At 33.5% G+C, this 72,089-nt stretch overlaps 6 protein-coding genes across 9 annotated transcripts in view; 3 read left to right on the top strand and 3 right to left on the bottom strand.

Annotated features, from left to right (window-relative positions):
* LOC133319783 (uncharacterized) overlaps positions 1–1,014 on the bottom strand; it is a 1,594-nt gene extending 580 nt beyond the window's left edge. Inside the window, exons 1-3 of the mRNA XM_061525407.1 lie at positions 910–1,014; positions 315–449; positions 1–53 (exon numbers count right to left, since the gene is read on the bottom strand). The exon at positions 1–53 is cut by the window's left edge and continues 580 nt beyond it. Coding sequence (XP_061381391.1) covers positions 1–53; positions 315–449; positions 910–975 — 254 coding nt within the window. The 5' untranslated portion in view covers positions 976–1,014. The remainder of the gene's footprint in view (positions 54–314; positions 450–909) is intronic.
* A 3,351-nt stretch (positions 1,015–4,365) lies between these two features.
* On the bottom strand, positions 4,366–8,837 carry LOC116776102 (glucose-6-phosphatase catalytic subunit 1). The gene is made up of 7 exons (XM_061525374.1): positions 8,653–8,837; positions 8,020–8,184; positions 7,442–7,627; positions 6,401–6,528; positions 5,962–6,152; positions 5,556–5,677; positions 4,366–4,675 (listed from the first exon to the last, which is right to left on the bottom strand). The coding sequence occupies exons 1-7, from the start codon at positions 8,703–8,705 to the stop codon at positions 4,453–4,455; spliced, it is 1,068 nt and encodes a 355-aa protein (XP_061381358.1). The 5' UTR covers positions 8,706–8,837; the 3' UTR covers positions 4,366–4,452.
* A 14,179-nt stretch (positions 8,838–23,016) lies between these two features.
* LOC116776287 (segmentation protein even-skipped-like) lies at positions 23,017–32,106 on the top strand. The gene is made up of 4 exons (XM_032669447.2): positions 23,017–23,394; positions 28,869–28,932; positions 29,110–29,242; positions 31,449–32,106. The coding sequence occupies exons 1-4, from the start codon at positions 23,061–23,063 to the stop codon at positions 31,770–31,772; spliced, it is 855 nt and encodes a 284-aa protein (XP_032525338.2). The 5' UTR covers positions 23,017–23,060; the 3' UTR covers positions 31,773–32,106.
* Positions 32,107–33,811: 1,705 nt separating this feature from the next.
* On the top strand, positions 33,812–48,737 carry LOC116776410 (putative ammonium transporter 2). The gene is made up of 12 exons (XM_061525372.1): positions 33,812–34,082; positions 40,017–40,103; positions 40,671–40,869; positions 41,769–41,914; positions 42,267–42,430; positions 43,899–43,984; positions 44,348–44,430; positions 44,817–44,966; positions 45,778–45,855; positions 46,869–47,047; positions 47,180–47,299; positions 47,600–48,737. The coding sequence occupies exons 1-12, from the start codon at positions 33,935–33,937 to the stop codon at positions 47,987–47,989; spliced, it is 1,830 nt and encodes a 609-aa protein (XP_061381356.1). The 5' UTR covers positions 33,812–33,934; the 3' UTR covers positions 47,990–48,737.
* On the bottom strand, positions 48,680–52,782 carry LOC116776359 (origin recognition complex subunit 4). Of its 2 annotated transcripts, none has more exons than XM_032669560.2 (7): positions 52,471–52,782; positions 52,246–52,371; positions 51,546–51,768; positions 51,115–51,315; positions 50,545–50,774; positions 50,153–50,361; positions 48,680–49,123 (listed from the first exon to the last, which is right to left on the bottom strand). In XM_032669560.2, the coding sequence occupies exons 1-7, from the start codon at positions 52,675–52,677 to the stop codon at positions 48,859–48,861; spliced, it is 1,461 nt and encodes a 486-aa protein (XP_032525451.2). In that variant the 5' UTR covers positions 52,678–52,782; the 3' UTR covers positions 48,680–48,858. The 2 variants fall into 2 exon arrangements, with proteins under 2 accessions (XP_032525451.2, XP_032525452.2); XM_032669561.2 differs by having other exon boundaries at positions 50,545–50,759; positions 52,471–52,781.
* A 758-nt stretch (positions 52,783–53,540) lies between these two features.
* Positions 53,541–66,734, top strand: LOC116776188 (synaptic vesicle glycoprotein 2A-like). 3 transcript variants are annotated; one of them, XM_032669303.2, is made up of 13 exons: positions 53,541–53,975; positions 55,912–56,048; positions 56,959–57,107; positions 57,469–57,616; positions 57,903–58,065; positions 58,308–58,526; positions 59,144–59,264; positions 61,426–61,545; positions 61,702–61,794; positions 62,306–62,586; positions 62,660–62,874; positions 63,084–63,243; positions 63,658–66,734. In XM_032669303.2, the coding sequence occupies exons 2-13, from the start codon at positions 55,934–55,936 to the stop codon at positions 63,803–63,805; spliced, it is 1,932 nt and encodes a 643-aa protein (XP_032525194.2). In that variant the 5' UTR covers positions 53,541–53,975; positions 55,912–55,933; the 3' UTR covers positions 63,806–66,734. The 3 variants fall into 3 exon arrangements, with proteins under 3 accessions (XP_032525194.2, XP_032525196.2, XP_032525197.2); XM_032669305.2 differs by lacking the exon at positions 53,541–53,975 and adding an exon at positions 54,118–54,408; XM_032669306.2 differs by lacking the exon at positions 53,541–53,975 and adding an exon at positions 54,513–54,661.
* The last annotated feature ends 5,355 nt before the right edge of the window (positions 66,735–72,089 follow it).

Genomic DNA, 72,089 nt, shown 5'->3' with positions numbered 1-72,089 from the left:
TCTGTCAGGCGATCCATCTGAACTGCTATAGCAGCACATGACGCAGAAGATAACTAACAAAAGAGGTATTACTGCTGATTATTAACAAAGAAGTAAGAATTATAACCAAGACTACAGTTACTATGTTAGTTTTCTAAATTCTCATTTTCCTGTCTAAAATAGCTGGCATCTAGTCACTAATTTAAAAATATTTTTTTATTACTCTTAAAGCTTCACCCAGAATAAGTAACTATATGTAATAACTCAAAATTCTCATAGAAACAACCGGAATTCTCATAGAAATTCGATGGTTGGACTCTAAAAGAACATCTAACCTTTAGAAGCATTGTTCTGTATTTTTCCAGGTCCACATCCACATCTGCAGGTCTTGACTGAAGCCAGCCGTAGTTTGAGGTCAATGAATGAAGCCGCGCCTGCTTACTTCTCGACTCCTTGAGCAAGAGCTGCACCTTTTAGCGGCAACATTTCATCAGGAGACTTATAATACATCATTATATAGAATTTTAAACTTTACAAAATAAATAATAAAAAAAAGACAGTAATTTCCCTTAAATAAATATCGAAAGTTATCACTATTAACTTATTTTAAACAAATTTCTTCCTATTTTTAGTGAAACGAAGTTGATTAAATACATTACTTAATTAAAATGAAAATAAGTTCAGACAAAGTTGTTTCGAACCCGCGACTTCATGTTACAGCGGCCCAGTTGCTCCAACATTTGAACTATTACGTCTAGTTTTTGTCAAATGAGAATTCCCTTTATTATTATACTTTATTACAAATATTCGGACTAAATTATCTTCGTATTAGATCTCCTTACACAAATTTATCTGAACTTCTAATCGTATAAATTATAATTTAAAAAATGATTTTTTTTTTATGAGAATAAGATGTATAACATCACTTACAAAATTCAATAACTCTATAGATTTATAGTTAGCATCTTGCGACAGTAACTTCTCGACGAAAAACATTTTGTACACAAAATTTCATTGAACGTAACAATCTGTTTTATATACCTACTGTGAAACACTTGAGAGTCAATTTCGTTTCTGGCGATACGGTTTTTATTATCTGTTTAATAAAATACTTAATGAAAATTGATAATCTGTAATATATAGGATTTGACCTTGAGTTTTAGGAATCCGTTAGCGAAGATGTGTACTGTTAATGATTTATTACTACCAGCAACATATACCACAACAGCATTTTGAAACATTTAATTTATTTATTAAATGGCAAATAATTCTTATTATAATAAAGAAATGGTTTAATAATATTAAAATTATGAATCTGTCTTTTTTTTGGATTTACTTTAAATGAATATTGTGAGAGAGGTTTGTTTATTATCATAGTTTAAAAATACCTTATAGTTTTAATATTCACCGGTATGCAAAAAATAATCAGCTGAAACAAGATACCGATATTAAAATATAACTCGAAAATGATTTATGAGACTTATGACAAATAAGTTTGTTTTTAAAAAATATAAATCTCCGTAATTCTTATTATTTGAATAACTAATAATTGGGGGTAGTTGTAATTATCAGGTATCACCCGCATAACCACCTGCGTTGGTATAAATAGAGGCGAGAGTACTGATTAAGGAGAGTCTTGCTCGAGCCGTTGCAGGGTACGGACCTCTTCGAAGTAAGGGATTCGACAAACCGTCCATGAGGTTACCTTAAACACCTCAGCGCCTGGTGACAGTCAAGTATAAAGTCATTGGTGACGTCAGTTATGCTGACGTCACTCTTTTAAAAACACGACAAGTGCTTACTACTCCGACATATATCTTTATTTTTTTTTTACTTTTTACGATTTTTGTTCTAAGAGTTGACTTTTCTGTCGCTTTAACGTCTTTTATCAACGTCCTTTTCTTTGTGTAATAATTTTTTCTTCATGTTATTTCCACGAATATAGGACGAAGAAGGATCCCCGAGAGGTCTTCTAGAAAGATAGGGGGTACCTTGAGGTGCAACGTTAGTTACATGAGACGTTTATGCAAAATCATACCACTCAGTTCTCGGCACAAACACACCTTTACCTTGGGTCATCCATCACCTCAATCAAACATAAACCTCATTTAGAACAGACTAAAATCACTTTTTTCCTAAATTTAACGAAGTTGCACGGTCAAGACTACCAAGATACTCGTCAAATTTTAGATCTCCAGTTAATGACTCTATCCAGAACTTTGTTTGCCAAAGCTACTGCTATTACTGTAAAGTTCCATAGCTCATCGAGTAAATTTGCATTTATGGACTAGCCCTCTCGCAAGGGGCGACGTTTGTATTTCATATGTTAAGACTGTTGGGGCAGATGACATCTCTCTGCCTTCCCGCTCGATATAAGATCGGTTTTGTTCATTATCCTTCTACTTGGATGGAAACTATGGCAATGTCATACAAATGTCATACACTTGGATAAATTAATCATCAGTAAGCAATTTTTGCACAGATACCTCAAAAAACCAGGTTTTTATGATGTCGAAGGCATTATGTTACTTCAGAAACGCTATTCATAGACGCTGGTTATATTCTTACGTATTTTATATAAGTTACCAGAGTGTGTGAATGTAATCTATGAGTGAAGTATTTTGCAAATTTAGAAATTAGTAACTTGAATATTATTGACACGAAAAGTTGTAACTCTAAGGAATAACTTTTAGACATTAATAACAAATAAATTAATAAACGAATAAATTCAATTCGACAAACTCCTCCGCGTTTCCTACACACAGTACTCAAGATTATAATTCGTTTAACAAATAAAAACGTTGACATTGACAGCATATTCCACGATTCCAATGAGAATGAAGCCATAGCATAAAAAGTACTCAAGACATGGTTCAACGTAGTTTTTGGTCGGTATTTTCTCAAGAGGTTTCTATTATGACAAGAGTAGGCAATCTTCTAAGAGTATTTATTTGATAAAAATAGATTATAACTACACCTTAAACAAATCTCTTAAAATTGATTACTTTCTATTGGAAAATAGAAATGAAAAAGTGTTTCGGGTAAAAAGCAAAAAGATTTATACCTATAGGAAGTAAAAAGATCTTAAAACAATTGTACAAGAACTATGTTGACTATAGGTCAAACACAGAAAGTAAATTGATTAGTATAATCGATAACGTGTAACAACACTACGCATTTGAACAATTTCTTTTTTTCTCCCTAGTGTACCTTATCGACAAGATGAATTTGACTGTGAGCCCTTTGCATCCATTTTAAAAACAATACACTTAAAAAAACATCATTTTATTTTTATATGAATGAAGAGCATTTTGCAGATTTCTCTTTTTATTATTAGTGACCGTTACTCATGTTTATTAAAACGTGTTCAAATAGTTATTTGTTTTCAATAATTATCTGCTATCAGGTCTGATAGCTAATTGTCTATATATTTTTTTCGCTTTATTATATTATTAATGTTACTGTGAATTAATAGCAATCAAAACAGGTCACTCTTTGTCAAGAATTAAAAATATTTAATGCCGTCAAATTGACAAGAAAATAAATGCATAATAAAAATGAATTTGAAGACGAAAAAAGGTGCTCATGGAATACACTATTAAATATAATATTAAGAATTAAAATGTGTGCCAAGCTGTTGTTCTGTGTGCCGATGGAAAAAATTTTTCAAGGAAAAACGACTCGCGAAAAGATAATTATTACAGATACGAAGGACGGAAACGAAAATACAGAGAGCAAGAAAAGTCAGATAAGAGAAAAATCTAGGCGGAGCAGTATCCGAAGTAAACTATTTGGGTGTAATGTAGACCAACACGTAGAAACAAAAACATCTAGCGGCCATTTACACGATAAATATGAGATATTAAATACAAAGAAATCAAATGACATTGACAGCAACGACATTCAAAAGACGACTGACAGGTGCATTCTGCCAGGGGACGGACCACAGATTAATAAGAAGGAACATATGAAACCTATATTCTGTAAAAGATATTTTTGGAGCGAGACGGATATCTAGAAGTTTTAATAAATAGTCAAAAAGTACTCATCTTTTGTTTGTAATGTTTAGAAGAATTCATGTTCGAAGTTGCAACACATTCAGGACGTCATTGCTTATACACATACGTCCTATATCATTTTGAAAATAAACTAGCTAAATTCTAAAATCCTGGCAAAACAGCCTATATGATGTTTATAGTATAGATTTAATTTAAACGCCAATGTTTTAGCTACCATCAATCACAACACAATAACCTTAAAATTAAAAAAATAAAATATTCGTCATAAAAAAAATTATTCAAAACATTGTTAAGAAAAAAAAAATCTTACATTATATAACCATCATTAACCTAACAACAAAATGGAGGACAAATGAAACACACTGAATAGATTAGTTTATTTGGTGTCTTGTGCATACCCGCTAGTATCACAGGGTGATAAATAAATACAGCATATTAAATCTTAATATACGAACTAATTAATTTTCTCTTTGCTAGAGTAAGGCCACATTGATAGAGACGGTATCAACACTAAGAAAATGGCCGGCTTGACTGTGTTCAATATGAAATGTGACATGTAGAAGAAGAACGCGTTGGCCCTAGTGATGTTCAACTCCAGTTGTTTGAAGCCGAAAATCGATAAACCGGTCGCGAATATCGATATCAGCAGCGACCTGTTCGTAGTGTTGTGACGGTATCTGGAATTGAATAAAATTATTGTTTTATTAGTATATCTTTTTTACTATATCGTGTATATGAAATTAAAGTCTTGGTGGCCTGGAGGTTGAAGGACCGCCTCTCATGCATGAGGGCGCGGGTTTGAAACCTGGCAAGCACCAATGTGATCTTTTCCGAGTCATATGTACTTTCTAAGAGTATTTAGACACCACTGACGGACGGTGAAGGAAAACGTCGTGAGGAAACCTGAACTCATAATTTCAAAATTATAAGATTGAAACCGTCAATCCGCTTTGAGCAAGCGTGGTGATTAATGCTCTAACCTTCTCCATGTGAGAAGAGGCCTTTGCTCAGCCGTGGGCTCCGATAGGCTGATGATGATGATGATGATGATGATGATGAAATTAAACATGAATTTTACATATAATTTGATTTTATCAATACATAATTCATTCTAAACGGATTCCTAAACAGTTTTAAATAACTAACACACGCACACCCGTACTTTGACACATTGTCAAAGTCAGCCATCATTCAATCCTGGCACGCTTCTGACTCCTATGGCCAAACTTATGCTAGTCAGGCGGCCCTTACATCTACAATAATTGTGCACATTATTTAATGTGCAATAATATTGAAAACCCTCTTTGAATCCAACCATTCGATATTTAGCGATAATATTGTCAAACCATTCACATGGCTGAACCGATCACAACTCAAGACAGTGAACTGAAAAAATTTAGCACAGCACCAACCCAGCACAGTACAAGACATACACATTGCTCAGTAAAGTTTAAGCTCTCTCATTGAGAAATATTTCAATATTATCCCTAAACTGCTAGTAATATTTTGCTATCAACCAGCTATTTGTGGATGTGTGTGCCGCCTTATATACTCTACCTGTCCACAGCGGGGGTGACACAGAGCGACCAGCTGAGCATAGCTGCTGTTGTGTGAACTAAGGAATACAAGGGTGTGGTGGACACTGCTATCGATGATGGAGAATTACACCAACGGAAAGCCTGGAACAATATAAATAAATATATATATATACATATATATATATATATATATAAATATATATGCCTTATATATATATTTATATATATATATAAATATATATATAAGGCATTGTCTGTACTGGGATTTATTTAATTTGCATATTTATTTGATAAAGTCTGAACCAAAAGTTTATCTAGATGTATAGTGTCTGACTGAAGAGGCTTTTATGTATAGAAAATCTATCGATATCCATCAATTGTATTTCGGAGTATCATCAAAAATGGTCTAGCTTAAAACTACCTACCAATTGTACAGTGTAATGCGGGTCTATCCCAAAAAATTTCATCGCCCAGTACATCCCTAAACCGATAGATCCCATCACAACTGAAACGATCACATGCTTAACAACCGTGTTCTGGACAGGTGTGGATGAGCCGTATCTCCAGATGAACGGATCAGATACATAGATACATAGCGCTGGAGCTAGAAATACACCTGGAACAAATTTATATGAGATAATTAGTTCGTTCTAAGCAAATAGTAGAAATTGTATGCCTAAGGACAAATTATTATCTTTATAAAGGGATTCAATATTTTAATTCATATTATAGATTATATTGGGTGAAAAATTTAGGACCTGAAACTTCTGGAATACTGAGAACCAAATGTTTTATTCGTTTCCGAGTATTATATGGAAAATCTTTTATATTAATTATATAATATGTATGTATGTATGTTCTTACCGATCATAGCACCCAACAGACATTGGTGTGGAAAATGTGTAGCTATATAGAGACGAGCCAGCATCACTGATATTATAGATATAGCGAAGAATGGATATACAGCATGTTTCCACCACGGTGACCATTTCCTGCAGATATACAAGAAACATCCTATATATATTTATATATACATGTATGTGAATGATGGATAGTGATGGTAGGAAAAGCGAGAGGCCATTTACAGTTTGTTGGACAGTCTTAGGCAACGCGTTCGGGTCGATACAACATGAATTAATGCTATTCGGCCTAAAATGGCACAACTTTCCGCCCCTAGTTAGTGATATGATCGCGTCGTATTACTCAAAATTAAAGTTTTCTATAACAACTAAAGAAGGCCATTCAAAAACTTTAAGTAACAATGTAGGACTATTTCATGGCTGGCGTTTGTCTCCAATAGTATTTAATATTGTAATTAATATCCCAGTAGATAAACTTATCAGCAATAAGAAAAAATGGGGGTATCGGTTCAAGTTCAATAACAAATACACACAATCCATCTTAGCCGTCGCTGACGATCTCGCAATACTGACACGTAACCCCAAACACTGTCAAGTTCTATTGGATGAGGTGGCTAAATTCTGTGAGTGGACTTGATACAAGCACAACACACGAATTACTAGTTAAAAATAATTTTATTGAATACTATATCGGCGCAACTCTTATTATTTGAATAATTAATAATTGCGGGTAGTTGAGATTATCAGATGTCAGCCGCATAACCACCTGCGTTGGTATAAATAGAGGCGAGTGTACAGATTACGGTTAGTCTCGCTCGAGCCGTTGCAGGGATCGGACGTCTTCGCAGTAAGGGGTTCGTCAAACCATCTACGAGGTTACCTTCAAGAGTCTGAGATGACATTCAAGAATAAAATCATTGATGACGTCTCTCTTTTTAAAAAACCATGGCTTGGACTCTACTCCCACATATAAAATACACAAAAATTAGCCTAATATTTACTTTGGATACAAAAATTGTACCACAAGGTCAAATTTTCAACCGACCTGTCATTGAATATGTGCTGTCCCCACATAATGATTAGTATGAGGACCTCGGCAGCTGCACAGGAATGTCCGGAAGGACTCCCCGGACCTGTCTCACAGGTCTGATCCGTCTGATACAGCTGAGGGGGAGAGGTATAGAATGTTGTCTCTCTCACCCACCAGAACGGCCGATCTTCTAGAAGAATCCTACAATAATGCACTCTACATATGTACATATAGGAACTAAGAAGAAATAATTATTAACTAAAAAAACACTACCTTTCAAAAATCTTGTACATTGTAGTCTAAAATGTGCACTAAAACTTAAAATATTATTTCTAACATAATAGTAGACATACAAACATACATACTAATTGCAGGACCAATCAGAACTTTATCATTCAAATAAATAAGCATGTAAAATTTATTAATCTTCAAACGGGCCTTGAACCAAAACATGTTTAAATCACTTACCTAACTAATACCTAACGCTCATACAAAAATTCTTATTTATTGTATTATCTTATTATAATTGTGTTACAATAGTTATATATATATAAAATATAAAATTCAAAATAGATTTGAGGCATAACACTTACCACTTGGTAATGGAATTCACCCAACCGCCAACAGCCATAACTAGCAGTAATTGTGACGCAAACACGGAATCAAAGATAGATATCAACGGAAATAGTATTTCCAGCATGTTATGAGGATTGGAGAGATGGTTCACAAGCTCAAAGTACCACGACCAGTCCTCGAACCTAAGGTAAATCGTACAAACTAATAACAAAATGTATGTTATGTTTTACAATAGATTATGTTTGTGTGTGAAACTAAATGGAGGGAATAATTTAAAGAATCTCGTTACAATTACTATTTAAAATAGACATCCCGAACTTAACACATGTCATTATTATTGTTTCAATGTATTATAATCAATATTGCTATGTTTTTAAATATCAGTAACCAATCCAGCTAGAATATCTTAAAATTGGCAATAAGTTTTTTCATATGTCGAATAAGAAATTAGTGAAACAATTTTGTTGAATGACTAATTGGAAATTTGGTAAACCTGTAGACACGATATATTCTGATATGAATTGATGATTTTACGAAAAACCAAACAATGATTATATTATAGTAAACGATTCCTCGTAAGAATTAAATATGGAGTTATTATTATTTAAACAAAGGACATGAAAATTTATAAAATATAGTATATGAGGTACCAGTATTGCACAAACTCGATGCAAGATACTCCGAGCGCGTAGACCTGTTCCATGATGATTTTTTATTCAATTATAACATCACATTACAACACAATCATTTCGTGTTATTATTTAATGTATCAATCATTTAAAATTTTGCGAATCCATCATCACAGCGGATTGTTTAAATTGACTTTGTCAAAATGACATACATATTGCATATGCCTTCAATCGATTTAGATTTTAATTTCACAAGCAACTAATGAATCAAATTCATTTTTATAGTAATACATTTAATTATTTTATCATTAAAGTTTAATTTTAATTATAATTTTAAAAAAATGGTTTTCTTCGCCTACAGAGACACCTAGTTCAGATAATTCAACTCGCATTAATGACAAGGATAAGCAGAGCCATCTTTGGTTGAGGAGTTGTCTTTAAAATTATTAGCTAATAGATGGCATTAGTATCGATAATATTAATAAAATTGTATATTTCACCTCAATACTAAATGATTAAACCTTTTATATATCAACCGAATATTTTTAATAAGAAATCATATAGGTTTGTGTTGAAAGAAAATAGTATGAAAAATCTTAATCTCAAAAACATTCACAGGTGTTCACACAGCGGAGCTACATCATTAATTATAATAATTCCAGCTATTCACGATGTAAAAACTAACTTTCAAAACACATCGAGAAAATAAATTAAATATAAAAATAAATCTCACCTCGAAAATTAATTTCCAAAATATCCTTCGCTTAACTGCTATAAGCGTCGGATAGATGGCGCTGGTCCCGGGAGGCCGTGAGCGAGTATTATTGTTTTAATAATTGAGTATTATACTATGGTAAAGATACGGTGGGCTACAAAGGTTTTGATCTGTTTTCATTACGTCTATAAACTGAAAATTAATCGACTCTTTTCTGTTCATAGAAGTTTACTATCAAAATTTGCCGCACTTTAAAATTGTCAAACTTTGTCGGATACACACGCATATATATATTTATTATATAAGAATATTTTAGCATGCGATATTGTTAATATTTAGACTATTCATATAACACTACTAGAGACGAAGCCTTTCCACATTCTCATATAATTAACTACGTTAATACTTCTATACAATTGAATGAAAAACTTAAATCTTAAAATAGTAAGCCTTATGTACGACAATTTTTAAGAAGACTTAAGATTTATAATTGAGCTTACCTTCCAACTAGAAAACCAGGATTCAAATAGACTTCGTGAAAACCTGTCATTAAATACGTAGGTAAATTATAGGTAGGTATTTTATATTCTCTATTTCAAATATAATGAATGATATTTTGTTACTTGTTGCGTGCACTGTACACTCTAGATACTCGGCTGAATTTCAACAAATTTAATCTTGATTCAACGATCCGATGATAACGCACACGAGATATATCCTCGGATTAATCTTGAGATAACTTTTGAAACCAAAGTAATTAAGTCATATAACGGGTGGTTAAATTTTAATGGTCGACGTTGAATGTAAACCTAAACCTCAAGTTTTTTATGTATTTCATTTAATATTTGTCTATTTCAGACCAACTCCATTTGAACCATGGATAGATACACTAACGAGCAATGCGTTAAAGTTACTCAGGCTTATAACTATGTAGGTGGGCTATTATGATAATACATATCGTGCCGGATAGATGAAAAACCTGGTAGGAGATGTGAAAAGACCAGTTTATGCTCGTACAGCTGTCAGCTCGTAGTGCAGAAAAGCTTACTATTTTTCGCGATAGTGTGGCTGAAGAGCCGTCCTCTTAAACTTTTCGTCGTGCCCAACAATTGCACCTCTCACGCTCGTCGCTAATGAACATTATGCATTAAGACTTGCGTTCACACGCTTACAAGATGCAAGTGACTCGAGAACTACCCTCTTCACAATTGCTAGCGTCGTATTGCGAGAATGGTGGAAATAGCAACATTGGATGATAAATTTTCAAAGAAAATCATTTTCAGTGATGAGGCACATTATTACCTCAGTGGATTCGTCAATAAGCTGAATGGCTGCGTTTGGGAGAATGATAATCCAAGAATCACCATCATCATCTATCGGAGCCCACTGCTGAGCAAAGGCCCCTTCTCACACGGGGAAGGTTAATCCAAGAATGATTATCGAAAAATCAATGCACCAACAAAGAGTGACTGTTTGGTACGGTTTATTGGCTGACTCCATCATCAAGTCCGTATTATGCCAAAATGAGGTCGGTCCTGCAGTAACTGCGAGTAGTGTTCGCTATCGTGGGATGATAACGAACTTTTAACGGCCCCAATTCGTAGATATGGATTATAGTTTCTATGAGGTGCCACTTACAACACAGCAAACGAAACAATGGCTATTTGCGCGACAAATTCAACGGCCGTGTTGCCTCACGTGATGTCGATATCAATCGGCCGCCGGGATCACGTGATTTGACAACGTTGAACGTTCTATCTTTAGGGTTATTTAAAAGGAAAGGTATAACTCGATAAGCCAGCAACAATTCAAGAGCTAAAGAATGAGATGATTCGTCACATTAACGGCATAGAACCTCAATTACGCCTCGACGTCTTCGAAAATCTGGACCATCGGATGTAGATGAGATATTTTGTTCCATACATAATTGACCATACAGATATCATCACAACGAAAAGATACGAAAATAATTTCTTAAATAATTTGTGTTTTATACAAAATCTACAACGGCCATTATTAATTAACATTAACATTTATATTTTAGTAATTTCTTATCTTAACTTTATGAATATTAAGAAAAAATGAAAATTAAAATCATTTCTGTTAACAAAGTAGATACCTAACTTTAAACGGCAATATTTTATAGAATCAAATAAATCTATCGTGTCTGTCTGTAATATGACAGTAACTTTTTAATAAAGGCATGTATATACGTTAAGTATTCAAAACATTTTTGGTATAATTTTCATCTGTCTGTGTGTACCGGCTGATATTAAAAATTGCTCTTCCCATGTTGATAGGACTTTCAGTGTTAGATAGCGGAGATAGGCGACATATATGTTGGTAGCAACAATAACATCTATTAATATAAACAATGAAAAAATAACAAGATGACAAAGCCGAGAACACGGCTAGTATTAAAAAAGACATGCTATGAAAGTGTCTTCCATCATACGCTTAGTAACATTTAGGCACAAACAAGATTTAAGCTGATAAAACAATATTAATCTATATAAGTGTTTATTTATCAATATTAAAGCATAATTTAATGAATGAAATTTAACAAACAGTATTCTCATTTATACTATTATTTTATATACACTAAAAGGTCGAAACCGAATTGAACTTTTAATTTGTTTTTAAAACACATATCTTAAGATAGATCATTGTGTTTAATCTCATGTAGACCCAGCCCGAGTCTCGTAAACGCGGTATGATCACGTAGAATTATTGCATTAAAGTGTAATCTGAGCCTCCCTCGGGGGCAATTACTGTTTCAACCATCTCCTTCACACTTACAGCCAGAGAGAAAATTATATATAACTAGCATCTACCCGCGACTTTGTCCATGTTTGATATGTAACAAAGTGTGAGTATTAAGACACATCAGATTTACTTTATATAAAAATCGCTATATATCATTTAGATCTGAGCTGACTGTGTAAAAATTAATACTATGTGACATAGTAATTATCGTACAACTATTCATAGTTTTTTTTTTATATAGCAGTGTAGTAATGTAGAAGTTTTAAGTCTAGACTTTTCTTAACACAGACATGAGACAACATATATAACTTACTTAGTAATAACAGTACATACAGTAAGAGAAATTTTAATGAAACATCAATTGAAATTTTAGTTTCTGTTACAGGAATATGAAACGAGAGCATTAAACAGGGTGGAATAGTTGTGTTGAAACAACTTATATGTTAAGAATATTTTACATATTATAACATCTGTTGTAAGTGTCCCGATAACTAAACCCGATATAAATCAATAAAATATAGTTTTCACGTTATATTTCGTCTTAATTATACGTATGTATGTATGTATGTATGTATGTATGTATGTATGTATATTATTGTATGGAAAATAATCGTCATCTCCAAGGTTTTATCTTATTTTACGAAGAACTTTTATTTTACGATAAACATGTCTTTTCATATTTAATTGTAAACAATGTATTTATTGTAAATCATTGACACGTAATTCAGTTAAAATTCTAACATTTGAAATATTAAAATGTATTGAGATTCATGTACAAAATACATTTAAAACGGAGGTGTTGAGTGTAACGAGGACTTGTGGTAAACGTACTGACAGTGTGAATTAATATTTTCATTATATATCACGTATTTTTTTAATATTGTTTCGAGCTTAGCACTGATAAGTCAAAAAACTGTTGACCAATCAAATGTAATTAATTAATAATTATATCAAAAATGTTCAAAAACAGTATTGTCCAAAATAATAAACACACATGTTTTGTACTCTCCCAAAAAAATAAAAATAGAGTCAGGTACACACGTACATATAATTTTATTTCCGCCGTCGGTAAATTGCCGACGGAACTTAGAAAATCCGGTTTAAGTAAGAAATATATTAACACACACATATATATATATATACATATATATATAATATAATACCTTTATTAACCGGAATTACGAGCTCTTCATAAAAATCGAAAAAAACTACCATCCCAACAAGCCCCAGCAATAACAAAACGGCTGTGACTACAAACAAAGGCGTGAAAGGTAATATTTTGTCATTTCCGAAGCGTATCTAAGTTGTAAGAGAAATTGTTTTACGACTTAATTTTTACAGTAGTTGTAATTGTTATATTACACCGCAACGAGGTCCGTTTCGACGGCGGCATTGAAATGCATTGAATCGCATTCTGAGACGTGTCATTGTCGCCGGGGGTGTACCGCTAGATGATTTAAAATTATTACGACCAACAAACTATTATTGCTCCATAAATACATTATACGTTTTAAAACCTATTTCGTTCGTTCAATGCAAATCCTAATCATATTTTTCAACCGCAATTAACAATTATAAACAAAAATTTTAATTATAGGTACCTACCTATTTACTACCTACCTATTTACTACGTACCTACTTATTAACCTTTAAATAAACTTATATGATAAAATTTAAATAAAATTATATGAAATGGAAAGAAAAACGTGTGACGAACAGAGAAATAATTGTCACATAAAATACACATCGCTTATAAGTAACACTGAAGTCACTTCAACAGAAAAAAAAACCCACCTACCTTCATTTCAATTCGTAATTAAAACCGTAAAAATATAAACAAAAAATTAAAATTCCCATACATTTATAGTATTATGCTTTTATATAAAACATCCATGTTGTAGAATAAACAAACATATCTTGTGTATAATTAAAAAAGCGTCGGCATCAGGTGCCCGCCGCCCGTTAATTTGACAGACTATTAATACGGATTTAGACGGTTTTAAACGGATCTGGGGTGAAATCGGCCCGGGGCGGACGAGGACGTTCATGCGGACTATTAGCTGGGTTATATTTACTACTGTTACATTTAATATATATCAATATTATATTTGAAAGGAATTATCTTTCAGAATACATATATACTTTTTTTTTTTAATTTCACGAAATATGAGATTTTTGTTTACGCTATATATCTTAAGTTAAACCTGGATATTTTTGTATTAGTTTATTTACAAGAAAAAAATTCTTAATCATAAATGATACACACATCAAAACAAAAATCAAAAATAAAATTAAAAAATAAATTCCTATTTCCGGTGTCTTAAAAATATACATATATGTTTTACATCCGTTTCAGAATCAATTACAACGACAGAATTAAAAAAAAAAACCATTAACAAGCTCCGTAAACACTTATCTTTCTAATAGAGTGTTCTCTTTTTAAAAACAAACAAGGATATCACATTATGGCGCCCTCTCTGTATATAAAAAAGGCGGGCTAATTGCCGCTTTATTGGTTGATACTCTCAGCTGTGACATATCGTTTCAAGGAGTGCGCTTTTAAGTATTCGAGACATAATATATAATGCTTCATAATACTTTGGCCACATTCGTTTTAGTTCATGTATACGTAGGTTGGCTTTTTGTGTGGACCAAATGAATTTTTCACTTCGAGTCCGGCGCGACCGTATTTTCTAGGCTAATAAAATATTGAGCGCCGCCGTCACCGGAACGCCGTTTGAGACAATAAAAAAAAAGGATTGCCTTTTGATTCCAATTTCGAATTCAATCCGCTCGGATCGAGGGCCATGATTTTATTTTCATGACTGCCGTGGGACGCGAGGGTTGTGTCCGTTGTAATTTTTTAATAATAAATGAAATTATATCATGTTATTATATTATGACGAGGGATAATGGCGCGATTGTCTACGTTATTATCGTGTAGGGTTGGATGTGTTGATAAATCTTCTGTTTAAAAAGTAGTTCAAATGACTCAATGACGCCTAATCCGGGATTAGGGGAAATTACTCCCTTTTTGGATTGTTCGTATTTATGCTCTCAATTCTTCTGAATGTTTATTAAATATCTCTCGTACTTTAAAAGCGATTCAACTCACAAATTTCAATGTATTTAGTATTTGTATCCCAGGTAATTACCTGGTATGAATGTATCAAAATCGTAAGTCTCCTCAAAAACTTCTCAATGACAGTCGTACCTACTTTAAATATAATTAATTTTCTGTTATACAATGACATGATAGTTCCTCGGGAGTCAAGACCAGCGCGTAACGAAGCTCCGACAATCATTCCTCCACTTCAACTATTTTTTCCGAGTCAAAGGCCCGGCCTCCAGGGACGTTGTTTATCGTGGGGTTGCTTTAAGGCCGCCCTTTGTTTATGTTGTGTAAATTGTTTGTTAAATATTTTCTTATCCGTGAAAAGGAAATTATTAAGGAAGCTGAGTGTATAAATTTATTATTTGTCTCGTTCTGTCACAGCTCGTTGCCTTGACCTAAAACTGTTTAAAATACTTTGTATATAATGGTAATTAAGACTTTGGAGAGTAATCATCTAAATAAAACTATTTTAGGATTTACTACGCGTTTTTTTTTGTTATTATAACTACATACAACCGTATGTGTCCCAGCTCATCTCGTCTGCCCGTGATCACGGTTGCTGCAAAGTAATCGCAACGTCGCGTCGGGACTATGTTGTTAAAATAATAAAAATGCATAATTAATCCGAAAATATTAGTTTTACTGAAATATTTATATACTTTTGTTGACATATATGATATTGTATATAATTTTAATGTTACGGATAATATTTTGATTTGATACTTATGATCTATAAGTAAAATTTACAGCAAATATTCAATTTCTTCTTTGCGAGTTATAGTGGGTATTGAAGGAATAAAGAAACAGAAAAGTAGGTATAATGAGGGTAGAATTAAATATGATTTTTTTAAAGAATGCCCTTTACAATATCATAAAAAAATTTAATGATTCCCAAAAATATTTTGTACAGTTTCAGACTATATTTTTAATTTTCAGACTTAATTTTTGATGTTCAGCGTTACTTCCAATAATGTATAAGTATAACAAAATGGCTGAAGCCAGTATTTATAGTTTTGAAATTCAAGTGCATACTTAAATGTTGCCATTACAAAATTACAATGGTTCAGTATAATAATTAATTATAATCAGTCGTAAAAACAATTCAAAGGATTATAGTATGTAATTAGTACGGCACAGATGGCGCCACTTGTAACAATATACACTTAGTAATTTCTCACTATAATAATAGGAAATCAAAAGAGATACACAAACTTATAGCTTGTAGTATTAAATACGCATTATTATAACAGTCAAAAATATTATTTAATATAAAATTTAAATACAAAATACCTATTGATCTTAAGTTAGTGATTTATAAATATGCTAACACTTAACAGAAAAAATACGTCGTCACTTAGAGAACATAATTCAATAGAAAATATAATACTCAGGCAACGAGTCAAATGGAGCAAACAAAGAATTTATACCGAAACTAATAACCGGCTACCGTACACAGCGGGCGGTGCGATCGGGAAACCTTTCACGCAAAGAATTACGAGAAATTACAAACAAACAGACAGACAGCCATTGTGCTAATTCATCACTCAATAAAACTGGTACAATTTCAATCTTGTTACTTGTAAAGTTATTGTTTGAGAGCCAAGACCGTTCTGCATTAATACGTTTGAACATGTCCTCGCCAATCTACCTTGTTTTATAACACTTTTATTTAAAACACGAACAATCAAAACCCGACATAAACAATAGAATATATTTTTAATATAAAGATATACGTGAACCGAACGTTCGATATTAACAGGACGATAAATAAGCGAATTAGTCCGGCCATTTCGTTTTGAAACCAAAATGGCGTTTCGCGCCAAAATTAACGTCATATATAATTGTTGGCGGGAGCGGATAAACTGCTATCATTGTACGCTCAGCGTTCCCAACTGCACTGTTTTATGACGCGACGCCTCTACTAAGGTTCTGGGCGAGAATTATGTGACATTTATTATACATATATAATGAATTTCGGTCAGTATTTAAGTAAATTAAATCAAGTTCATTGGTACGTACCTACAATTTAGTTGGTTTAAAATAGATGATGTAATATATTTTGAAACTCGTTAAACAGTTGTTAGGAAAAAAATATTGACTTTACCATATATGATAGTTTTTACGTAATGTATATAATACACAGGCGTTATGCTACCCTTAAATAATTCTTCCTAAGCCTCCTTTCGAAGATATTATTTATTTGCATATATTTCAATGCTATTTATCCAAAAATGGAAACGTGACAAGAGATGGGTTTATATGAATCAACGAGATATATTTCCTCCTAAAATAGCAGAGACATCAAATTTACATAGCCATCATTCAGATGCGTAAATGTCTAATTCAGACGGACATGATTACAATAAAGACGTTATTGTCCAATAATTTTTATCACATACAATAATAACATTTCAGCTACAAAAATAAATATTATCAAAGCAACATAGTAATACACCCTCGCGTTATACAATGAATAAAATCTGGAAAATTACTTCACCGACACTCACTATTGGAACGTCGTAACCGCCGGCCATAGCCGTCTCTGTCTGGCGTTCCACATGGTATATGTCCGTCCCTATCGCACGCGCGGTTCAGCCCAGGCGAGCTAAGCTCCTCCGCGTCCTCACAGTTCATGAAGAGCCTCGGGGTTCCATGATGGCTGATTATACAATACACTAGGAAAATACAGTACGCTTTTCCGAGCCCGTTTCGAAAGGGTCAGGTTTTCGATTGTACCTCTGGCTCGCTCGCTATTGGACGTTTTTAAAAATGCCACGACGTCAGCGATTGGTGGAAACGGACGCAGATACGAAACGACGCAAGATTTGTGACACGGAGGTTGTGACCGAAGAGGTTTCATATTTTACTCGAGACATTCCGCATAAAGACACCACGCTTATGTGATTTTCTTAAGAACTAGAGAGTTTTAGAATTGAATCTCAGCTAAATTTCCCTCAACAAAACTACTGTTTTATTGGTGTTTGTATAAAACAAAACCATTTATAACAATGGATGCCAGAAAGCACGCAATTCTATATAGACAATAGAATTCTTGTGATTTCAAATTATCCACACTACCACAACGAATCCAGAGCTTCTGTTCGCGACAATGCGACCGGACAATATTTACAAGTATCGTAAAGTCCCTTCAGGAACGTCTCGGCTGTTAACATTTTTTTATTTGACCAACAATAAGTATGTGTTTACAACGTCGGTGACGGTTCAATGTTTTGTGTGCAATATAAGATGTCACAAATCGACTTATAATACACGACAAATAAACCTAAATGAAAAAAAAAAAGTAAGGAATTCACTATTTTAACGTATGCGATATGTCTTGTCGTGCGTATAAAACCGTGTCGGATCCGCAATAAAGCGCTTCTGGCGCTTAATATTCATTGGGGCCATTTTTCATTAGTCGCTGAATCGCTATAATTAACTTGGCTCCGTTTTCGCTGGGAGCGTATTATTTAAATTGGTTACCTACATGTTCTTTGTTTTAAGGCCATTATTGTTATGTTATTTTCTTTGCGCATTTGTTTAACTGAATATAATTTCTTTTATAATAAAATATTAAGCAAATACAGGCACACACATGTACCTAATTCATAATATTTTTTTATGTATATATTTATATTTCAAAATAAAACAGTCTTATCATTGATACGCGGGTTCTGAGAAAACTGTTTTTATTTTATCTGGCTGCGAGCTTCTTGTTAGACAGGAACCTGGTATTTGATCTAAAAGGAGTTTAAACGAAACTAAAGTTGTCAGATGCTAGGCATTTCTAAACGAAAAACCGATGGTATACCAAAACCTTAGTTTCATTTAAATGAGTATACGCGAAAATCTTTCTTTTTTTTAATTTCATCAAATAGAAGTTATACTTAACCAGAAGTAAAAATTAAATTCAAATCTACCCGCAACCCCTATTGTATTAGAAAAAAAAATTGTTACTATAAAAAAACAGCTTTATTATCTACTTATCTAAACCTACTAATTGGTGTTTTATATTTTGTGTATAATATTTTTCTATGGTATAAAAATATACATTACTAAAGCTACCAAACCAAATATAATAAATTTAAGACGTGTTAACATACCAACAGACTGACCGCTACAGTATTAAGTATATTATTCAACATAACTAACCCTTTTTCTGCACTATTATTAAAATAAGTAAATATGTATATTGCCTTTTAACTTAGAGACCATTGTGATTATTTCTATCGAACAGAATACATATAAACTACCCCCAAAATATTATACAACAAAAAAAAGCTGTAACCAAATATATATCTTCAAAGAAACAGGACCAACATATTCGGTGTACCTAACAAAGATGGCTGCTTATTAGTTTGTCTCCGAGATCATAATCTAGAGAACATCTAAAATATCATTCAAAAACAACCGTGACCAGACTCGACTTAATAATTAGGTAAAGAATATATTTACTCTCAGTTTATAATAATATAAACAGAGAATTAAAACTCCATACACCGTATTCCCCTGGCATCTCTCCCCCTGACGTCATCAAATCTCCCTTATCAAGATATAATATACGACTTGTATTGTAAACTGAGTTATTCATGACTTCCATATTTATTACGTTATTTTTATGATAATATTTTTCATTGTTTGTCTCTCGGCGTAGGTATATCATGCGGTGTTTATGCCGACATCAAAAAAGGAGGTTCACAATCAAGTTATTTACGTAAAATGTATCCAACTAGATCCATAATGAAATTAATTTGATGAATTTTATTATATATACGGCACGATTGGTATGTTAAAACACATTCCTTTTGAATTTGTTTGTATTTTCCAAAATGAAGGTAGGGAAAAGTTCCATTGAATATACGTTTTCATTAACATATATATGTATATATAAATAATAAATAGTTTTGCAATACATATATATTAACAACTTAGCGACGCTAGCAGACGTTTTTGTACCAAACGTAAGAATTTTATTCACCATTGATGTATTGACCTACACTCCAAAATTCACAAAATATTCAACAAGCTCACGTCTTTCCATAATCAAATGAATATAAACACATTTCTATGTATTCTTCCATCCATAACACAATAAGCTCAGCGAACTAATATTATGTGTCCAAATATAACACTGGCCGAGCAATATCTCGCTACCCTTATCATTAATTCTGTTATCTGAAGCAATATCATCATATTCATGGCGGGGAAAAATCGCCGACATTCGTCAAAATTTACTCCGTATATATTGTTCACTAGTTCCATAACTCGGATACGCTCTTACATAGCAATCGAAACTGGTAGGTACATCAGTGTAATCAACAATAGTAATAAATAATGTAATGTATGAGGAATTATGAAGTTATTTCATTATAGAAAACTCATTCAAGTATTATAGAAGTAGTTCTACAGCATTAATATACTATAGATATATTTTACATCATTATTTTTATTAATTTTAATCCGAACTCTGCTCTTAAGCAACATGTTTGTATTTCTACCTTTCATGTAGTATAAAAAAATCATATATTACATTTCGCTGCTATATTAAATATATTCTTTAAATTATATGTATTTAAAATTAAAACGATTTTGACTTTAATAAATTTATTAAATTCATATAAATATATAACGGATAATTCATTGACACGATTTCTGATTAAACAAGTTGCCATTTGTGAACTACCTTCATACGAAACATTTACTGTATCTTATTCGATATGTGGAAAATCACGTTAAAAACACTGCTAACGCTCCGTATGTAGTGTGCGAACTTAGTGTAAGCATACTGGGATCACGTTCCCGTAAACGAAGAAGGTAATTAAGTATTATTAAAGTAGGCTCCGTCCCAAATCTATCACGCGTTACTGTAATGTGAGGTGTCCTAGGATGGGGTCCTATATAACTATATTATAAATGGTGTGATAATGAAACGTTAAGAAAATAATTAGAAAGAATCAAAAAAGTTTCCATTATACTAATTATAATTAATCAAACGACTAACAATTTCTTGGACATATCATTTGATGTGATGCTTACAAGACCGATACTAATTCAGTGTTTTGCTTAAGAACATAAAACAATCGTGAATCGATACTGTCTAATCTAGGATAATAGACTAGTTAATTAAAAAAATATAAATTTTTATTAACCAGCAATATATCTCTGTGTTTAAATAACGTTAGCACAGGGAGCTCATTATATAGCTCCTGTGATGTATCGCTCCATTAAACGGTAGGCTTCACATCTTACCTACGAAAAACTCTACTTCGGCAGTTCGATAATTCGATTCCCGTTCACGTTTATATATAATTTAATCTATATAATGCCTTGATGTATTACTAAGTAGACACGTATTAAGATTTTTCTCTAAACATTATATATATATATGTTTTCAAAAGAAAACTATGCCAGGCTTATAGTTTATAGGCAGATTATTTTAATAGTTTTGCAAGGAAATTTTTTTATTTTCCTTTTATTTCAAAATGTTTGTGATAAAATACAATAATAACTAATAATTATATTTTTATAACCTAACTGTTTAAATTACTGTGGACTGAAAGCCTGTTAATGGTTTATATTTTTCAGGTCATTTGACTGTGGTACCATCTACCCTCAATATTTCAGGACGTGGAAGGTCTTACCAAGACTGTTGGAGTCATGATTATATTGAAGGAACCAGAAAGGAGAATACGGTTCCTGAACCTTTCTGATTTCTTTCTGAACTCTATTCATATATTACTCACTATTCATATATATATATATATATATATATATATATATCATCTCGTTTAATGATGATAGTATATATACATTATACATACTATAAATAATATTTATCCTTGAGTTATATTACATAAGTGATGAGAGACATCAAGAACTGGGTTATTTTTAAAATATATAAACTGTATACATACTCCTTATCGCCAATGGCTAAGTACCTAATACAAAGATATTAAAATAGCGACGTAATATTGATTTTCTACTTCGGTAACGGTTTTTCAAAATCATTACTCACATTTACATAGGGTATGTGGGACGAGTAAATAAAACAAAATGGTTTAAGTTGATAAATGTTGTATGTATATACACAAGTAAATAAGTATGACAGTTTTATATATGTATAAATTTTTCATAATATACTTTACTTACCGACATTTTTTCTTCACACATCTCCCACTGTTTATAATCTACCTTCAAAGTTTCATCGCTATCAATCCAGCCGTCTGGTAATCAAACGGAACGGACATACAAACAAAATTATTTGACAAAACCATTTAAACACCGCAACATAATATTTATAAACACAATATTTATTACACAGAAAGCAGAAAAACTACGACCTCAATAAACGGCCATTTTAAAACATTCATGGACTATTTGTTGGTGAAAAAAAAACACCAAAAAATTAAAACCAAATAAAGTCCTTAATTTTTTTTTCTTAACAACCGCAACCGATTACGTGCGATAATACCGATATTGTGATGCAGAGGAAAATCGACTCTAACACAATGAGATAAAGACGGAATCGTGTCGGAGAATTCGTTTCATAATGTTGAAGCTAATATATGAAGAATGAGTTATCACAAAAACCGACCTTAATGTAACGTAATAGAGTACAATATTAAAGACATATCAAACTATACTATGACAGATCCAAAGTAAAATAATCTTTATGATTTAGAAGATAAGGTTGAAATTTAAGTGATTTCGTCCATAACTTTCAAGACCCCACCAGAAGGCGTGGTTGGTCACGATCTATACAGAATCCACAACGTACCACACCGTACCGGGATACAGACGTTAGTGTGTGCAGTGAGTGAATATCGACCGAGTATGGAATCGGAGATCAACAAGATGACGAAGATACCACCAAAGAACTTCTCCATAGAATCGATCGTCGGCATCAACAGCCGCAGATCGCCCGACATTGATATAGAGAACACTATGACCGATTTTAACTCCGAAGACGAGGATCTCAAAGGCAGGGAGTCCAAGATGTACTATTTCCAACAGAATCGTATGACGAATTTCCCGTTCTTCATGTCGTATGATAAGAGAATGAACAACGGCTACCCTGAGAGCCATGGAGCTGAGGATCTGAAGAGAGCGAGCCCCGGCAGCGTTAGGAGCGAAGTTGATAGCGACGGAGCCGACGATAGGCCGCATGGTGAGTTAAATCATAATTAATATCGGCTCTATAATTTGGATCACCGTCGTTATAACAATATCGGCTGTATATCTTAAGATCATTGTTCATATAATGACAATTTTAATATTAAATAGGTTCAAAACTTTAATTAAGGCGAAGTTTGGGCAATGACCCGACCTATCCTATACTGAGAAAAAAACTACTTGTTAAAATACTTATATTTGTTATATATTCTATTGGCATATAAGTATATTATTTTTATATTACAAATATAAACTATTTCAAATAAATTATCTATAATTATAGCGATGACATTAAAGCAATTGCAAATCAATTAATTTCAATGTAAATTTCCTTAAAGAAGAAATAAATAGCCGACGGAGTAGCCGCTGCAATACATTTACGTGATTTTAATTTAAAATAAATTCTGTTACAATACATTTTTAACGCCGAAAACGTTATATTAAAATCGTTAACCTAAACATTTTACTGATTTTTCTATACACTCCAAATAACTCGTTATTATGTACTATTTACGTGTAAGTTAACACATTATTATTTGTCGAAAACAAAGCAGTAATATATATTTTATAACAACAAGAATTGTAAAATAACTTACGAGAGAAAACGCTCGCCATATATCGCTGGAGGGCTGCTTTAATACGCCGATTTGTATATGTATTGTAAATGGGTATAGAATTCTGGGTAAACACTAAAAATGCACGGTTTAATCACAAAACAAAATACTTGGCCGTCCGGTAGCGGCTTCGACATTACTTTTATTATTCACAGCATGACATCTGTCAAAATAGCCGCCAAAACAAACGGGCACAGACAATAGATTTTAGTCATTTCGAAAACTTTGCTCAATTACAGATCTTTGTGGGGTGAGGTTTTAAAAATTTCTCTTTTATTGCGGTTTGTTATTGCCGTTATTGTACTAGGAATTTTACTATTAAATAAACCCAAACCGCCGCAGATTTAATGACATCTCATATTTTCGTTTTCAAACATGCCTATAAATATTTATATTTTAGCTTGAGATAATAAAAATGAATATATTAAAATATATGATGTCAATTTTATTTTAAAATGCACTAAATTGAAGTTTAATATTGACTTTTCTTAAAACAAAATCTTGTTTTGATAGAGTTATTAAAAACATTTTTATAAGCAGATTATTATTAACTAGTTAAAACTTATATATTTATAAAATATAATGTACAATATTTTAAGTATCTATCGCTATTTTTGAAAGATTAAATAAGATAGATCGGTTTTATTTAATTCAACATTTAATTTATTAATAGCTGACAATGATTTCTTGTGAATAGAATATTCGTGTATATTTAAATTAAAGTAATATTTATAGGCATTTTCTCGTCATCCGCCCGTGATCACGGTTGATAAAAAGTAACCGAAACGTCGGGGGTATGTAGCTTTTTAAAATAATGAAATAACGAGTGTTAATCTCAAAATAATAGTTTTATTTAAATAAATGCTTGCAAAAGTTCTCAATATTCGTGAATATTGTTTCAGATCAGTTTAAGCACTTACAAACTATTTTTGAGGTCTAAAGTGACTCTTAAAAGATATAAGTACCTATTAAATATGTTATGAAGAGTACGGCGGGGTGTTGTCATATTAATAACTCGTGTGATAACGGTCCATGAGGCTGTGATATTAAACCGAGATGAGCGATATTAGGGCGCCGTCACGAGATCGTTCGTCTTGTAGTGTTCATTATATAATTTTATTTACTATATTATTGTCTTATATAACATTTTTTTTTATATCACATACATTATTAAATAAATAGAGAATCATCTATTCTTGTTACTCGAACGAGTTGTGCTTATACAAGGGTCAAAAATATATAAAATAAGAAAGAGTACAATTTTCTTGGAACGCAGTCTATATCGTGCCTAACACATGGAAAACGCAATACCATAGTATTAAAACTATAAAACCGTGAACCCCTTACTGCTAACATGTCCAACATACGTTTACGTGGGGCTTATTACGTGAGAGAGAGACGGGGACAGCGCTCCGCCCTGACTGGTGGGGCGAAGCGGTTCCAGCGATTGGCTGGAGCGGTATGGATTTTTACCAGACCGCCGTAATACGAGACCCCTTATCATGTTTCAAATAAGGATCAGGACACGCTTTAATCCTTGCTCCATAATGTTCACTTTTAACATCTTTTTATTGTCTATTACGGAAGAATCTGACTTTTTTTGTAGTGATAAAGATGTGATCGTATAAAATGAATTAACTATAAGGTTAATAATATAACGTATGTTCACATATATTATTTGTCACACTAATAAAAATAACAGTAATTTGCTGTATAATTACAAAACATAGATAATATAAACTTAGTCATTAGGAAGGTAGGTACATATATAAAATTTCAATAAATAATTTTGAAGGACCACAGCTTTGGTAGGTATATTCATAACAGTACTAACAGCTTAACTGTAAACATAAAACACAACAAAACGTCTCAATAACCATCATAATACCATTAAAACGAGTTTCAAAAGGACCGATAACCCAGGTAACCTAACAGCAACACTGAAAAAAACTATTGTAAAATAATCAACGATATTTTAGGGTCTTTGAGAACACCGCCATTATTAAAGACCGTTACAAATCATCACTTCTCTACTAAAGAATTTCTATAACTAATATTACATTGTATTTCTTTATTTACTATTTGTTTTTAACTACAACTGCACACAGTTATATTATTTAATTATTCCCAAGTATATAACAAAAGTTGTATCTATATATTGTGGTATATAAATTATTTAAACAGATTAATTTATTGGCGAAGTAATAACATTAGTTGATACGTGTTAATTATCAGCAAAATGCATTCACCGCAGACCGCAGCTGTTGCAAATAAGGTCAATTGTCCGTAAATTGTCTATGGCATGAAAGTCACGTGTAACAATACAATTGTCTATGGTTAATGCGTGGGTGTCATTTTGACGTATAATTAGCTGTGCGTCTTGTCAATTGGGCTTAAACTGATTTCGTTTTTATTGCGTTTACTCCCCATGGAGATATTTATCTTCATTACATTCTGCCGACTAGTAGATACGGATTTTATTATGAAAATTGCTTTAGGGAGAACACCGAGGGATGACACCGTGTAATTGGATAATTGTCGGCAAATGTTTTGCTTGAATTATAAATCGCTTTTGCTAGGGGTGACTTATTGTTTACGGATAGTGTTGATTTAAATAAAGCCAAAGTTATAATGAGAGAAAGATCTTCTTCTTTCAAATAATTCTTTGTCGTCGGAAGACCTAAATTTTTGTAAATTTAATGGAACAGACCTAAGTGTTTGATGATGTCTATTCTTTGTTTTGACACAATTAAAGGAGAAAAGATATGAAAGTAAACAAAATAGCAAAATATTTCTAACCGGATGGCCGCTTTAACGTAACAAAAACATTTCACGTCTCGCAGAAACTAAGGTCATAAAGCGTTCAAAATCAAATCATACCGAATCGGCAATATCAATGATAAGTATCTAATATTATTACGATAACAATAAATACTATTTGGATACAACAGGCACGCGTGCCGTCGCCAATAACCGGACAATTAGGGAACCGGTACAACACTACCCTCGCAGATACATTACGAGGGTAGTATTGAACGGTGTGCACTATTAATTAATTTGAGGTATCGGTCGGGGGACATCGTTGTTGACGATAAATTTATTGTGATACAAGTTAATGTTTACACAATTTGAATGGTAATTGGACGGTTTGAGAAGCTTTGACTGGGTGGGGCTAGTTGAGAAAGAAGCAAACAGTACTGAAGCTATGAGAGCTTAGAGAGCTTGTCGTATCCTTGTTACTGATGTAAATGAAAATATATTCTTTCTTTAATAATGTGATATACAGTACAAAAACAACAAACATTTTCTAACAAAGAAACAAACGGAGACATCACACACAACATAAGAGTTATAGAAACAAGATCTGTTAGCGCAGTCTTTCATTGTCTAACTCATTAGTCATCAGTCGACGCTCTGAAAGCGCTAATAGACGTGTTGTAACTTAATCATGTATTTACAGAAATATTGGCCTTATTGCGTTACATTAAAGGCTTTATTGATGTTACTAATGTTGTGTAGGTAATAATATGACATTGTTCTTCAGGTCAGGGGTCAGGGGTATATATAATGTGTTATAAATAAGACTCTGTGGTGTATACTGAGATAGATTATTTTGTTGAAGGTTTAAAATATAAAAACATCCGATATATTTGTCTGTTTTGAAATGAACAGAAATTGTGTAAAGGAAAGTAATATATCCTTAAATGATTGTCACAAAACGGAAACTAATTCAGGAAGCCCTCAGATGTTTTTGACATATCTTTTTTTTCTGACGGACACACGCCAAGCACAGCTGGGGGCTGTTCAGCGGTTCACCAAAGAGGTTGCACGTCGTGTACAACAAACTACTCAATGGAAGGAAGCTACCGGCTAGACTATTGCAAATTGATGTTTAAGTGTTCTGTCGCCACCCAGCATGGGAACGAGTCAAGTGGCTGGGACGCCATCACCAACAAAAAAATTACAACCACTCACATGCGCAATAAATATTCTATAATGATTCTCATTTATATCTGCAAGCTTATTCACATCGTGTTAATTGACGTTAAACACGTTTCGTCAAACCGACGCCGGATTGCGTTATTAGAATTTAAATATCATAAAACGTTAGACCGGAAATCAGTTGAGCGTCTCAGTGATCAGCCATTACGGCCATAGACAATAAACGTGACTCGAAAGGTATACTTTCGGCCAGTGTCAATAAGTTGCCGCGTTTTAAATATAGAACCACTTCAGCGACTAATCAGATCTGTAAAGACGGCGGTGTAAGTTTTTTTTTTTTTTGTCTAAATTAAGTCGGCAACCGACTGAGCTTTTCGGTTTCTTTTACGGAACAAAACGTATAAACTCATGAACACACAGGGTATGGGAAAATATTTAATTAGACAATAGCTTATTTGTGTTTGTTTTGTGTTAATGTACTCCTTTTGAAACTCTGGGCGCGTACAATTAGCACCTGCCGCTACTGGTTCCCGGACGAGAGCGGACTTTTGATTTTTATGATAAGTCAATCTCGAATCGGTTCTGTAATTAGTTTCTGTGTTTAAGTAGCTATGTGATGTCTAGACAAGCATTCCGTGATAACGTTTGTTTGAGAGTACCGACTGAGTACTACTTATAACCCTTTAGAGCCGTTCCTAAGAAGATAACTAATGATTGGTCCAGGGCTCTTGACGTTCCGAACCTTCGAGTGTCTGTTGTTTTATATCTATTAATAGAATTCTCTATACGGTTAAAATTAGAGAATTTCTTTTAGAAAACATGCCCTACATAACATTTCATCAAAAAATAAATTTTATTATATGCTTTTATCATTATATTTAATATAAAATAACAGTGTGTTCTTTGTCCACAGAATCTCTGAGTCCACAATCAGAACCTATTAATACGTCAAGCTCAGCGCCCGATCCAAACATAAGGTGAGAATTGATGTTATAAACCATTGAAATAATAATGTAGCATTATAAAAATGATAAAAAAGGCTTTGTTCATTGACTTATATGTATTTATGACAAAATTCATTCATCACATTTACACTGAAGTATCACTCGAATAATTACTTCACTATTTATTAACTATAAATATTCTTCTCCCAGACGCTACAGGACGGCTTTCACGCGCGAACAACTCGCTAGACTTGAAAAGGAATTCATGAAAGAGAACTACGTGTCGCGGCCGAGGCGATGCGAGCTAGCGGCTCAGCTACAGCTGCCTGAATCCACTATCAAGGTTAGTTACATTAATAACTCTTTCACTATAATTATTTTATGCTATAATATTAATGATTTATGTATACGAAAACAATTTGAACCTGCGTGTTACGGAATATAACTGTTTCCCCTCTAATTCATTTCTACTTTCTATGGTATTTTGAATTTGAAGTATGTGAACCACCTGTATATGTACTCGTACATAATTCATTATAGATTTTTCATAATATGAAAACGTAAAAGAAAGTAATAATAATAATTGTAATTGTATTATTATAATTTAAATCACAAAAAATTGACAGCTAATACTCATTACGCCTGCTGAATATTTTAATCTATACCATATCGAATAAATGGTTAGGACATTAACACATTCTGCCGATGTCAAAACTATTTCATTGCACCGCGTCTATATAATAATTATAGTGGGCGTTATAAGCATTTAGCATAAATACATTTCACAAAAAAAACCCACAACGCATTCTGAATAACCTCACTTTAATTATGACAACTTTGACAACTGTAACTCGCTCTAAGTTTGTTTCACGTGTCGCCCACTTGGTTATGGATTTCAAAATTCTATGGTAATTGTGTTAACAGGACAGGTTGTGTGGTTGCGTGTGTAAAATATTGCTTGTTATATAGTATTTAATCATTTTAAAATGTCTATATATGATTAAAACATTATAAGAGAAAGTTATTTCGTTTCGCGTGTAACCGAATCTACTACTTGCTAGCCTATGCTTATATTTTACATGACAGTAACAAAAAATCCCTAAAAGCATTATAAATGTCCGTTTTATTTGTACAAACCATGAAGGCTTTATTGTGTTTGTGGTATGATGCTTCAATTAGATATACAATAATTTCCATAACAGCCGCTTTATGGCGGGGCGCTAATTCGCGGAATCATGTACAAATGTGTGAAAAAATTGAGCAATACGAGTTTCGTTACAGAATTCGATATCGACGTTGTCTTTTTTTTATAAACTACTCATTGTAGATTGTAAATGTCGAACTGTCAAATGAGTTTATATATATTTTTAATACGAAAATTCCACATTAAAACACCGTATGCCAATTTAAATATAAAACCGTAAAGCCGGTCATAATGTCAATTATCACTTCCACTAAAAAAGAAAAGCCGACGATAAAAAACGTGTTTATTGCTCATTCGAATTTTACATTGACGCTAATTTGTCGATGTTTAATAAAACCGAATTATTCAGTAGCCGCCCGCTAATGAATATTATGCCGCGTTCACATTTATTAGTCTATGGATTTCTTGTCTATGCATCTGTTTTATTGCTTCACCAATTAAAAACTATTAAATTAAGCCGCTACCATTTGATGATTGTAAAATTTGTTTCTGCTGTGTTTGTTTATTGTGATGGGATTTTATTGGGCTGTATAACCTAAATTATAAATGGAAGTATATTCTTCGATCATTGTAATTTAATGAACGTTTAATAATTTCAATGACATAAAAAAAATCAGTAAATGTATATCTTATAACAGGACAGGATCGGGTATATAAGAAAATGTATATATAAATCTAATATATAATCTTTTGCAACTCCGACGCCATTTTGTTTTCACAGCAAAACCTCTGTCAATTAGCACGTCATTCGCAACACGAAATAAGTTGACGGTTTTAAGGAAATCCTTTGTGGTTCTTTAATACTTTGTTGTCTCAGACGCATTACCGCTATTTATTATTTTAGAATGGCTTTCAATGGGTTATTTGTTCGTATGTGCATATTTTATTACTTTTAGCGTTATTGCTACTGATTTAGGTTAGCTAAATACACTCATGTTCAAACTTTAAATACGTGTTGTGTTATACCTAATTAAATGCAAAATATGTGTTTAAATACTTTTTGGCCGTGGTTTGTATTTGCTTTTTTTTTTAGGAATAAATAATAAAATCTGTGCTTACAGTCGATTATACAGGAAAAACTTTGGCCAACAGTTTCATGTCAGTAATAAAATTATTATGAATATTCGGACACTTAAAATAACAAAATGATCGATATCAAACTCGATTCACATGGTTTCATAAAAACCTGAATTCTTTACGAGGCTAATTAAAACTCGATACGTGTGACGCGTCAACTGTTTATTGATGCGATTAATTGAATGTAGTATTCATTTTATTCACTAATTAATGTCAGAAGTTTTTTTTTTCATTCACATTTTATGTTATTTATTATATTTTTCCTCAGGTATGGTTTCAAAATCGCAGGATGAAGGACAAACGGCAGAGGATCGCTGTGGCTTGGCCGTATGCTGCTGTGTACAGCGACCCAGCTTTTGCGGCTTCTATTTTGCAGGCCGCGGCCTCCTCTGTGGGTCTTCCATATGGTTACCCATCCCCCGGCCTGTTACCCCCCTTCCACAACCCCCAATTGCTACCCTCCGGCTACCCTTACCCCTACCCCCCCTACCCCAGATACCCCTACATCCCCCCAAATCAATCCTCCCCAGTCAATGCGGAACCGAATCTGCGACCGTCGTACCAAAACTTCAACATAAACGTCGACAAATGAACTAAAATAATGTAAATAGAGTTGAAATTAATTTATTTAATATAATAGACGTATATAAGTATCTTCCTAAGTTATGTAACGATAAAAGACAATCTGTAAATTCCATTCCATTCTGTACAAATATGTTTTTATATTAAAAATAAATAAATAATAAAACGAAATAAATAGTAGAATATTAAGTGTACATAACAATAAGTGCAATAATACTGGTGTTTTAGTTTGAGGAGGCTTCGTGATCTAGCGGGTTACATATTTGTAAATGTGTAAATAGTTTTAAGTGTTTAATAATTATAATGAATGTAATTTAGTTATGTTTAAGATATTAATAAAAGATATGAGGTTGTATGTCGTGAGTTTATTTAACCTGTGCTCGTGTCGACTTGACAGCTAGACGTCACCACTTTATTATCTGTGACATGAAACATCAGATTTGCATATAGTTCCTGGTCACGCGGTAACTTGATAACGGTTGTAAGGATTTGATTCATCGTTTTTTGAAGTTATTTCTAATATTTTGTAGAAGGTTCTTGGTCTTAAAAACTTTTAGAAACTTAGAGAATTTCGTAAAACTTACAAATTGTTTTACTATATTATTTGTAAAGTATTTTTTACGAAGGACAATTGTGATTACTGTCAGTGGTTTGTCTGTCCATTGTCACATATGTAAAGTAAGGTTATATTAGATAAATAGTGTAGTCGTGTTGGCCGGATCAAGAACTTTACTATAGAAATCCATGAATAGTGTTAAGAGAGAGTGACACCCATTACCTAATACCTAGATCCAGGGACGGGTGATAACTTTGACATAACAAAACTACGGCTATTGGATGGCTTGTTTCGATATACATAAATGTAAATAAATTACAAATAAAAAATATTTAATCTAATATACCTGATTGATGTTTTTATAAAGGTTGGACGTAATTATTGTATTTTAACAAATACCTTAGCGGAACAGTGGTGACTTAAAAAATTGTAGTATTTTTTATTGTGGAAAATAGTCTGCGATTTTAAATTGTCCTAAATTTTCATGGTCAAGGATCACAATGAAAACTAATTAAAAAAAATATCGAATTGTATTGATACGTGTTCGTAATCACGATTAAAAACAAACAGCCATAAACTACGTGATACAACATTTAATTCATATATATATGTAAATTTAGAATTATTTCGTAAAAAATATATATGACATTAATATTTCTATTGTTTAGAAAAAGGTGGTTAAAATTCATATCTTGTTTCTTTTAAATTTGACTCCTGTTCAATATTTGTCAAAATAGAACGTAACATGTAGAGTTATTACACAGATACGAAACGATTTGTGTAAAAATATTACAAGAGGTATTAAATGTTCAGACGACTTTCAACTCTTTTATTTGAAAAGAATGAGATCCCAACTTATCACACGAGGTTTCATCAAAGGATTAATTTATTCAAACTTGATAAATTGTACAACTTAAGTATTTTTATGCTTGAAAGTTCAATAAAAAAATGTTACCAACGCTTTGTATATAAAAGAATTATATAGAGCGCCACCTGGTGACTAGTAGCATAACTAATTAAATCATGATACAACCAAGGGCTATATAGTTTGTAAAGACTAAGATAGATGTCGCGAAAAACAATATTTGAAATATAATCTATCAACCTTAGCATTGCGCTACTTCCAACACAATGCACACTTGAAATCATAAAATATTAATTTTACAATAGTCGTGTTTAAAAAATACTATAATGTTTCATTTTATGTAAGCTCACCGACCTTTTCAATATAACGCTTGAAAGAGAAATACCTACTGATACGAAAATAAATATTGGATAGTAGACATAAAATAATTGCTACAAATATTCCTTATTTCTTAATATATGATTATTTAAATATAAACAATGTTATCAACGCCAAGGCTCATTGCGAAGCTGCGTATTGATGAGAAAGAAGAAATTACCTTTGACGAAAACGCCTTGACGTAGTACCACGTGGTATCACTAGTATAAAAAGAATGAAAACACAGGTACCGCGCTCATTTGATCACTGCTTTAATGTGCACGAACGTATTACGAAATTAAAAACATTGGAAAGACATGATTGAAATGTAATGGTGACAAATAATATACAATAAACTCCTATAAGATACGAGTCTGATCAAATTCAGTTCATCATGGATTCAAATTGGACTTTCCACGTTGGTCTGCGCTCACCAAACCTCACGAACACCACGGTCAGTCTCCAGGAGAACTTCGAAATCGATCTGGAAGATACCAACTGGATCCTGACTTCATCGTTCATCATCTTCACGATGCAAACAGGTATTATATAATAATTCATTTATTTTGCTATCAAAAGTTGTAAAAATTACAATAATTTAAAGTAAATATGATGCACAAAGGCTAACTCATCTTTTAATAGCGATCTGCGCTTTTTGGAAGAGAACTCTTTTGAAAGCGGAAACAGGAGCATATTTCACATGTACTTAATGCAAATAATTATTTCTTCGTATGTATTTTTGGTGAAAAAACCCTTTCAGTATTGCTCAGCGCGAAGAAAGAACGTGTATCGTAACAGACAGAGATAATTATTAAATCTCTGATGTTTTCCACATATTACTCTTACTGTTATTGTATGAAAAATTTAATATAATTTCTTGAAATCTTATGATTTCAAGAAATTATAGATATAGTTATAATAAATTATAAATATAGATTCAGTGAAGATTAAAAATCATGATGATAAGTTTTTCTATGAACAGAAAGATAGGTTTTGTCGTATAGTTTTGTAACAATTGAAAGCAGCAATATAGAAGTCTGTTTGATCTGTGAGCTGTATTCATAGCATAAGTTTTAACATTAAACTAAACACTAACAGTTTAACAGTTTCACGTCTACGTCTAAAAAACGCGGTTCTTTAATGAAAAATAAAGACTTGGAGTTTAAATTCAAAACGCCGACTAGTACTAAGACAAACACAATTTTAATAATAAAATATACGTACTAATGATTACAGAAATAAATATCAATTTACTATTTCTTCTAATCTCGTCTAAATGCCTATTTTCTTATATTTTCTACGAGCATAAACCTGTTAGCTCAAATAAAACCTATCGCGTTACCACTGTAATATTATCCCGAGTCTATTCACTACATACGAGACGAAAATAATTTTTCATTTATTAATCTTCACATTGTAATATCAACTTAGCTACTGAATAAGAACCGGGGATCGCTTGGGCGCAGTACGATACAAACTTGTAGTAATATTTGATATTGTGTTAGCGGGAGTGTTAGTTTATTTTATTAAGACACTCAAATAGATTTACAATTCTTATATAATCAAGTTATTGTTTAACGCGGAGACGTGTAGCGAACTATTCTAATTGGCTAGTTCGTTAGTATGATATATCAATAATTACCTTTCAATAAGTGAAGAGAATCGTTCTTAGCTATAAAAACATAGGAACATCATTAGTTTGCTGTCATTTTAACAACAATAAACTTTTTATTATAACAATTAGTTCATTAAATGGTATCTAATATCGCTTGTACACGTTTAAATTAAACTAAGTTTTTCGGTAACTACGCGTTAGACACTATCATCTCGTAATGAGATCTAAGATTTTCGCGAGTTTTTTTCATTTAAATGAAACTAGTATTATTCGGATATACAACGCGGATTTTATTATTTAACACCTCGTCGGCCCGTGATCACGGTCGCTGCAAAGTAACCGAAACGTCGGGATTATGTAGTTTTTAAATAATAAAATCCGCGTAGTATATCCGAATAATACTAGTTTTATTTAAATAACTGTCATCTCGTCTCCGTGATCCCGGTCTCTGTAAAGGAAACGAAACGTCGGGATCATGTAGATGTAAAACAATAAAAAACGCGTAGAATCATTAAAATTAAATATCATTATTTAATGACTGTTCATCAACAATGGATTATTACGCCAATCCGTCTGCGGCACGCTTAACACTCGTTACACACGAAACTTTTCCCGTTTTTCGTTCAATCGACTGAATTAATCCTGTAAAATAATATTCGTGAATAAAAAACTATTGACTCTCTGTTATTGGAAACCTGGTCTTATAATTTCTAATTATAAGATTGAAATCGCCGACCCGTCTTGAGCAAGCGTGGCGATTAATGCTCTAACCTTTTCTATGTGAGAAGAGGCCTTTGCTCAGCAGTGGGCTTCGATAGGCTGATGATGATGATGATGATGATGATGACTCTCTGTTTGTAGTGTGATGATGAACTATTGGTGCACGCATACTCAAACCTTTTCATCGTATTGTGAACAGCATAGTGTCTCTTTAGAAAAGATTTGTTTTCTAATTCAATAAAATTCTAATAGGAATTATTTATATTTCGATTATATTAGATAAGATCTCGTCTATTAATAAGTAGTGTACATGAATATCCGTGTTGTTTCTCTCTAAACAATGTTTTTATTCTTGAACATTTGAAAATATTTTACAGATCAAAGTTACGAAAAGAAATTAATACAAACCTGTAAACAAAAAAACGACATTAATGTTTATTCCTCCACTAAATCTTATTTTTAATAAAAAATGTATATTTTTTAAATGATTACTTTTTAAAATATGTAATCAAGTTTAAATCGTATCTGCCGAGTTTCAAAGACTTCTAAATATAGAATATCATCAATATAAATCAATATCTACAAATCCACATCTCGTCTGCCCGTGATCACGGTTGCTGTAAAGTAACCGAAACGTCGGGAGTATGTAGTTGTTTACAAAACATAAATCACGCGTAGTTCATCCGAAAAATACTAGTTTCATTTAAATGAATAAAACTCGCGAAAATCTTAGATCTCATTAATATCTACAAATTTCAAATACTTGACGCGCGTACCCTAAGTTACACATCACAGTACATACGCAGAGTTGACAGTTCTACCGGATACGCGGACTCGTGTTAATGCTAGATTATATATACTTATATCTAATTCAAAGCTTGTCCTCGAGCGGTTTCTTTCAGTAAATTGTTCGACGATTATATATCCTTCGAATTCTGTAATAAATCTCTGCTTTACATTTAATATCGTACAAAATATATTTAAATAGCCTCATTGATATTCCGCACTCGTCTCGATCTGTGTAAATTTGTCCGACAGGCCGTTTAATTTTAATTTAATGGTTGTCACATCTGTTTGTCGTTTGTGTTACTTGATTTGTCATTAACTTATATGTTATTTGGTTAAAATAATTTTAACCGCATCATTGCTGGCGACGTACGAAGAATTTATAGCAATAACATGCCTACGTTAAAACTGACTTGTGCGGTGATTATAACACGTTTTTTAACTAATGTAACTTTGCCGAGTCGGATTAAGGCTACAAATGTGATATGAACCCATACTACGTCTACTCCTAGCTTCAACACCGACAGTTGCAATGTTCAGGACGTACCTATGATGTCCGTCTAAAACGATAGCTAGCTGCCTACACTTATAGACTAAAAATGCTCGCTTGGCACTTTGATATAACCCTCTTAACGAATGAAAAAGTCGTATAATACTTTTTGATTAAAATATTTTTTGTGTTAAAATAATTCAACATAAATCCAGAAAAGCATTTTTTCTTTTGACAGTAAGATCAGTTTGTACTAAGTTCCACTGCAATCGAATGCTGGGATTGTTGAGATAAAATAACCAAAATAAGTTACTTACAGCCTAATGTATTTGTATTATACTTTATAGTTATTATTTCATATTCTTGTAAGACATGTAATTTAGTTTTCTCTGTTTTAATCTTGTCTGTCTTATTATTTTTCCTCTATTAAACCTCCCATTATCTCCAATGTCATTCAAATCTCTATTACCTAAATGTTGGATTATTCTTAACATTCCACTATGTTTACGCCTAGTTTCCACTGTCACTACATACGGAAAGTTAACAGTTTATTCACATATATTAACGTAGATTATTAAACGAGGAACTGCAAACGCTCCGTATGTGGTGACGATACTAACTTGTCCTAATCGTACTTGGAAGCGATGTATTTTTCGTGTCAAATATTGAAGAGTAATTTATGTTGCTTCAATTTACTTTCTGATAATAAGAATTCATAGTTTTTTTATAATATTACGAACGTACTAAAACATTGACTAACAAAATACAGAAAGTTGTAGCAAACGAAAATATTAAGAATGTACTGTAACAAATTAAATGACTTTTATCTTGATATTAACTGTTAATACATATGTTAATCACAAAACATTAAGAATCGTTAAATGTCGATTAAATATTATAAAAGGCTCATAATGTTACAAATAATAGCTTTGTGAATACAAAACGTATTTTTTGACATTTTATAATGTTGGTACTTAGCATTATCGTGTGTTAAGACGGTTCAATGCTCCGTGAAGTTTAAAATGTTCTTTAAAATCTCTATAGATTTTGTTTGTTCATATACAAAGATTTCAAGGCTCGTTTTCTTTCATTTAAACTTCAAATGAATGAAACAAAGTAGTTCACATTTATAACCGCACGTGTAGTCTCCTTTACGACCGTTTAAAAAATTATCTCTTTGTATTATACCAACCACAATCTAACCTTGTATTTTAAGATTATAAACAAGCAATTTTTTTATAGGTTTTCTTTCAAATTTAAATAAATGTTATATTAATTTGGGTTTTAAAAAGCCTGTGTATATAATCCTTGAGATTAAAGTCATAACCCGCATGAGTCGAGGTCACCTCTTAATCTTATTGGATGTAGGTCATGTATTTTAAATTTCGCTAAATTTGGTAAATAAAAAACTTTTTCCTGTTCAAATACGGAAAAATTTTAAGTATTATATCATATGGGTATAACGATATATATTATTCGTAATATTTGTATGATAATAATCGCCTGAGGAATATTTTGCTCTTGATAGGCCATGTACGGAATTTCGTTAGTGACCCTTCTTTCTATTGAGATTTAAATTTTCAGTATTCTGACCGTTGGCCAAAATTCGAATTAGTACCCTGACCTTCAACTACCTAAACTAGATTCAAAGATGTATTTTTCTTGTAAATTTAATGAGTGCCTAAGACTTAGTGAGTTTTACGTCTAATAGACACGAAGACAGCTATACCCTTGATGGTTTATGATAACAGCACCTGGCCGGCGAAACGTCTGGGGGAAATGGTTTAGAGGGAAATTAAGATTGTTGCTTGTGACTTCCGGTAATTGAACAAACTGAGGATAATAGAATAATTAATAAAATATTTGCTCATTTTATGAAAAAAAAATACTTCCAAAGACGTGAATTATTGTTACATTTTAATATTCTCTTTGCTTCGAAAAATACTATAAGATTATTTTTCCTTATTGATTTTTTTAGTTTTAAGAGATTCCTTTCTTATAAGTCCTTAAATTTCGTTATGCTCATTGAATTAGTCCCTTGTTATTTGTTACCCTTAGTCCTAGTTTTCACCGTCACGCTACATACTTATCTTTTTCCGTTTCTCATTCTACAACTTACGTTAATACTATTAACTCTCGTATATTTAACTCATTATATCTTTTTTCCAGTTTATGCAAACTCGAGATAAGCGTAGAGAAATCAAAGATGCCAGTTCAGAATATTTTATTTTTCTTTCTTTTTTTGACGAAACTGTTTTTTTTTGTCGATTTATTATAAAATAATGTATGTGAGACGAAACTTCTTAGCGTTCAATGGATTCACCGTGCGGGTGTCGGGTCCATCGTTGTAGGGAGAGGAGCTTCAACAGTGCTTGGGACTTGCGACCCAGGTGTAGGTTTAAGGGGCCCCTATAAAACGCTCGTTATACGCTCACCTACACGGTCCAAACTCCTGTTTCTACCTTACAAAATTTGAAACTACTATTCTAGGGCTATAGAAGTACGTTCCAAGAACGAATTGATGATAGTTCTGGACAGGCCCAAGTCTTTTAGTAAGTTGTAGTGAGATGTTTCTGTTATTCCTCCCGCTCCTACTTCTACCGCGTGAGCTCGTAATACTTGTTGTCTTTAATGCCTGGTATTTTGGGGACGTGGTTTCCCAAGCATTCGTGACCTCTATGTGTAATAATAGTGTCTATATATTGTGTATAAGGCTTGGTATATTGTAGTTTCAACTTTAGGTACACGAATATTTTTAACTGTCAGTTTGGACTGTAGACTGAAAAAACTTTATGTGTGCCTTCCAAAAATATCAAATTTATCAAAATTTACGAAAAAATATGCACTTATTTTGTTTTCTCAAAGGTTTTGGTATGTTGGAGTCTGGCTGCGTGTCCATAAAGAACGAAGCAAACATCATGATGAAGAACCTGGCGGATATATCACTGGGCGGTGAGTTACTATACTATTAGCAAAAAAAATTGCTGGTAAAATGGACACTAGTGTAATGGGTTCTGTACATTTCTCAATATAATTTTATACATAAAATCCTCGTTTTACACTCATAGTTACTGTTCTCGGAACAAACTTTAACTATTCTTATCACATTTTACATGTACTCGTATATTATTCTCGTATTTTGTTGTTCACATTCCTCAGTGATAAGGCTTGTCCTCCCCAAACACATGTATATTTTTGGCAACGTTTTTTAATTATAGTTTATTATTTTACGGAATTAAATTCACTCGATACAAATTTTGTCACTCTTCCGCCACCGAGTCATATTATTTAATCAATAATTTTCAAACCTGGTTGATGATGATCACATTTGATTAGAGTGTATCCTGATAGGGTTATCACAGATCTCTGCAGCCAATTTGAAAGTCCAAGCAGACGATGTCGCGGGCAAAAACTATTGATCTATCTATTAATAACTATCTAGTATTTCTAATTTACCTAAATTTAGTTCATGTATCAAGCCTTCCATGAACTGTCCAAACTCGTTGACTCTTTTCCAAGGTCTCACCTATTGGATCTTCGGCTATGGCATGTCTTTCGGTGATGGGCCGTTATCGAATCCGTTCATCGGCGTGGGGAACTTCCTCGTGGACCCTCCGGTGGGAGACGCGCTGATGGGTCCCGTGTTCGCATCCTTTTTATTCCAACTGTCCTTCGCCACCACGGCTACCACTATCGTCAGCGGCGCTATGGCTGAGAGGTGAGTTCACTTAAGCATTGTATAAAATATTTTGAGCTTTTAAATTTTAACATTTTAACATTTTTCTACACCTAAGTTATAAATTACTTAAAAACTACTATTATTAAGACGTGTGCGCTAAGGAATTGTTGTGTATTTGAATAATTCAATTATACTTTTCTCAACAAATAGGTTTTTATTAATAATTTTAAATATTTTTTTTTTTTTGTTCTGGTGAAGGTACTTTTGCATTTCAGTGTAATATAGGAATATTTTGTTATAGATTTGACTGTTTCACATTAACTTACGCGTTTTTTAAACGCATTATAACTGTCAGGTTTAATAAATATTAAAAACCTATTCATTGTAACCTTTTTTAAGTTTTTCGTAATCAACTTGTAGTTGATTCCTCTCATAAAATATGAGCTCTTTTTTATTTGCTTCAAGACAAAGTTTTCCTTTTTCCTTAAAAGGATTATTTTATGTACGTTTAAAAGATGTTGGTAGCTCATTTATTTCATGAAACAGATTTTGATATAACTCTACAGTTTGCTTGTCAATGCCAGCATATGGAAAGTATCTAAGGAAGTATAAAAATCGTAATCATTTTATAATTTCAACATTATTACAGCATCATCATTTGAAGAGGACATTCCAGTGTTTTATCGTATTGTGAGCGCTAACCTTACATTAGTACGATGTATATAAATTCACTTGGTTATTTCCTTGAACACAACCTTAAGGTTGCGATAACATCGTATTTGTCTCATCATTTTTCTAAAACTAGTTAACATAGCTACATTATATCCTTAACTGTAGACTTCACACGTTAATTTTGATCTAGACTTATTCACCTTTCCCATGCCGACCTTATAATTGTAAGATGGACACAACCAGGTCTAATCAACGTTTTCTTCCAGGTGTAACTTTAAAGCCTATTGTCTGTTCTCATTCCTGAACACAATAGTGTACTGCGTGCCCGCGGGTTGGGTGTGGGGTCAGCACGGCTTTCTAAACAAACTTGGGGCGGTGGACATCGCTGGATCGGGGCCCGTGCATCTTATTGGTGTGTCTGATTTTATATACAAGCTTGCATCATCAAATGACAATCACACATATGTCATAACGAGATCTAAAACTTTCGCGAGTCTTCATTAAATTAAAATAATATTTTTCGGACTATACGAAGCGTATTTTATTATTTTAAAAAACTATATCCTCCCGACGTTTCGGTTACTTTTCGGCAGTCGTGATCACGGGCAGACGAGATGTGGATGTCAGTGAAACGTCAGGAGTATGTAGTTTTTATAAATAATAAAATACGCGTAGCCATCCGAAAAATATTAGTTTCATTCACTACTGATACCAACTTGTGGGAAGTGAGAGGCTGTGTTTATAATAATAAGGTATTCTTATAGGAGGAGCTTCAGCGTTCGCATCAGCTCTGATGCTGGGTCCGAGGTTGGGGAGGTACGCTCGTGGTAGCGCCCCACTACCACTGGGGAATCCCGTGAACGCCGTGATGGGGACGTTCGTGTTATGGTGGGGCTGGCTGGCGTTCAACTCGGGGAGCACTTATGGGGTATGTTGTTTAGTGTTGCTCAAGTGTAGATTGTGGACTGGTGTTTGTGGCTGAAATAAAAATGCAATCTATGTATGTACGTCTGTCATCTCCGGTTAATCGAAAGCTGATGTAACGTAAACCGACTTAGCCTACTTTTATTTCAGATAAAATATATCTCTTTATTTGTATAAATAATTAAAAAACATCTTGCGAACGAAGTCGTGAGCTAAGCTATTTGAATGTCTGAGTGTTTAATAATATTCTAATCAGCCTTAAACATAACTGTTGTATTTTAAACATACTTCCTTTTGTAATATTTCATATTTTTCTGCCAGTTAGTATAAATAAAGTGATAAGTTCAAATCTGGACTGCAGTTTAACAAAATAGTTAGTTGTAATACAAGTGACTTATACTTCCGTGTTCAACAAAGGCTAAGCCGGTCTCCGTGCAATATAGCCAAAGACAAATTAGTAACAAATCATCCCATTAAGTTTGTGAATCAACAATGATGACGTGATTATTTAAACGACTTCGGTTTAAAATTTTCATTAACTACAAAATGGACGCAATTTACGTACACGCCATTGTTAATTTTAAAGACATTCTGAATGATATATTGACTGTTTTAACTTAAAAAGTTAACCTTCAGTTTAAATATATTATTGAGCGGTTTATTTTGGTTATAATTTACATAGATTTTTAAAGTTCAATTTAAATCAAAAATCTAAAGTATACAGAATATAAATCTTCGATATATTCTTGGTTTCCGAAAGTAATGAAAAAAATACTTAGTATGTAAGTAAGACAAGTATGTTAGACGATAATAAATATTGTGTGGAATTGTCCTTGAATATTATAATATAGAGAAAAAGTTACACGTAAATACGCTTACTAAATGTTTGCATCAAACTACAAACCAAGTTTTTCACGTTACTCGTTACGAAATTAACGTTTAAACCATAACTAGATTTATGACTGACGCTATTAATTTTTCAATAAATATTAAAAAAATGAGATAATAAATTCGTTATATAATTATTCGTAACCGGAATCTGCGTCTACGAGCTATTGTTTTCAATTGTTTTGACGTAATTCACATTTATGTCTTATTCATGAAAATCTTGAATGATTTTGTCTGATATTTTAAATGATACAAATATGACGTGACCGAATACGATACGTTGGATCCCGAAACATCTTACGATACAATATTATGATAGAATTGTTGGTTTTTACATTCACTGTGATGTATATATTAATTTTTTTCTAACCATGAGTTGTTATCGACAAACTAATTACGGACGGTAACCTGTTTTTCGCTAGTATACTATTAATATTATCGTGTGTGAAAACAGATGTATGGATTTTTAAGTATGACTCATACTAAAATAGAGATAGGTATTTTTTTTCAATCGAGTAATGATTCAAATGAGATTTTTTTTGGTTTTAATTATATTTTTATTATATATTATCTGTTCGTGTAAGGTGAGCGGTGCTAAATGGCAATACGCAGCTCGGGCCGCGGTGATGACAATGATGGGCTCCTTTGGAGGCGGTTTCTTTGGACTCTTGTGAGTTTATTTATAAATACATATTAAATAGAGACGAAACTTTTTAGCATTCCATGGATTCACCGCGCGGGTGGTGAGTCCATCGTTGCAGGGAGAGGAGCTTCAACAGTGCCTGGACTTGCGACTCAGGTGTAGGTTTAAGGCGCCCCTATCTCACGCGTTAAACGCTCACCTCTACCGTCCAAGCTCCTCTTTCTACCTAACCAAAAAAATAATATCAATAGTATACGATACATCAAAATGATTGCAATGAAAGTTAATTTAAATTTAATTAAACTTTTTGATAGAATATTGCTTCTGAATATCAATAATTCAAACGAAGCGGGGTGATATATCTAGTTAAATCTAAACTCCTGGCTTCAGATTCACGTTAATCAAGAACAAAGGTCGCGCTGATGTCATGGAACTCATCAACAGTGTTCTTGGCTCGCTCGTCTCTATAACAGGTAAGACAATTTTCATTGCTGTTCTCCTTGTATATATTACGAATTATGCAGCGACTTCGTTCGCTAAGATTTTAAGGTAAAAATTGTACATATATATATATAATTTTTCACCCATTAGTATTTTATCTATAGTCTTTGATAGCTGACTTCACATAAACTATAAAATTAATGACGAAATTCTTAGAGAACTACGTGAATTTTTTTAATTATTTAAAACTCGTGTACTATTCTGATTTTTAAATTACATTTTTGTAAATTTTCACGTAAACCCGCTCGGCATTTTTTGCGATATAGAGCAACAAACAGCGACACATCCTCGCAGACTTTCACTGATCCGTTTAGTCCAGCTGTTATTGGGACCAGTTTAGCATGAGCCTGATTTGCAGCTGGCTGCTTCCTGTACCGAGCCTGGGAATCTCTGGTGATCGGTATGATAGGAGCCGCTATCGCATCAGCGGCTACACCACTCTTCGACCGTCTAAGGATCGACGATCCCGTCGGGGCCTCCGCTGTTCATGGGGCCTGTGGTTTTTGGGGTTGGTTATTTCTGTTACCCACTATTTAATTCGGTTTCCCATTGCTTTCCTCACTACTTTAAGCTAATATATCAAACTTTTCTCTTTAATTATTTAGGTTTAGGGACATTTTACAAACATCCTTATTTCAATAATTCTAATAAGAATTAATGGAAGGAACAGATTTTAAACAAAATTTTATCTCATTCAATATGAATAAAAAGTAATTGATGTATTTCTAACAAAATAAACAGACGTAAGAGGTCGAGACATTTGCTTTTCCATCACAATTGTTTAGTCTTTCCTAACGAAGACTTCTAGGCAACGCTCTTACATGTCCCAGCACATTCAAGTTTATGACTCCTAACATGTACTCTTATTTCCAATGAAAAGAGTTGAATCTTCAATAAAAATAACTAAGATTATCGAAAAAAGCACTTTAATAATATGTATGGTACAACAGGTCTTTTTTGGACGAACCAAATAAAAAACACGCCAGTTCTTCATTCATATATTATAGTACATGAAATAATTTTGGTTTGGTTCGAGGCGCGAAACCTGTGAGAGGTCTGATTATACCGACGATTTAAATTAGTTACTGTCTAAATTAAACTGATATTTTTAGGATTAACTCGATCACGGTTGCTGAAGTAACCGAAACCTGGGGATTATGTAGTTAAAATTAATAAAATACGCGTAGTACATCCGAATAATATAAGTCCGTTTAACTGAATACTCGAAAATCTTACATCTCATTAGTTATTGTCTCTTTGAAGGTCTTCTCTACGTATAGACATAAGGTATTTTTGTGACCTCGCTAAGTTTTGTGTAGGTGTCTTGGCTGTGGGTCTGTTCGCTGACAATCCGATACCCATGGAAACAACTAACGGGAGATCCGGGCTTTTTAAAGGTATTTGACTAATATTCTACACTTATTCTAAAGTATGTTTACACGCCAGGCATTATATTATAAAGATTACCTGTCGCCTGTGGCCTAAACCGCATATTAAACCTGGCGAGTACCAATGTGATTTTTCCGAGTCGTATGTACCCACTTTCTTATATAGACACCACTGACGGATGGTGAAGGAAAACATCGTGAGGAAACCTAGAGTTATAATTTCAAGTTATAAGACTGAAATCGCCAACCCGTCTTGAGCAAGCGTGGTGATTAATGCTCTAACCTTCTCCATGTGAGGAGAGGCTTGCTCAGCTGTGGGCTTCGATAGGCTGATGATGATGACTTAAATTTACAAAAAAAAAAAACATTATATCAAATTGAGAACGGTCTCCTTTTATAGTTCTTTACCTAAGTATCTGCTAGTGAACTTCCCATCAAAATCGATTCAGCCCTTTAAGAGATTAGCTGGAAAAAATAGACATAAACACCGACAAATATTTTATACATTGCATTTTTAGAAGATATGTTTTTGCTGTTTTGTGCTGCTGATTTGAAATTACATACGGACACTATAGTTTTAATTTAATTATTAGTTAATATGGTTTGAAAATATAAGATTTAGTTTTTTTTTTTTATATTTTTATCATTTTTTCTTTATTTAAATAAAAAATGCGTTTAATAACTATGATTACTTCAATTGATAAAAAAATAAAGACTTATTTATTGTCAATATTACTATATACACACTGAACTTTCACCAAGTCTTAAAATTTTTGTCAAACGAATAACTGAAGTGGCAGCTTTTACGTCTTAGTTTGATTGAGTATGCTTATCATAAGTTTGCAGTTTGCATCACACTAAATACGAAGCGTTTTTCGTTTCTTACTTATAAACCTCCGTTAATACAATCGTTTGTGAAGTTTTATGAATTAAATTTTATAATGTAAACTTTGGCTTAGAGCTCAGAGTGCCTACTGTTCCGTCTCTTGGATAGATTTCTCGTAATAATTTCCGTATGTTAGGCGGCGGTTGGTATTTGCTTGGGGTCCAGGCGCTCACCGGGGTCTGTCTGGCCGCGTGGGGTGCTTTGGTGACGATGGCGTTGTTGTGGTTGATAGACCTCGTGTTGCCGATAAGAATGGATCCCTATGAAGAGCTATTGGGGGCAGACCTCACCGAACATAGGATACGACATGGACAGGTTTGGAATTGTCACAAAAATATATATATAAAGACGAATAATAAAGTTTATTAAATATGACAGTTTTTAAATGTTATAAATAAGTTCATATCATTATATTTAGTAGTAAAACATAACCCTCCTTTATACCAGGTGGGTGTGACGCGAGCGGTTTCCGCCCTACGACCTTTCTATCAGTCTCCAAGTGTGGAGCTGGTGGGGGGTGTAGGGGTCAACACTGGCCACGATCTCGTTGTGGACAAGCTTCATGAGGTCTGTATACGAGGGTAACTGGAGTTAAGGATTTAAATTGCAGGAATGTGGTATAAAATATCGCAATCAGCCAGGGTGCTAAGATTTTTATAATATCGACGTAATAAAAGAAAAAGTGCAATAAATACGTGTGATAAAATAGAAACACAATTAGGAAATAACTCATTTTAAACATAAAAAACATTTTTTATTGTACTTGTACTAAATTATAAAAAAAAAATTAAGATCAATTGTTATTGTGTTTACGATATTAATAAGTGTTATTTAACAATGACAAGTAAAATTATATTTCAAACGCAGTACACCAGGCGGAGGAAGAACAAGCTACATCCGGAACTCCAAGTGTATCCTAACAATGGGTTCATGGCCGACGACGAGTCCGAGCCTTCATTCAAGAACAACGGGTTCCTTAACAAAAGACCCGGAAATCCTGAGAACGATTTACACAGAGCTCTGGACACCATGATCAATGAAATAGACGGCAGGTGTTCGAAAAGAAGAGAGACGACTCTGAGAAAAGAAGACTTCAAGGGAAAGAAGTTTAAGGAACTGTCTGTTCATGAGCTGGAGGAGTTAGAGGAAATCAGTGCAGCGGAAGATAGGTTCAGATATAGATTCACAGAAGACGATTATATCAATGACGTAGAGAGAGGCTGCTCTGGCAACCCGACTATGAGATGGATAGACTAAGAAAAAGTACATATATATATAACCTTACTACATGTCCATCGAGTTAAACGTGTATGCAACTTGAAAGTATTTTTTATAAACTATCAGATACAAGTGTAAACGTATTTAAACGTGTAAGGGACCTTTATGACATTACACTGACACTGACATATCCATAGATTATAAATTATTTTTAATTAGATAATTATAGATTATTAAAAATGTTTAAAAAACCTATGAAATGTATTTTTAATAAATAAAACTATAGAATCATAGACAACTGTCATTGTACATAAATTAATTCCTTCGTTATTGTTAGTGAATATTTTTTACGAATATAGCTGTATATATGTATGTATATGGGTTGTACTAAAAGTATTCAAGTATATTAATTAATACTCCAATAAATAAGAAATAATATAATTACACAATATCGGCTATTGTGACGATGGATCAGTCTGTGAGGTGGCCAGGGTTCCACGTCCTCCATGTAGCAGGTTCGTCTCCTGCTCGTGGCTGTTTTTAATTTTCAATATACGCAGAGATAATGTAAATCTAGTCTATTCTGTAGATATATTCAGAAATACACACACACACACACACACAATGTACACACATATACACAATGTACACATCAACTTACTGAAGTGTACAAACAAGTGAAAAGTCTCATTTTAAATGGAAATCTTCAGAGCAAATGAAACGATATACAAAAACAGGTTAATTTTATTAAAGTACAAAATAAATTAAATTACTACTTAACAATAAATGTGTTTTTATTTACAAAAAACTCAAACAAAACATAGTTCAGGTGTAAAGGGTTCAATTAGGTCATTTTTTAAAGCACTGGTAATAAAGGCTACTGCAGGATCTGTGGACCGGACGCAGCATCACATGACCGAACTATTGAACCAGTGGCTGATCTCGGTGGGTAGAGCCTTGAACCCTTTGACAGCCTCCTTGATGTCCTCGACGGGGATTCCCAGAGTGTATAGCTTGTACTCCTTCTGCACCCTGCTGGTGCTGGCGTCGCCCGCGCCGTCCGTCCTGATAGGAACTATTATCTCCAGCTGGTGCAGATGTTCGAAAGCTTTGAGAATCACCGGCCGCGGCACCGCCTGCGCTGATGAGTGGGTGTTGGCGAACTTGCTGTATCTGTCATTGATGTACATATTGTTAATTAATATCTAAAATAGTTTTCTAAATACATTGAATAGTTGTATTGGAAATTTGTTGATTGCTCTATATGGAGAGAGATAGAGCGATAGAGAGATAGAGAGAGAGAAATTTAAGTTATTATGAAATAACTTAGAATACGACATTCTTAAAACTAAATATTTTTTGCTGGCAATATAAACCTCTAATACATACAGAAGTAGTTTTTGTCCACCGACTTCGGTTGCTTTTTCTTCTTTATTGTGTTTGGGCAGAAATTTATAGTAGTCACTGGACATGTCGACCAGCAGTCAGCGACATCTACCGTCTGTTTGCTGGGACTTTATCACAATACAACTATTATGACATGTTCGTACACACTACGGGGAAGTTACATCAGTACATTCTTGGAACCTACTTCGAAGGTAACCCTAGGAGGTTCTTTTCAAATTTGGTTACGTAGAGAGAGGAGCTTGGATGGTGGAGGTGAGCGTTTTACGCGTTAGATAGGGACCCCTTAAACCTACACCTGGGTCGCAAGTCCCAAGCACTGTTGAAGCTCCTCTCCCTGCAACACGATGGACCCGGCACCCGCACGGTGAATCCATTGAATGTTGAGAGGTCTCGTCTCATAATACACCCCTTCATGTTACTCTTAAAACCTGCATTATAAGTTTCATCATAATCCGCTCAGTATTTTTTGTATGAGAAATTCAAACACACCCCTACATATTATATTAATATGATAATATTGTGCTTACGTTTTATATGTACTACGTATTATGATGTTATTAATGTAAGCGAAAATCACATTCCATATCGGCACTCAGAAACAAACCGATATCCGACATGTTGCATACTAAATAAATAAATTATTATATTTGTATCGACAGTCGCCATCGGAACTTAGCGCTGTAAACTCGTCTCAATGATTAAATTTTAAATTATAATATCACAACACATATATACTGGATTGCCTTTTCATTACATCAACTACATGCAAGACTATTAGGCAAAATATATGCCCACCTGTGTAAAACCATCTCAAAATTCATGGGTTGGCCATCAAATATCTCCATAGCATGCATCATGGCTATCACCAGGGACAGCTCCAGTATGGACAGGGATTGCAGCAGCTTCACCGAGTGCTCTGGAGACACCGTTCCATCCACACACGATGACACATCACTCACATCGATATAAGGCTTCGCCGGTGATAGTTTTGATATTATCTGATACTGAAAACATGACGTTTAAAATTATTATACATTTTGAGGGTATTTTTAAAATTTTTTGTTGGTCAGTCAACCTAATATATAGCTATTTGTTAAGAAGAACACTAAATACTTTGTTATGCAATCAAATATTATGATTTTAAGATATATCATATATATATATGTAAATTATGTTCAAAAACTCACCAAAACATTCCTGTATATCTGTTCGTTGACCGTATAATAGCTAAATTTCTCCAAAACATCACTGAACTTATCGTTCTCAGCCAGCTCCTGTATGTGTGCGTTCCACTCCTCTATGAATGTTGAATCTATTTCAAAGTCCGTCAATTCCATGCTGCACCTCTTGACTACTTCTATCGGCACAGCATATCCGTCTGTTTGTATGTCCCCCTGTATAGCTGGAATATATATTACTAAAAAGGATGTATATATATATATACATGTATATATATGTGTATATATATTTTGTGATAGGAACTATATTGTTACGATTGTAATTTCAACGAACCCTTAATTTTAATATCCCTTAATATATTTGGTATTATAATAGGATTTTTTTACATTACATATTCAATTTGTAAGATAAAATTAACAGGTTTTCCAGTTAGGAGGGAACATTACAATACACCTACATACATACATTATAATATAAGTCTCTTTTTACTTAAATCGCTCATCTACATTAGAGATTTTATTCCAAAGCGAGACGTAAATATATTATCTTTAAAGATATACCGTTAAATTAAAACTCACATTCAGATTTCTTTCTTTTCCTTTTATCTTTTCTCCGTTTACCCAGGCTGGTTGGCAAGCTCATGGTATCAACGAACAGCCTCTTACACGACGTCAAAGGATCAGAGCACTCGTTGGGGAACATGAATATGTGACGATGGGAGAAACGGGACTTCACTCTCTTCTCCAACAATTCCATAACATCCATACGGTTGGTCACACCTACAAGATAAATATATTTTAATACTGAGATAAATGTATATAAGAATATATAGATTGTTGCTTTAGTTGCTATTTCAGGATGTAGCGGGTTCAAATTCAGTTATTCTCAATATTCTGTATAAAATTTTCTATGACTTTGATTTTTAATTTTTTACATTAGAATTAATATAACTGGGATTTCCGTGAAGATACTTAAGATTATTATAATATATATTTAATTTTCCGCATACCCAAAACGCACATCGGTGCTTGCTTGCTGTGAGTGATATCAAATAAGTTGTACAGCAGCGTCTGTGTGCGACCGCTGTGACAGAACAGATCAAACTCTTCCAAAATGAAGATCATGCTTTTACATGTACGATCGGAACCGGTTTTCAAACAGCTCAGTAAGAAGCTGAGGTTCTCAGCGAACGTGCCGAATATATGATCACCGACCGCATTTTCTAATTGCATCTGGAATTAACGGCAAATGAAATAAAATTATTCTGGTGGCTTTAGACCTATGTCCAAAAACAGATCGGGCTGATGAAAATCACATTATTATACAAATTTCAATACAAGTATCTGCTTAACATTAAGTTATTTCAGAGCCTAGTATCATTGTACGCTATTTTGTGAAATTTAACCTTATATTTGGCATGAATTAATAATATCTGATCCTATATATGACATATATATTTTTTACTATATATATATAGCTCAGTCATTTAATACATTCAAGGGGCAGAAATAGAGGTAGTCATAAGTATTCACTCATGCTAGTAAACTTAATGAACATATAAATGTAGGGAACATAATGTGAATTTGATTCAAATATATGTCAGCATCATATTTAAGCTCGGCAATGCATCAACAACACCTCTTAAGTTGCATATGTCCATGGACACTGGTAACCACTTCTCATCTCTCCCCGTTCCTAATATAATTTACCTGAGCAGTTATAGATTTCAGAGCAATCTTTTCATCACCGTGTATCAAACCGTTGAGTTTGATGATGAGAGCATCATTCTGTACATCAGCTTCTTGGGAGACTTGGTGCAGCACCGAGTTAAGAAGCTAAATATATATAAAATATATAAATACCATTTAAGTTCAATTGTATAACTAAAATATTTTAATGACTCATGTAAGTTATAGTGCAAATATAAATCTTACTGTTGTCTTCCCACACCCTCGAGGGCCGATAATAAGCGCTGAATGTGATTCTCCGTGCATTATAACGCGGGTTATCAAATCATAAACGTGTTTTCTTTCTTCGTCATGATTTCTAAAACTTGTATTGTCTTCTAATATTTTTAATTTGATGTATTTTCTAACACGTTTTATTTGCTCTGATATTGACTCATTATCAGTATCAAACATTACTAAGTTTGTTATGGTATAGTCTTATTTGTCGATAATTAAAAAAGTCTTGTAAGTTATTCAACCCGCTATACTTAAATTCGCGGATAGCGCCAAACAAACATAACATGAAACATCAATGTTTGACATTGACATACCAAGTTTATGTTTAAAAACTGTTAATAAGTTATATTCGTCTAGTACGAATTGTATCCCTACATAGTAAATTAAGAAATGTGTGAATTTAGGACCAATCTTATATAAATAGTATTTGTTAATAATATTCTTAAATATGGGATGAAATTTATATTTTCTTTTTGTTTAAGGTATATTTTCTTCAATCCCTTATTAATTGTTGAAGTAATACGTGCGTCATGTTTTGTTATACTACCTAATCATATGAAATTTTATGCGCATGTGTTGACACTCCTCTGTCTGCGCAATGCGTGAACTTAATGAATCGATATTGTACGATACACATGAGATTTATATTTAAAATATGACATACTAGCATTTTTTATGAAGTTAGAAATGACTCTAAAATTTAATTCTTACCGAGGTCTATATAACTTGAACTGTTTTTTTTTTAATTAGCAAAACTCATACTAATCAATGTTATTCTAATTAAATCTTTATTTTCGGGATTGCATTTGTAATAATGCATATTCAAAAATAATTCTTATAATAAAATTTTCTTAAGATATATCTTAAGATAAATACACATGATTGATGTTGAATTCGCAACATTTAGCTTTGATTTTTTGTCTTTGTCACACTCATTGGGTGCGTTTTGCTATCCCTTTTTTCTGACCTTAAACTCCGCGGATTTTACTTGGTAACACACGTGATAAAATCACGGAAAATTGCTAAAAGTAAATTTAGTTTCGTCAATAGTTATAGTGACAAGTGATTGCTAAAATTATATATTTTTTATCTTTATAAAAATAGTGTTAAGTTTTGATAGAAGTATTTAAATAATTATGTTGGCATGTTGTATTCGGACATAATAGCGATTCAGCGGACCTAGTGTCTAAGCAAATTGACTAAATTCTAGTGATTTTTTAATTTATTAATAAAATATGAAGCTTGTTTGTTATTGTCTAATAAATGAGAAGTGGTGATGTTTATATTATAAAGAGTGTGTTGCAGGTTCTAAATTGCTCAATATTTTTTATTGCACATATCACGAGCAACAAATACACACAATGTAATTTGTAAAAAATTTTTTGATTACACCGGTGTTATGTTGCTTTCAGTGTCAATGTAAAGAGGCTAAAATCATTAAATAGCAGCAGAAAAATTGCTTTATGCTTTAAATTGTAAGTCAAGCTTTATATTTATTTTAAATTTTATATCGATTATTGACCCATAACTTTTTTTGCTTTTTTGCACTATTTTTATAATTCTATTAAGGTCCTAAATTTTTTTCTATTTATATTCTGAGTAGTGTCAAAAAATATATTATAGTATTGAGTATCATATATTTTAATATGCGTTAAAATATTAGAATATTGCGTACGTTATGACCGTAATTTGTTTCTGAACGTTAATTCAAACAAATCTTAAAAATGAAATAAATAAAAACCTAAAACGTTTCGTATCTGTGGTAGTTTGGTGGCCTCGCTTTGTCTTTTGACTTTTTCTCGCATGTTTATTTTGTTTTGTGAATGGTACTGTGAGTTCAGTAATTATAGTGAACTTTAATATTTAATCCTTTCCATTATATGTTAATTATAAATTATTCCATAAAACGTAAGTATTTAATTAATGTTGTATTATTATATATATTTATTGATAAGCGGTTTTAAAGTGTCTATTACTCTGTTTATGAGTAACTCAGTTATCGGTCAATTGCAATAGCTACAGCAATCTAAATGAAGCGGAAAGTTCTATCGTCATTTACTTTATTTAAGTAGTTCAAATAAACTATTTTCATTGTGTTGTAACTTGACAATTTAGTTTTTCAACTGATTTCCAAGTTGTCGTAATTGTATGGATGTATGAGGTAAGAGTTCTTTATTAGGAGTGCTTGAGACTCTTATCTTCAATAAGAGTTGGTATATTAATCTACAAACGAGACTTTTAATCAATTCTTAAAAATTTTCCATCCTTAGTCTTCTAGAATAATACAATTTAAACAATGTTTTTAAATTGTAAATTGATAATGGTTCGAAAATACTTCAAATCTACATATAAATATGTTAAAATATGTGTTGTGTGTTTAAATTTATAAAATTAAAATGAGAATAAGTAATTTAAATTAATTTTTTATTACCAAAGACATGTAATAATATGAAAGGTACATGATTAATTTTTACATTTCATTAGACATTAACATAGTCAATTCCAAATAAAAATTGGCAATCCTAAATTATATATATATATTAGGATAAGGATTATTATAGGATATTATTTATATATATGAAATATACAGTTGTAAATAAAACCATTTAATTAAAAAAAATGTCAAGGATATTTAGGTTGTTAAGTCATTATTATATTGAACAAGATTTCCCTTATTATGATAATTTACTAATAAAACAATTCCCGACAACTGTTATTCCGTCAAGAAGTCAGTGGCTAAATGCAATTTTATTATTGAACGTTCTTACAACTTGTATATTTAAGATATAAAACAGAATTTTTAACATACTATATTAAAAAAAATTTAAAGACATTTAAATTACTTAAATTAATACTATTTATATCGCTACAATTTTTTGAGCTACTTGATGTAAGCCTTTGTTTGCTTGTAAACAAACGATGTATGTTTGCATTGTTCTGTTAATGTCTAATAACACATAAACTGTATCGATTTGGACGCAGAAAATTATATGATTTACTAAGGAAATAGCTCGGATTTCACTTGGAAGTAGGAATAGTGGGTTTCGCTTGTTAATGAGGGACTTCTCGCTGTAAATGCTGGTTTCCTAGCTATCGTTCAGCCGATTACAACCAATTTAAAAGTAAAAATATTAAGTGAAAATCAAATCATGTCCTTATATCGCGATTCATGAAGGCAACGTTGCAAATAAGTTTAAAACGTAATTCAATAGTTTGCATGACTAGTCTAGTATTTAATTTGCTTGGAATTCAGATGGTAGTTGTAGTAATTTTTTCATAGACTAGTTATTGTCGATGGGCAGGTGATGTATCTATATATCGACATATCTATATATCTATATATCTACATATCTATATACATCAGCTGCGCATGGACTACACCGAGAACTCATCTACATTTATAAATTGCAGATGTATATCAAAATAGTTTACAATGGAAGAACAGGCGTGTCTGGTGCGAGCTCGCTCAGATTCTGAGAATTCATCTAAGCTGGGCAGCTTCGGTTCAATATCGAGGACGATGACATACACCGACACCAGACTCGGTGGTATGACAACATTTGCATTGATTTTATTATAGCATTCAACAAAACATTCTTAAATTCGTGTGTATTCTGCTGTGGCAAGACTGAAGGACAGAATCTAATGTGACGAAGGGCTCTGCCTACAACACCTGACCTTATATTACTTTAACAACACCGAGCGAGTGTGACTTATACACAACAATAATATATGCTTATAACATTAAGATTGGCCGTTCCGCTGTAAATATTTAGTCGTAATTGTGTTGAAAAGAACTATGCAACTTTCTGGTTTACTTTATGTACCGAACTAGTGATTATCTACTTGAGTCAGCACATAAATAGATTTAGCAAGTAAGGAGAAAGGCTTTGGCTGTGCACTTATCATTTCTAGGGGAATTTTTTCGCTTGGACGACAACTCTCTAATGGAATTATTGCCTTATCTAATGTTGTACATACAATAAAAAAAATTTCGTGCGGTCGAGAATTTCTTGATGAATTTCGTTTGGATGCCATGCCATGCCACCTAATGCCACCCCTGGCACTCCCAGATGACATTGATCGTGAACACATAGACACAAGACAATATATATAGTTGTGGTCTCTGAAATAATTAAAGGTGGATAATTACGAAGAAATGAGTTTGAGATAGTGGAGAGGCCTTGGCTTCGAACAAGACGCGGATGTTGTAATTTAATTACACATTTAAATTGTGTTTTTAAACTTTTGTCTGCCAGCTTGAGGAAAGCTGGTCACGTCTGACTGGTTCTTCACCTGGAATCAGTTTCTATGAGATGATTCAGACTGTTATAATATAAAAGTAGGACGGACGAAACGTTACATTTAAATTTTTGACAGCCACCACTTTCATTTATGGGTTGACAATTAAATGAACGAAATTTTAATAAGTTTTGAGTCATGAAATTTCATTTGTAGTGTCAGGCACAGAGGGCGCGGGCGAGCCGGCAAGCACGAACATGACACACATGCCGCCTGAAAATACAGAGGGCAATGAGAGCGGTGAGCTCTTGGACTATAATGATTCCAGTGTTCTGGAACAGTTCCACGAGGATGCTATACGACAGGTAGGCGCTATTGCGGACTCGTCTATCTTAAAATATACTCAGTGCTAAGTAAATTAGCGCAGAAGGACTTGTATATATCTTCCATAAAAAGTCTATCTTCTTGTTGAGTGTATAGTTACCAGTCAAAACTAATGTCTATCGACCAGTGACTATGTTAAGCTCTGCTAGCCAAAAAAAAAAAATTGTCTATAATATGTTTTGATGAATTTAAGTTTTTGGGGAACACTTCGACGTCAGTTCTCTTCTTAATCCCAAAAAGATTTTAAATTATTTACAAAGATCTTGAAGATTTCTCGTTATTTTTATATCTCCCATGTGAAGGTTAGGGTCCAATGTGAACGCCCATGATATTCTCTTCCAGGCTGGGTGCGGTTTGTCCCAAGCTCGGGTTTATTTGGCGGTTTGTTTGGCCATCGCTGGCGCTTCCTTGGAGCTTGCCTCAATAGCTTTCGTCTTGCCATCAGCTGAGATAGAGCTGTGTATCTTGCCACATGAGAAGAACTGGCTTGGTTTGTATATTTTTATGGTATTCACAGAAATTAACAGTACATTACTAATTGTTTTTGTGGAAAAAAATATTTCTTCGTGATTCTTACAAATCAGACGTATTATTTTTTATTCGTAAATTTTGGGTATTTTATATGTGTTTAATTATTTTTGGCAAAATCATATAAAATACTTTCATATTGTGAATATTTTTAATAAAAAAATTTATTAGCAATACTTAATTTATAATGTTGGTAACAGGGTAGAAGTTGTGCTTTACAAAGTGTTAATCTCTGGTGATGTTGGTAGTGCTGATCAGCATAGTGGGCTGGTCTCTGGGTGGTGTTGGGTGGGGGGCGTTGGCCGAGCGTGGTGGGCGACGTCGCGCTCTCCACGCGGCTCTAGCTGTGAACGCTGTGTTCGCTGCTATAGCTGCGTTCATGCCCACGTATGGGACATTCATGATGGCGAGGTGGGTGATGCACTACTGCGTTGCGATTACCATAGTTTGTTATAATGAGTGTTGTTTATAATGACTATTGTCATATTTAATAATTAAAAAATATAGAACATAGCAATAAACAGGCGACTATAAGAGAAAGTGCTAATAATGCTTGGTGATATCCATAGAACTTGTTTGGTGCACTTCATTCAAACATTACGATTTCATCCAAAACCTTTATCAAAGACTAAACTAATTTCCAATCCAATCAGATTCTGCTCAGCCCTCGGCTCGGGTGGTATTATCCCCACTGGGTTCACATACTGCGGGGAGCTCTGCCCTCGTCAGTGCCGCACATTGCTGCTAGCGTTGCTACCGGCTAGTATGGGAGGGGGGATTCTCCTGTCAGCTGGCCTCGCCAAACTAGTGCTGCCCTACAACGGCCATGATGCTCTCATAGAGAATAAAGAGCATTTTAGTGCTTGGCATCGGTGAGTTGAGAATATGTTTTTGGGCTAAAATTGGAAAATTGGGTTTATTTATGTGGAGAAAGGTCGATCGTTATAAGCAATTATAAGGTGGTATTGGTTAGATAGTATTATGTCTGGACTATAAAGGTTAATTTACAACATTGAGCTATTTCAGCCTGTGGGTGGCATATCTAAGTATTTCTATCTAGAAATCGGAGATTTTTATTCTTTTAGTATCTTGTATATTTGTAGCATGTTCCCTTAGATTAGTTAATTTACTATAAACCAGGTGATATTGATGATGTTTGGTGGAAGTTCTTATAAAAATTGCGACCTTGAAACTTAAATTATTTTTTTATTTAAGAAATAAAACTAGGAAATTTTGTTAAAACATTCAGTAATGTTTAGTATGCAAACGTTTATATATGACATTTATTACAATTTATTAAATACTATGATAATAATCAACAATCATCTAAGTATGAAAATCACGTGATCTAAAAATAACAAAATTATAATAAATTAAACTTAATAAAGTATATTTTACTATCGGATCATGTGTCGTAGTAATTTAAATTAACTTTACATAAGACGCAGACGGTTATTATGAAAAATTTAATGAATTTCATGGTCCACAGGTATCTGTTGGTATGCACGATCCCAATCCTTGCATCGCTGGTGAGTCTGATATGGACTCCGGAGTCGCCTCGTTACTTGTTGGACGTCGGCAGGGATGTGGATGCTATGATGGTCTATCAGGTAGGTTACTATTCCCTTCATCCAAGAAATTATATTATTTTTTCTATAGCATTGATATTAAAATTGGAATATATGATCTTAATAAATGTAAATAAAACTATAAAGAGCAATGTTATTTATTCTATTCGTTTGTTATATTATTTTTTTATTTAGTTACATATTTATATATAAAATAATATTGGAAAATGATACTAACAATAAATAAATAAATATTATATTAAGCAATGTGATTGATGTATCGGTGGGTGGCAACCATATGTGCCATTGTCATTTATTTATCAGACAAAGTTGTACTGCAAATAAGATTCCTTGGATTCCCATGGATGTTGTCTAACGATATTGTATGGTAGATGCGCCTATGCGTCAGATTTTCTGTGTCGGGGATTCGGTCATAAAGGGTATTGGGATTTGAGGACGGTGGTTTGAGAGGATGCGATTGCGACTTTGGGAGTGTTCTGGTTTCCTCTTTCATCAGGTCAAGCCTCAGTCGCACGGCGTTTCTGGCTTTTTTGTTGGTAATATTTTCGAGGTGTCATTCAACTTTCACCCCCAATATCTACCAGCCACTATAACAAAAGGGAAAAGTTCTAAAAATAAAGTACGTTTGAGTTTCTGCTATACTTCCTTCCTTATAAGTGCACCTCATTAGTATCAGAGGTACTCTAATAACACCTGTGTTATACTCACGAGAATAACTTTCTTTATATTTTATACCGCCTCTCTTTCATTGCTTATACACTGCTTAAATCTTGGAAGCTTGTCAACGTGCCTGTGCCGGAGAAGAGTAACATTGGAAAACTTCTAATTATTGTCCCATTTTGATTACCTCAATAATCAGTAAGATTATGGAACGTATATTATGATCACTTCATGTCACACCCAGAGGACACTGATCTTCTCGGTCATAGACCATATTTTTACCGAAATCAGTTAACTGGTGATGTTTTGCTACACGCCACACATTTTTTGGGGGGAGCTCTAGATAACAACGGCAAATCTTTTACAGTTTGACTTGATGTATTGAAAGTTTTCGACAAGGTCTAGCACAACAGCCTTATCCGTAAACTTTGTTGCTATGGCATTCCCTGACCGGTTTGCAAGGATTTGGGACTTTTTGAAAGACCGCCTTCTGCGAATAAATGGCTGTTGGTCTAAGCCAATGGCTAACTACGCATGGGTGCCTCAGGAATCCGTCCTGTCAATTAAATTTGATAATCATGATCTACGATCAATTAGATTTGGAAAGAGAGACGGGGCGATGCCAATATCGTCATATTTGCTTACAAAACACCGGCAAGTTTTTCACCTTCAACATCAGTTCACACATTCCCCTTGATTTAAATTCTTCACAATATATCCTTAACTTAACTCTGGGCGGTTAATTGAATCCAAAGATAAGTCAGTTGCAATTAAATTCGGTTTAATTACAATAGCGCGGCAATACTGCACGTTAGGACAACTTCTTTGTTAAAAAGCACAGTTTCTGTCGTTTCTGGAATGCCGATGGCACATTTTTATGCCGGCTGCCAAATATCACCTTATTGTTTTTAACTCCGTGGAGACACTTGTCGAAAAGTTTTTTTGTAGGCACAGTTGGTGAAAACCAATCTACTCAGCTTTCAGTACAGACCAAAAGTGGCCAACCTCTTAATATTCTAGAATATACTTTTGACACAGCGCAGGAATTGCACTTGTTAATTCCTAGATCCCCTCATCTATCATCGCACATACAGAGGGTGGGCCTCTTTGTTTATAGACGAAGGGAGCGTTACGCTCTCTCGTTCCTCATGTGCACAGCAGTGTTCGGAACATTTCACCTGCCTCTGTGTTTCCCTACAGTTAAAATTTGTGTGTCTTCAATGTTAGATTGCATACTGTTATTGAGACAGTACGTTCATTATCTACAACTTCATTTCCACCTATTAATACGCGGACTGACGATCAAGCACTGTCCATTCGGAATAAAAAAATCAATATGTTTTGTATCTATATTCGTATGGTATGTGTATTATAATTTAAAATTACCGAAAAATAAATAAAAAAAGTATAAGAAACAGTTTTTAATGAACTGTTACATCAAACTGTATAGTTAGGTATAGATAGATTCCAGCACTTCACCTGCAACATTCTCCAGGTGTTCACAATTGTGCTGTTGTTCCAGAACATTCAATCGGGTAATCGGAAGCGTGCGTCTGACGCCGACTACAGGCTGAGTGAGCTGGCGCTGCCTTCCAAGAGACGGCCGCCAGCCCTCCATCACGTCCGACATGGTCTTAAGATGGTACACACATACACAAGCCCCAAAACAAACTCCCATGTGTTCTTACCTTTAATTTATATTTTCGTAAATAAATTGAGTCTTTGAACCGTTAAATATTATATTCTCTTATCTAGAACAAGTTGTTTGCAATGAATGCTTTCTCCTTACAATTTCCAGTTCTGGCAGGCGTTCTTCCAGCTGTTCTCCAGCACTTACAGGAACACTACCATCTCACTCACAGGGATGCTGCTGTTCACCGTCGGCATACAGGTGATGACTGACTGACTGACTGATTGATTGATGGAATTGGTTGTGTTTTTATATTTATTGGCTATACAGTGCGTGACTGTGGCCCTGTCAGACGGTGCGGGGATAAAATAACGAAATAAAAGAACAAAGATAAATCATAAAATTATATTATTTGTTTGTTGAGATGTTTGATTTGTCAATTGATTATCCCTTATTTGCCTGACTGACTGACTGACTGATTGATTGATGGACTGATTGATTAATTGATTGATTGTAAGAATATTTTTATTAAATTTCAATAAAAAATTAGTCTGGCAGACGATTAATGTATATTATATACCCTTCACTGTGCAAATGTTACTGTGTACATTTCCTTTCTATTAAAATAAAACTTTCAGATAAAAAAACAGTAGTGAAATTTTGACGCTTTGATATACAAAATGGCTGAATTCAGTATATACTTTTCATATGTTAAATTTAAGATCTTAAAGTTATTATAATATATGTATAAAAATATAAATGATATTTCCAGTTCTATCTATCGGCCTACGTCCCGTCTACGGTGACCAAACTGGAGAACGAGGCCTACGAGCTATCGAAACAGAGCTACGAGAACGTCAGCTACGAGGGCGTCCACTACAACGAGACGTTGGAGAACGTCAGCTACGAGGACGTCAGCTTCACGAACTGCACGTTCAGGGACATGATCATGTCGCACGTCAGCTTCGTCAACTGCACCTTCGTCAACACCGCGCTCTCCAACATCAAGACGTCCTTCGTCATATTCGACAACGCCTTGTTCGTCAACAGCACGTTAGTATTAATCCAGCCACAGATGGATCGATTTTGATGGAGTTGTCTATTGATTATTACTAACCTCCCCCAGGATCATCGACACGGACATGGAGACGGGTCGCGAGCTGGTCTCCTGCACCTTCAACACGACCACGGTGCGCGGCATGACCGGCTCGTGTCCACGCCACGCCGAGCTCCGCTGGACCCAGCTGCCGAGGCTCAGGGAGAGGACGCTCGGGGCTCATGCTGTACTGGCCGCTGCGCCGCCGCTCGCAGCCAGGGCTGCTCATGGATATCCCGCGCACGGTGAGATATGACACACACGTACACACACAGAAACAAGTATGATTTTATATATTGTAATCAGTGTGTCCCTAACAATTTCTTTAATAATAAATGTATTAAATCACCTCGAGATCACTTCGTAACTTTCATCTCACCACACTGTACCCCGTGCGACCTCCCCTGCACTACTCGTCGTACTATCCTCACTGATCCCCCGCCGCCCGTTTCAGCTATAACGTGCTCGGTGCTGCTGCTGCTGTCGCCGGCGCTGTTCGTGTCGCCTCACGAGACCACCCTGTATATCATAGAGGCTCTCTACGGGCTGCTCTCCACCATCATATTCTTCAGCGTCGGTGTCAAGATACTTGAGACGTATCCCTCTAATTTGAGGTCAGTGGAAACTTCCATATCCATATTATAAGGCATTCATAACATTACAGTTCAAAGAATTATATATATATATAATATTCTTAAAACTGTTTTTTACCACATATATATTAATATACGGTACATACACCAAAATATATATATTCCTTCAATTGTCGTCCGTCCGTATGTTCCGTCTAATCTCTGAAATGGCTGGACCGATTCTGACGAGTTCTATTTGGCAGCTAGCCGCAGTGATGAGGAGTCGCTTAGGCTACATTTTAATCGCGAAGCTAAGCGTTACCATGAGTCCCGGATGACAGCTGGATCGTCAAAAAAACAATAATCAGTATCCTCTAAGGATTAAAATTTAAAAAACTCCTCACAGTGAAAGCAAATGTTAATAAAATCTAGGCTAAACGTTCTTCCTGTCCCCAGGTGCACCGCCCACGGCCTGATCCTGTCCGTGTCATACATCGCGGGCGCCGGCATGCGCGGCGCTCCCGACCTGGGCCCGGCGTTCAGTTCCCTCCTCTGTGCAGTTTTCGCTGTCTGTGCCACTGTGTTCGCGATACGATTGAAATAGACAACACTAGTGTCGTGTGCCGGCAGGGTAGTGTGTCGGGTCGACGGTGGCCGGTGTACGTGCGGGCACTGCGACCCGGGGACGTTCGGCTCTAGTGACAAACGCAGCCGTAACTCACAAACCGGAAGTCGATATTGTATCGTTGCGACAGTGGCGACGGAAGCGTAGACTCGTAACTACATGTATCTTAGTATAGGCCATAGAAATATATTCCTCGGAACTAGTTAATCCAACATATGAGACTAAATATAAAAAATGGACTGGCAAAAGACTAGAGTATGAAGTAGCGTATAGGAACCGCAAGATGTAGCTGAGCGCGGGAATAACGTTCACGAACACAATATAACTCATAAACTTGTTCGTATCCGTGCGAGCAGAACCGGGGAGCGAGCTTGTGTGTATGAAAAATGTACGAACAAACAAACAGCAGTCCTTAATACGTAAGTACGTCTCGCCAGCAGCAGCGACGCCAAAGAGCTTTGACTGAAAATTTTTGTTTGCGGAACAATAATAGGACCCACCGGAAAAAAATTGCTCTAAAGGATGTCATCTGCGAGTTGTTAAGGAATTTATATGCTGTAATGTAATCATTAAAAACTTGTATGTGGATGAGCCGGATGCTTTTCCTCGTTATTTAGTGCCATCGGTTCGAAACTGTATCATTAATAGCGCAGCGCTATTTAAATATAGATTATAACACACAGCGGCCGCAGTTCGGTTCGTTCTAGTCACAAGTCGTGAACCGTAACAAATCCCTGAAGTGACTGGAGTTGATGGGAGTTGGGGAAAGGAACCTGATGAAGGAATTGAAGAATAGTGATTAGTTGTAATTAATTTGGCAGCTGAATTTGTATATATATAGGTATAAATATAGTTTTTTTTTTTGTCGTAATTTAGGCAACAATCCTATCATATAGACTTGTACGTAAATAAAACGCAGCGTTGTGAATTATAATAGGAATCGGACATTAATTTTCTCTATATACAGACTCCGTGGTCGACATCGGCTGTATGGATGATTGATTTGTGTCCAGATTACAAAAAAAAAACAAAATACATTTATGCAATAACTCTGTACTTGTAAGATGATCCGTAAACGCTTTTCTCTAAGTCACATTTATTTTTTATTCACATTAAATAGGTAATCAAAATTGCTGAGCATAATTCGAGCATGTTTTTTTGAATATCAGTCGCTGATGTAGATATTTCGGGATGTATGGAATAAGTCTATATCCTTACATCTCCGAGGACTGAGAGGTCACTATAACTTTACTAGACTGAACTTTTCATGTGGTTCTTGCCAGTTATCATGAGCTCTGATACTTGGAGCCGAATAAGGAATTATTTTATATACAAAAAAAAATCAATTGAACATTGAAGCATACTTTAGAAATCATATAACTTAAAATAAAAAATAATCGCTAGCATTGAACCCGCTCCTACCGACACGTGCCACCCCAGGCGCTATAACCACCGAGCTCTCGCGTCCTTACCTGAGCCAGTACACTACCTGTATGTTGATACAAACCCAATCATATTCGTTGTAGTAATTATTAAAACTGACTTCCAACTCGCTATTTACTCTCCACATGTTAGTATACCATCCGCCCCTGGCGCCGCCTGTGCTTCCACGAGCCCACGTGTTCAGGTGTTTTTGTTTTCTCTCGAGCCCTATCGATGTGCGCGACCCAGCCATAGCCTGACTTATATAATCGTATACACATTTTTAAGGCATAATATAAAGGGTGTTATTTAATTTGATCTCAGGGATTTTAATTTTTATTGTATATGGTATAGGGTGTTCACGAAGCAATACTCTGAATTTTTTTTTAATTTAAGCTAAGTGTCGATTCCTTTATGAGCTGTCATATATATGTTGCTTAGGGTTTTATATATATCACATGACATGACATGACATGATATATGATATGATATGATATGATATGATATGATATGATATGATATGATATGATATGATATGATATGATATGATATGATATGATATGATATATGATATATGATATATGATATATGATATGATATATGATATGATATGATATGATATGATATGATATGATATGATATGATATGATATGATATGATATGATATGATATGATATGATATGATATGATATGATATGATATGATATGATATGATATGAAAATACGTAACGTAGTCAATTTAATGTTTTTTTTTATTGAAATGTACAATGTTGCATTAAAATTAATCAGTGTCATAGATGTATTCAGAATTGTAACTATTTTATTTCTTTATTAGTTTTCTATGAGATTGTTTACTATATATAGTGAATCAACAGCTGTGTGCATTTTTTATATCCAACAGAATATTATTAAACGAATTATCTATATTGAATTGAGAGCGACTATATTTCAGCTATGTGGACACTAACTGAATGATCAAATACTAGGAAAGAAGGAAATGTTTAGAAAATTAATATTTTATTCCAATCATAATATTATCTACTAACAATGTGTTTTGTCTAAGTTATACACATATTTATCATCTGTGTAGGCTCGGTGGCTCCTTGTAAGAAACTTTGTATCGTTGTCAATTGATTGCTAAGTATACTATATATATATAGTAATATTTTATTTGGCCAAAATTCATATTTAATTTAACACAACACATTCCTTTTTGTTTTTTGTATCATAGCCACAGATTATATTAATCGATATTAAAGTCAAGTTTCATAGACAGCACAGCTCTATGTCCCGCGCTGTCGTCGCTGTGATTACTAACATATTATTTTACACATATCAATATATTTTACTGTATAGATATTTTTTTTTCTTTGTTTGTCATAATCATGTCTTTTTTTTGTCCTTAAATTTTTATCATTTGGACACGATGAGCCGAAATCTATTTTGTATTCGGCGCCATTTAATAAATAAATTATTAATGAAGTAATGTTTTTTTTTGTTTGCGCAACTTCTTATGCGGCTTTCAAGGAGGTTGCGTTAAACGTTTAACGCTGAGGGTGGGAGAGGTAAACAAGTGTAGGAAGTAGGGGGAGAGTGAGTTCGTAGATTGCTAGCGCATGCGCATGTTACTGTTGCCTCTCAGCGAAGTAAATAGTGCGAGCTTCGTGAATTTGGCTGTAATACTTGTTCTATATTAATTTATTTATAACATTCTTTATTTTGCAAGCGATAATTCTAATGCGACTTCGAACAATGTTGCGTTAAGCGATCAACGCTCCCGGGGAGGGGGAGTAGAAAGAGATAAATGGGTGAATCAATCATGAATTGCAAGCCATGTTTATGAAGTTTGGCTTAAAGAAACAATATAAGATCATCTTTTAAGTTTTTGATCTTCGCTGATAGTTTTAAGTCAAATTGACAAAAACTATTTCGTCAAGGCGTAAATTTATATATCGTAAATGTAACCCGGCCATCAAAATGTTCCAAAAGGGGAAACAAAGGGCCTGACCATATCTGACTGATCTTTCAAATACCATCGCTTTGCTAAATGTACACCAGCTGAGCAGTATGTATTTATGAATGAAGTAAATATGTCGGTCTTAAAATCAATCCTAGCAAGAGCCAAGTAATCCTGCTGGTAGTTCTAAACTTATATCACGAGTGGTCCAGCCACTAACCCTTAAGCTGACCCTTTATCTGAATATATACCAACTATTTACATTATTTAATTTAAGCCGTTACTGGTTCACTGTTTAAGGTTTTTTCCTTTTATGACGGCGCCCAGCATTTACCTCATATGTATATTTTACTCTTCTTTGTCGACTAGATGAGATCTCTTCAAAGAATATTATCAATATTATTACTTACCTTATACGTGCCTACGTCACTAAACAGCTAAACGGATGGACCGATTTGCATGAAGTGTTTGTATTTATTTGGGTGGCGCCCAGATGGCGCTGCAGTCGGTATCTAGGTTGCTTAAAATGAAAAGCCTGCTACATAGGTTACTATATTTTAACACATTTTGTATTCCTCTTCGAGCGCACCTCTGATGTTAACCCGGAGTGCAGACAAGTCACAGTAATTAAATAAATTATTTATTTAATTAATTAATTAATTAATTAAAATCTAACGCGTGCTACAAACAGCCCAACGAAATCATTATAATTTTATTATTATTTGTATTTTATAGTCATACTTAGATAGAGGTATGTTTAAATTTTAAACCAATTCTGTTCTAGGTAGTAGGTATGATAGGCCGCATATCAAAAAAATGCCTTTGCAATATAAATATTACATGCAATAAAATCGTTTCTCAGAATATTTTTAGGTTACTATTTTTTTCCGTTCAGTTTGCGTGCGCAATTTTGTTTGTCATAATTAACAAACGTCTATCCTTTACGTCAAAGGTTCTCAAACTTTTTATCTCTTTGAGAATGCACTATTTTTTAAAACCCATATTTTTCACCTACTGAAAAATCACTAACCCATCCTAGCTAAATGAAATTATAAATCACCCCCAGGCTTCTACATGACTCCCCATTTTTTTTTCTGGGCCTATTACTATTCCCTTTTAGGCCTGCAGACTCTACAAGAAAACGTTATCGCCCACTTTGGGAAAATCTGCTTTACGTCAACAGTGACCTAACAGATATTTAAATTAATTTTTTAAGAAGTAGTGTATTAGTGTGGTTTAAGTCGCGGTGGACTAAAGGTTAAGAGCCCGCCTCTCATGCACGAGGGTGCGGGTTCGAAAGCTAGCACGTACCAATGCGATTTTTCCGAGTCATGTACTTTCTAAGAGTATTTAGACACCAGTGACGGACGGTGAAGGAAAACATCGTCAGGGAACCTGGTCTTATAATTTGAAATTATAAGTTTGAAATCGCCAACCCGTCTTGAGCAAGCCTGGTGATTAATGCTCTGACCTCCATGCGAGAAGAGGTCTTTGCTCAGCAGTGGCCACCGAGAGGCTGAAGATGATGTTGATGATGTTAGTGTTATTATATTATATATTATATGTTTGTTTTTCTTTTCATCCAAGAGCTACTGTTTCAAAATATTATATAGATATTAGTAAATAGTGTCAGTCAGTTTGTAGGTCTTCTTTTGAGACTTGCACTTTTTTTATCACATTGAGATGCAGTTTTAATGTTATTTATCTAAATATATAACACCTATCACAACGTCCTTGGAATTATCTCGTAACAAACACATACAAAAAATAGGTACTGTCAAATGTGGCAGTTCCTGTTTCAGTTATATTAATAAAAATAAAATATATTAAATAACCGTTTTAATATTATCGATATAAATCCGTATTTATCGATGTTTATTTTGTGTAAATCTCGTTTATCGATTGTTCGTCGAACCATCACATCACTATCGTTTAATAATAATTCAAGTAGAGTGACACTGATAACTATATTTATTAAATATTCTCTCAAAAATAGTAACAGATAACTTTAGACATAACTTCCAACTAAAACTAATATTATAATGATTAATGAGTAGCGAATTTTTGTTTGTTTATTAATTACATTTATTAAATTCAGACAGACTATTATAAATTATTGCTAGAAATATTTTAATCAGAAGATAAAACATTTTAACGAAAAATTATTTACGCACGTGTTGTATAAAAATTAAATTTTTAAAACTCTTCTTATGTCCAATTAAACGAGATTTAGAATTATATTTGTATCTGTGTATTTATTTATCTGTTGGAAAGATAAATTTATATGTCAAATAAAACGCGGTTAATAAAGATTGAATACGCATTTAATTCAATGTGTGTTGTGTTAGATCTACCAACAAATGTAGTTCCTAAATGTGACTTCAGTCGAGACTTCAATTTTATTTCATTCAAAAGTCAATCCCGGATCGTGTCTCCTCCATTACACGACACTGGCAGAATACACTGTGCACGTCTTTGCACGGATGAAGGCCATATTATAAAAAAAAAGATTGAATACATTTTACATCTCTTTAGATGTTCACATATTTTGATGTGAAAGTTTTGCATACATTTAGTGTATGAATATTATAATATCATATTGTAAAACATTACCTGGGACATGGCCTTTGTCGTAAAAATTTTCTGAAAGCTATTCCCTTGCAAATTTCGTGCATAATGTGGCGTGTCCTGGAAATGCGGTGGAATTGTGTTTTGTTTGAATATTCTGTTTTCACACGTCAGAACAAGAGTTTATACTAAACCAAGTTTTGCTCTTTCGAGAATGTTGTTGTATCTCATTTTTCTCCTTAATTAATACCTACTCATGAGTATATTTAAAGAAGAGTTAACGAAGAGTTGTTAAAATAAATTTATATTATATATGAATTAAACTAAGATATGTTTGATTAATTTACGAGAATAATTATTGTCAAATAACTAAACAAAATGATAATGAATTGTTAACATTGTTAGATGGACATAAAAACGTATCAAAAATGGACTGATTAAAACTGAAAATATGTTTTTTATTTATAGAGTTTTATAAAATTTTGCTATTTACCAGTATAAAATTTTGCTATTTACCAGTCATTAATTCAGTTAGTGATATGCTAATAGCTAGAACATTGTACAAAGACAAAATATTACTTACAAACTATCAGCCCTCGTTGAAACACTATATATATTCACAATTTAGTGCACACTCAATGAAGTCTTCGCCGACCAAACGACGGGAATTGACAGTTGCGTTAAGCACATTATAACACTTGGAAGTCGTCTTTAAAAACTACCCTCCTATATTTTCTATTACATTTGCAACGGTGAGCCAATCAACGAATTAATATAAAAAAAAATTAAACATTTTAATCGTTACAATATCCAACATATATCTCAGAGTATCTTGTTCTGTTATTTTTAGTTTCCTTATGAATAAAAACATAGACTTCACAGTGAAAGTCTTATATTCAGACGCAAGAATTTCAGTTTGCAATGTTTTTTAACTTAACGCCCACGATCGAATGAGTCTTCGTATACAATGTATGCTCTTTTCAAAGACATTACCTGGTGGTTTAAAAAATATATAAATGAGGGTAGTATCACGTGAATACAGCTGAAGTTGAGTTAAAGTATGACAATATATAACCTAATAATAATCAATAGACTTTGCTATCCACAAGCTGTGAGAGCTTTATGATATAAGACGAAACACTTAAACCAAACACAGTATTGTCACTAGAATTTTGAGTACAGACGATAAATATTCAACTTATGTTTATAGCGATAAAATTAAAGCTACGAAGTTAGTCAAAAATTTCCGTCCTCTAAAAATAATATACGGTTTTTCATTCAAAAACCTAAAGTGTTATTATCATTAGTGATGACATATATCGATACTCGTAACTATCCGTATAGAGTATGACGCTGGAAACTTGTATTAAGGGTACATGTGGTAGATATAATGTAGTAATGACGACTTCCATCCATTATATCCTGTCCATCCATCGTGATCCTCGCGTCAGACCGCTTCATCAAACACCAGGTGTGTCTAAAGACATACCTCATTAATATTATATGACATAATAATACCATGCAGTTAAATTTAATATTTCTGACGTTAATTTCTAAATCCTCATGTGTTATTTTAACTATTAAGTTGTTCAGACGCTTTAAAGACGTCATATAGTTTTTATATTACTACGAGTAAGAAACGGCTTGGACTCTCGTGAACTCTAAAAATCGCGAGGGTAATACTACGATGCCACCTTTGTAATGATAGCACAGCACCCTTACTATCAAATTAAAACATAAAAGTAAATACGGATAGTTATCAAGTTTAATATTTAAACTTTTTTAATACAGGCGCTGCAAACGTGTACAAAAAAAAAATCATGTATGCGGCCATCTTTAATTATTTATAATTAATTTTATATAGTTTTTTATTAAGTTGTGGTCTTCAAGTTTTCTAACCAATCCTGTGCTTACCTAAACACTGACGGTTTTAATATTTTTAATTAACAAGACATCGAACTAACATTCCTAATGACGAGGGAAAATTTAAAACCTTTGTTTTAAGTAGTCACACTAAAGTTACTACGCTTACTTCAAGTTTGTATCTGATTACATACGGAACGTAAACATGTTTTCCATGGATATACCGTCTTAAATTATAGTATTAACGTAACTTACGTGAAATGAATGAATGCACGTGAATGTATTGAGTCAGAAATTTAAAATTCATCATATATGTATGGGTCCAAGCAAAGTTGTTTTAAATACATGTAATTTGCTTGAGGTACATCATTTAAAATATAACATATAATTTGTTTTTCTCTCAATATTCTGCACTATATTGTGCCTACGTTTCATATGTACTACGTATTATGA

The sequence above is a fragment of the Danaus plexippus genome, chromosome 28 (assembly GCF_018135715.1).
Source record: "Danaus plexippus chromosome 28, MEX_DaPlex, whole genome shotgun sequence".
NCBI classification, from domain to species: domain Eukaryota; kingdom Metazoa; phylum Arthropoda; class Insecta; order Lepidoptera; family Nymphalidae; genus Danaus; species Danaus plexippus.
The sequence above is the reverse complement of the archived record's forward strand: the minus strand, read 5'-3'. Positions and strand labels throughout refer to the sequence as shown.

Excerpts from the sequence above, each read along its gene's own strand:
- LOC116776287 (XM_032669447.2), top strand. The coding sequence starts at position 23,061 with ATGGAATCGGAGATCAACAAGATGACGAAGATACCACCAAAGAACTTC. Across the intron at positions 23,395-28,868 it reads AGCCGACGATAGGCCGCATG|AATCTCTGAGTCCACAATCA; the intron begins GTGAGTTAAATC and ends CTTTGTCCACAG. Across the intron at positions 29,243-31,448 it reads TGCCTGAATCCACTATCAAG|GTATGGTTTCAAAATCGCAG; the intron begins GTTAGTTACATT and ends ATTTTTCCTCAG.
- LOC116776188 (XM_032669303.2), top strand. The coding sequence starts at position 55,934 with ATGGAAGAACAGGCGTGTCTGGTGCGAGCTCGCTCAGATTCTGAGAAT. Across the intron at positions 56,049-56,958 it reads CACCGACACCAGACTCGGTG|TGTCAGGCACAGAGGGCGCG; the intron begins GTATGACAACAT and ends TTTCATTTGTAG. Across the intron at positions 62,587-62,659 it reads GCCTTGTTCGTCAACAGCAC|GATCATCGACACGGACATGG; the intron begins GTTAGTATTAAT and ends AACCTCCCCCAG.
- LOC116776359 (XM_032669560.2), bottom strand. The coding sequence starts at position 52,677 with ATGTTTGATACTGATAATGAGTCAATATCAGAGCAAATAAAACGTGTT. Across the intron at positions 50,362-50,544 it reads AGATATACAGGAATGTTTTG|TATCAGATAATATCAAAACT; the intron begins GTGAGTTTTTGA and ends TCATGTTTTCAG. Across the intron at positions 49,124-50,152 it reads TTTGAGATGGTTTTACACAG|ATACAGCAAGTTCGCCAACA; the intron begins GTGGGCATATAT and ends CATCAATGACAG.
- LOC116776410 (XM_061525372.1), top strand. The coding sequence starts at position 33,935 with ATGGATTCAAATTGGACTTTCCACGTTGGTCTGCGCTCACCAAACCTC. Across the intron at positions 45,856-46,868 it reads GAGATCCGGGCTTTTTAAAG|GCGGCGGTTGGTATTTGCTT; the intron begins GTATTTGACTAA and ends TCCGTATGTTAG. Across the intron at positions 47,300-47,599 it reads TTGTGGACAAGCTTCATGAG|TACACCAGGCGGAGGAAGAA; the intron begins GTCTGTATACGA and ends TTTCAAACGCAG.
- LOC116776102 (XM_061525374.1), bottom strand. The coding sequence starts at position 8,705 with ATGGAACAGGTCTACGCGCTCGGAGTATCTTGCATCGAGTTTGTGCAA. Across the intron at positions 8,185-8,652 it reads ATCGAGTTTGTGCAATACTG|GTTCGAGGACTGGTCGTGGT; the intron begins GTACCTCATATA and ends GATTTACCTTAG. Across the intron at positions 6,153-6,400 it reads TCTGTTGGGTGCTATGATCG|GTGTATTTCTAGCTCCAGCG; the intron begins GTAAGAACATAC and ends AATTTGTTCCAG.